We start from the raw sequence: 72,089 nt of genomic DNA, 5'->3' as shown, positions 1-72,089 counted from the left end.
AGTACCCATGGCTGCCTCTGATTTTATTTCCTTTACTTCCTCTACCAACAATGAGAAAATAACACTGTCCCCTCTCAGATTATCATGTGAGTTCGATCCTATACACATGGGCTTGGGAGTGGGCAGTGTTATCAGTGAATCAAACCAGAGGCAATCAAGTTGGATTCCCATCTCTTGGGAGTCATCCATGGGTGGTCCTCTTGGTGAGGTTTTGCATAGTACTAACAGTAGCACGGGTGAGTGTAAGAACACATCAGCACTTAACCTCATGACAGAGGGCTGGGATAATAGTCCTCGGTTAGGATCATCTACGACCGGTGTCCTACAAAAGACTACGTTTGGTTCTCTTCCTAATAGCAGCGCCGGAAGCAGTCCGAGAGCTGAGAACAAGAAGAAAAATGAAAGTGCTAGCCTTCGCAATAATCTCCTTTGTTCAACCCTTGTTCAGCCTTCCTCTCTGCCTGCTCTATAACCAACTCTCAGCAACTGCAAAATCACTAGGTTGAGGGAGAATGGAGTAATGGGGAAGCATGAATTTTATCTGTCTCACAAACAAGGAACAATTACTTATGAAAGCCTTATAGTATTATGTTAATCCTTTTAATTTAGTAATTTGTACTTCTTTGCCATGATTTATTCCTTAATTTTAGAGATTAAACTTGGTTACAAGTAACTAGGCAAACGCAGTTTGTCTAAATTATGGAAGTACGATTGGGAACAAAAATTTTGTTTTTTTTTTCACCTTTACTTGCAATGTATGGTAATGACTTGTGTTGGTAACCTGCAAGCATGGCGTAGTAAACATAATCTGTGTTTTTCACTGCTTAGAACTACAAGCCTCGCTGTTACCTTTAACTGCAATTGTCTAGCAAGAAGGAACTCATTTCTTGAACAATAAACTTTAAGTCAAAGTTAACACTCATCAACAACTGTATATATTTTTTTATTAATCAACAACAGTAAAATGTACCTTTCCAACCAACTTTCAAGCAAAGCCTGGATGTGACTTACCATTATCACTTGCATGTTGGCAACTAACAATCCATCTATGCCACTGTGCTCCACAGGCACAAAGAATAATTATTGGTATCTGGTTAGCTCTTACTGCAATCTATGTATTTCCCACTCCGGTTGAATGCGGATATGAAACATATGTTATATGAGTAATATTTCATATATCAAGAGTATCATACCTTTATAACCATATTTAAGCACGAGTAATACTCAAGTACTGATTTTAAAGATAATATAGACTGCAACTGCCAGAATCAAAATGACCTCTGCATGTAATTGTTTTAAGCATTAGATACTCTTTCACAAGATTTACAGATTTCTTCATGCATAAGAGCTCATCAACAGAGAATAAATACTTTCCCACACCCATTTACTCCAATAACCTAACCAATTACACTCCATCGTCTCATCATTAAAGATCTCCTTTGTTTCAGACCATAAAAGTAAATACTCGTGGAAAACGAGAATACATATACAGACATTAAAGTTACAACTTAAATAGATGAAACATGAAGGGTATATAAATGTTTGTTTTATTTTCTGGTGCGAAATCGATTTATTTTATTGCAAGTTACAGCGATCTATAATAAGGAAAACAAAATCACCAATTGTGGTTCACCCGTTTACTGAGATGAAGCTTAACTGCTCAATCAATAGTCCCACAGTGGAATAGGAAACATTCATGCAAAACAACCATATAGATTCTAACATTAAACTAAACCATTCGCAGTAAAACCTGAAAAGACGCATTACCATTCCTTACCAACCTAAGCACCAGGTTTGGTAGGAAATTAATTTATACTTGATAACATATGACCGAACACTATGTCTTAAAAGATTCTTGTCCCATCCTCCAAAAATATGTAGAAAGATCAAATACACAAGTTGGGCATATATCCGCTCACACCTGTCTAACATATGTAATAAAGAGGGAAAATAATCAGGTCTGGTTCACCTATCTACGGAACTAAACCTTAAATGCTCAAGCAATTATTTCATTTGTCTAACTAGAATACAGCTATGTTCGGGGAAGAACATTTAAATACAAACATTAAAATGCTACCTTTAGCAGAATACTAACATAAAATTGATGTGGCAACTCTTAAGTTTGGTCAGCAGTTCTGATCATCAGAAGTCTGGTTTACTGATTTACAGGCTGAACCAGGGACGGACGCAAGATTTTATATTAGAAGGGGCGAACTTATTAAATTTTAAAGGAGAGATGAACTTATAAAATTTTAGGAGGGACAAAAACAGATCTTCAACTAAAAATACAAAGAAAATATTTAAATTACATAAGAATTTAAATTTTGTAGGGGGGCGGTCGTCCATCCCTGGGTTCAACATCAGCTGCTGTAGCAGAAAGCAGTTGAGAAGCCTGTAAAGAACATTGACAACCTTATTCTTATCAAGTAATTGATTGCTAGCATTAACCAAGGATCATCTAACATGGCCAAGGAATTATAAATGTAGTTGTGTGCGTAACCCTCGCCAAAATTTGTATTCTGATCGGGGCTTTAAACACCACGAAATTTGGCTTTTAAGGAGCTGGTTACTATCACAAAAGCATATACAATAAAAGGCTTTGCGCTTATCATACAACCAACTCCTATATGCCTTTAGAAATCCTTGCTAAATTTACAATCAAACATTGGGTGCTCGTTATGAATTTGACATCTAATTATCATGATCCTATCATAACTTGCCATCTAATTCCCGTGTTTCTATATAAACTAGATGTAATTGAACAAAAAGTCATCCCACTGATTTCCTTCTAAAAATAAACTATATATCGATATTAATAATAAGAGAAGAACACGGGTCACGTCAATATCCATAGAAGAATAAGATAACATCTACAAATTCATTTATGCAGGACACTGTCTATACAAATACTAGTAATGTAATACAAACCTTGCCAATGTAAAAAAAATAATAATAATAACATCAAAAGATTACTTGTTGAAGAAAATAAGACTAGGAAAAAAAGCCATTTTTCCACAATGCAAAGAAAAATAAGGTATAACAACATTAAAAGCAATGAAACTATTTATTTATTGGAGAGTTAAAACCTAGTTAAATAGCTTAAAAAAAGCTTTTTAATTCGTAGTTTTTAAAAACTTATAATCATAAAAGAATCAAAATTTGTTAGTTAACAATCCTTATCATAATCCCAACTTAAATTTAAGTCAGTTAATTCTTATCCTTATCCTTATCATAATCCTAATTTAAATTACACTCTTTTTATCTTTAACTATTTATCTAATCCTTGAATGGGTGTAACAAGAATAAAAAAAAGAAAAAGGATGTTTATCAGACAATTAAAAAAAATATTTAACAAAAGATAAATAAATATGATTTATCATATAAAAATAATATATGAAAAGTTAAACCAATTTCGTATGGTTTTATCAACTTCTCCTCTTTCTCGGAGAACCTCTTTGTTGTAGGGTTTCATCTTTCAGATGTTTATCAATTGTTGGTCGTCTATCCTTATATCATCGTCCAGACTATACGTTGTTCAATTAATCATGCCGCTCATGCTTTGGCCACAAGGTCAACCACTCTTAGTGCTTCTCTTTATTTTACTAATTACTATTGTGAATAGTTAATTACCATTGTATTGGACGATGCTTGCTTTTGATAATGCATATGTTTTACTTTCGAAAAGGAAAACAATCCCTTCTTTCTCCTTATAAAAAAACTCAAATCCATCATTTAGTGGGCTTACTTATGATGCGATGGGCCATCACCATGGATAAGAAATATATGCAAGGTGTGTTATAATTTTGGAGATAAACGCAAATATAAATAAGGATATTCATTGTTAGTTAAAATTAAATTAATTGATTAAATTAAATCAGTTCGACTAAATGATCCATTATCAACATTTATTCGATCAGTGAATAATTAAATATTTTTTTTTAAAATTCAATTATCAATTAATTTGATTCGAAATTGATTGACATAATTATCTTAAAATATGAAATATATTTGATATATAATTTCAAACTCAGACCCATTAAAATAATAAGACTCGTTAATGTATCCAAAACCTAAATACAAAAATAGCTATGGATAATAACTTATAAAAAAATCTAGACCCAAATGAAAAGATAACCATAGATCATGACATACAATAAATTTCGATTAATTCAAAAAATAATTAAATTAGTGAAAAATTGGTCAGTTTAATTAATATATTTTTTTTTTCTAAAAAATGGTTTAATTGATAGTTAAAAATTTAAAAAAAATCACTTAATTTAATTTTATATAATTTAATTCAATTATCGATCAAGAATATACCTATTATTAAAGATTATGTCACTTATTTAAGAACTTTTTTTACTTAACAAACTTGTTTTATTAAAAAAGAAACTGCCACAGTAACAAGTGGTTGGTTAAGATACAGGATATAAGCAAAATATCCCCAGGAAAATCAGCAGAAGAGCACAAAAAAAATGATAATAATAATAAATCAAAGCAACAAACGAAGGCATGGTATAAATGCAGCGAAGAATGAAGAATTAAGAATCAGCAGCAATGCAATACGCTAATCATTACCAGGACGCGAACATTTCTAAAATGATTAACATGCTGCCAAGAGACATTCCCGATCTTATTAGCCGAATGATCAATCTCAACAAACAGAGACCACAATTTCCAAGGCCTTTCAGCAGCGTTTTTGCACCAGGAAACTGCAGTACAAGAATCCGATTCAATTACGAGATCTTTAGAATTCTTCTTTGGTTGAATAAAAATCTCCAGCGAGTTCAGCTACGATGGGAAGAGAGGATTGGAATCAAGTGGGCCTTAGAACAATGCGATCAGAGCACCTTTTTCGTCCCTAAGGACACCCCCACAACGAGCTAATCCGAGGCAGCACCATCCACATTGAATTTTACAAAATCAGCTGCTGGGGGTCCCAAGGTACACAAGAAGCTTTTCAGTTAGGCCTGCGAACAGAAGAGCAAACATTCGGAGAATCCCATCAAGAAGATTCAGCAGAGAATAAACCATATTGTTTTAAACTCGAACATAGAACGGATTTTAGCGAGGAAAAATAACTCATCAGGAGAACACAATTTCTTATCGAAAGATCAAAAGTTAAATAAATCAAAATAAATTACATTCAAGAAGTAAATATTAATGATAAATCTATTATTATAGTTTGATTTCAAAGAAGTCAAAAGATTTTAAGTTAGATATATTGAGTTGGAGACATTTTTAATGAAACAAATATCAAATTTACGTTCCTAAGGTTAAAAATGAGTAAATTGAAAATTTTGGGATCTAACAGTCGGCAGTGACAATGGCCGGTGATGATTGACGGTGACAATTGTGATGGGCGATTGGCGATGAGAGACTTTAGAAGAATTTAAGGGTCAAAGTGATAATCTATCTAAAGTTTATGAGTTAAAACAATATTTCTTTTAAAGTTAAGGATCAAATTAATATTTAATTTGAATTTCAAATGTCAAATTAAAATTAGTTACTTTTAATTAACGTCTCACATTATCAAACTTAGATGAGTCAACAACTTAGATACCAAAATATAACAATCATTGATATAAGTGATTAAAATTTAATAACTCAATAATATAAGTGACTGAAACATATATATTTTTAAAATTTGATGAATACAAATATAAAATATTAAAAGAAATAGATCAATCTTATAATATATTTTTTTAATAATACATGAGACAGTGGAATGTGGATCAATCATTAAATTTCAGTGCTTTTATCATTTTTGGATGAATTTCAGATAAAATTTTAGATAACTTCAATCTTCGCTCCAAGTTGTTAGGTACATTTCTATAAAAGAACAAATCTAAACAAGACAGCAACAGCAACAGCAACAGCCAAAAGTTAAATATGAATTAAAACTACACCACATAATTAAATTTTGAAACAAGCAAGCAATCTACATCTTAGCTATAAGACATTCATAATGTCCATTACAAATTCACTTATAATCTCCTCTACAATAGAGCTCCCAACTACCATCCCGATATTCCATTTCCGGGATTCAAAACCATTCCTCCATTGGGTTGAATTCATTATATCTGATTCCAACAATTGCTTAATAATGGATTCATCTCCGAGTCGTTTTCCCCATCCTTTCATATTCTCACACCTCACCCTTCGAATCACCTCAGCAGACCCTTTGAACCCTTTTCCTTTGCCTTTCTGTTCTTTGCCACGGTTATTTTCTACCAACTCCTTAATGCAATCAACGGGAAGCTGCTTTGTTTGTTGCGAAACCCTTTTCGATCTTGAAGGCCTGGAAGAACTAGGCATTTTGTGTTGTTTTAAACCCTCACAGCTTGATTTCTCTGCCCTGGTTTGAAGTAAATTCAAGAGCCAAGGTGACAGTATTGAGTCCACCTTGAAGAGCTTTGTGCTGGAGACCTTTCCTGCTGTTTTGTTAATTTCAGGTGAATTAGTACTGAATTTTAGTCTAAAGGGAAGTAGTTATGAAAGCTTAGCAACTTTAAAGATACTAACGAGTATCGAGTGGGGAGCTTGTTGAAGTATATACTTCTTCTAATACTGACTGAGGGCTATGCTGTTTATTTTCTTCCATGCAACTCCATTCCAACTTTGAATCTGCAGCAGCCTGTTAGTTTTATGAGTAACAATCTAAAAACTTACATATTTTTGCTGGAATAGCAATCGGAATATTTCATCATGAAAAGGTAAAGAGAACGAACAACAAATTAAGATTTTGTTTACCATCTTTTCACTTTCATCGTCGAGTTTGTGGTCCGATATGGAAGTGTCGGTAAACATCCGTGGTTCGTCTATGTCACTATCCGAGCATGAATTATACACAGTTGCGCTGCTAGCAGATGAAAATCTATCTGCCTCTGCAGTTTCTTGAGTATTTATATGGATCTCAGCGACACTAAGCTTTCCATCTTCATCATCGGAATTCTTGGTTCTCAAGCCTTTAATTTTAAAGAACTTGTTACGTAGTATAACTTGAAGCACCTTGGGAAATTGTGGAGAACCCTTCTTTCTGTCGTTTTGACTACCAGACTTGTTTAAAAACTTGGCCGAATTGCCATGGCAGCAGCTGAAGTTGAAGTTAACACCTGAAATTAACTTCTTTTTCACACACCCTCTTTCTGAAAGGTAAACCTCTAAGACAAAAGGTTCTTGCTGTTCTTGGAGGAGTTCTCCAAGTTGCCTCCGTGGCTTCGATGCTCTGCTCCTAGTGGCCATTTGAGCAAGTGTTAGGCTGAAGGGTTAGGAGAGTTGAAAATAAAGCTCAATTGTTTTAGTCTGTTGACCAGGAAAAAAGGGAAACAAAAAAGAAGGGGGAAAACAGACATAAATCTGTCAGCTTGGGACTGAAAAAGAGCAGAAACAAAGGAAGATCGGGTATTTAAGGAAGACATTCATAGTCCAAACGACCGTAAGGTTATAATGCAGCTTTAACTGCTGAGATTACTTCCAAGACTTCACTAGTTTTTAGCTGGATACGGTTGTTGGGTGATGTAATAATCTTTTAATCAAGGCCCTTCTATTTTATATTACGTGTCTCCTTTTGAATGGCTGTTCATAACTAGTCATCATTGCTGATAGGATGAAAGGAAAATCGAATGCTAGAATTCATACTGCCTGTTAATTACAAAAAAGAACCTAATTTCGTATTCTATACATATATTAATGTCTGAACACGTTCACATTATGAACCTGCATTCCGTCTTGCATTCCCTTAACTATAGGGCACAAGATATCATGGTTTAATGACCATGTATTAGTCGTGAACTTAGTTAATGCTCATAAAAGGAAAAAGAAAACTGCTTTCTTTCTCGTTCTATTTGTTTCTACTTTTAATTGAAGCATCTTTTAAATAGGAATGAAAGCAGCCATTAGTAGGGACAGTATAAATATAGGGCGTAAATGATTGCTCTGGTTTGAAATTATTTGGATGATTTTTTTTATGTCAAGTAACTTCAGATCAGATCATCATTCCCCTTTGTAAAATGTTGTATGTGTTCCCATTTTGTTTTTTGTCCTTGGGATTCCCCGTTTGGACTTGCATCGGTATTGGTTTAAAAAAAGTAGTACAATAATTTAAAAACATATAGTCTACGATAAACGTCACATATTGATGTGCATCATAAAAAAAAGTAAAAGTTACAAATAATCATTAAACTATAGTAAAATAATTTTTTATCATTTAATTTTCAAAAAGTTATAAAATGAGCCATAAACTTTAAATTTTGTTAAAAAAATAATTGACTCTTAAGTGCCACTAAAAGATAATGTTACTTACTAGATTAATAAAAAAAAGATCTCATTTATTTTTTTAGTTGCGACTAAAATTTTATTTTTGATAATCTTCAATATCGTTAAGTAATAATTAAAAAAATCATTTTTAATATATGAAATTTCACAATTTATTTTTAAAATTATAAATATATTTTTAACATTATAGATGAAATTATAAAAAAATAATTAATTGCACGACATTATTTAATAAGTAATTAATTTAATTTTTTGATAATTAAATTTGTTGGATCTAAAAAATATAAATTATAAATTTTACAAATATAATCCCAATTAAATAAAAATTAATTATGAAATAATTTGATGAATTTTAAAAACTACTTTTATGATTTTAAAGTAAAAAATGAATATATATATATATATATATATATATGTATATATATTAAAATTTGATATTTTAGAATTATCACTTAGAAATATTAAAAATATATAAAAATAAAATGTTAAGTATAATCGAGGGATCGCATAAGATATTTTTTTTATATCAATTTAACATGTCAAGTTATACCTTTGATGATAGTTAAAGATGCAATATCTATTTTATAATAAAATTTAAAATTTAATATATATCATATAGCTTTTAAAAGTTTAATATTTAAATAGATTCTTTTAATATAATTTAGTGACCATTGAAAATTTTTATCACATAAAATCAATGGTGAATTTCAGTGGGACAAATATTCTAGTATTTTCCTTTGAAAAGAATCCAAGAGTAAAATATGATTGACACGTACATGATTTATGGTGGGCTTGAATATCGGGGTAATATTCTTCTTTGGATAACAATCATAATATTATATAATACGTGGGTATATATATTCCATCCACTATCCGTTGATGTGGATACAAAACATGATTGATATAATATTTTGATAAAATAGAAAAACAGTATAATTAATAATTATTTTCCAATATTGATAACATCTTTTTTAGTCAACGTCGTATTTTAAAACTTCCCAAGTTGACAGATTAACATATCCTTTAGTAATTCTCAAAAGCTGACACAACAATTATTTGTCTTGAAGGCTCATGACTTACTGTGCCTTTTAAACTCATAACAAATATTTTTACCTTTTAAACTCATAACAAATATTTTTAATATTTGTATCTAGGGACGGGTATAAACTCGAACTCGATGAGTTTTGATTTTAAAAATTTTTAAGCCCGGGTCAGGTTGGATTGATTTTTTAAAGATGATGTTCGGATCAGGTCAGATTCGAGTTTAGTATGAAAAATATCCGACCTGACCCTGGAAAAAATATAATTTTACCTTATATATTTAAGAAAAATTACAATAATATTCATCTATATATTATTTTTTTCAATTAAATAATTTTTTTTATTAAATAAAAATAATATTTTTTATTATTTCAGGTCAGGTCGAATCGGATTCGGATTTTATCTTAAAAGGTTGGGTCAGGATCGGATGAAGGGTGTAAAAATTTTTGACCCGACCCATGCCCATCCCTATCTATATCCAACTGATCGATGAAAATGACCTTAAATTGGGATTCTCTAACCCGGCTCATGCCTATCCTATTTGTATCCAAATGATTGATGAAAATGGCCTTAAATTGGGATTCTGTGACGTTTGTTTTACGTTTGGACTCCGAATTGGACAACCTGAATACAAAAAGAGTTGCTATCGTGGCCCAGAGTGTATGGGCCCTATTTGGACATCTTTTCCATGATGTACAAATTAGATATAACGACAAATCTTTTTGAAATTTATATATTTTTTGGATTAATTTACAGTATATTTAGATTAAATAAAAACATATTTAACGTGAGAAATATTTTTAAACGATATTTTTCTAAAAACAAATCCCTCTTAAATTTTCTATATATTTAACTATTTATCTATGAAGTAGTTTTAGGTGGCGTTTGGTTCGCTGGAATGTTTCTGATGGAATTGGAATCTGTAAAGAAATTGAAATCTGTCAGGAATTGAAATCCAATTCCATATTCTGTTTGGTTGGCAGAAAATTGAATTAGAATCCAATTACATATTTTGTTTGGTTCGCAGACATGTCAGATGAATTTGATTTCAATAATGTAAAATGACAAGATTGCCCTTCTTGTTTTTTTTTTGCTTAATTTTAGTTTGTTTTATAAATTACATGTAGTAATATATTATAAAAATTTAAAAAAAAACAATTTTTAATTTTATCTATTGATTATTCATTTCAATAAATTATAAAAATTATACTAATAAACATCATAAGTTAAAATCATCCCAATTAAGAATAGCCATGGGTCGGGTTGGGTCGGGTTTTTGGTCCACCCGACCCGACCCGAGAACAAAGGAACCTCCATCCGAGACCCGACCCGACCCGAATATATGAATTAGAAACCCGACCCGAAATAATAAAAAAATTATTTTTATTCAATAAAAACAAAAACTTAATTGGAAATATATATATATAGAGGGGTATTATTGTAATTATTCCTAAATATATAAAGTAAATTATATATTTTTTGGGTCAGGTCGGGTCAAGTATTTTTCACCCTAAACCCCAACCGACCCGACCCTAATATCACACTTAAAAAAACGACCCGACCCGACCTGAATATATGAATTAGAAATCCGACCCGACCAGACCCGAAATAATAAAAAATTATTTTTATTCAATAAAAATAATGACTTAATTGAAAAAAAGTATATATAGAGGTGTATTATTATAATTATTCCTAAATATATAAGGTAAAATTATATATATTTTTGGGTCGAGTATTTTTCACCCTAAACCCGAACTCGACCCGACCCGAATATCACACTTTTAAAAGCGACCCGACCCGACCAAAATAAAGTTTCACCCGACCCAACCCGAATATATAAATTAGAAACCCGACCCGAAATAATAAAAAAATATTTTTATTCAATATAGAAATAAGTTACCAAAAGATTGATGAGGGTAGTATGGTCAAATTTCAATTCCGGGAATTGAATTCCATCCATTCTTGGATGGAATTCACTTTCCCTCATTTGATGGAAAGTTGAAGCCATGATAGATTCTAATTCCCTTGGAAAACTTGAACCAAACATGTGAAAGTGGTAGAATTGGATTCCAATTCCCTCTAATTCCAAGGGATTCATGTCAATCAAACGCCACCTTAGTCTCCCGCTGATAAAAAAAATACATATTTACTTATCTAAATTGATCTTATCATCCTATTTATTTTAAATTATCTAATCTCTTTTTACCACGTGATATTTGAGGAATCTTTTTTGGGGAACCCTTTAAATATTAACATTGCTTTTCATTTTCTGAACCATTACTGTGTCAATATACACACGACGTCCATGATATTGAAATAATCAGTTATTGTCATTTGATAATAAAAATTTAAATATCTATGAATTTGTTCGAAAGCAAAACATTTAAGATAACAATTATTTTTTTGATCATTTAAGTCGTTTGGCTCGTACGTAGTTATATTATCGACACACCTAAAGATAACTGACTTTGATATTACTGATACAAAACAAAATATGTGTAAAAGAATTTACAGATATAGGAAAAAGAAAAAGAAGATTCAAAAACAAAAGGAAAATCGAAATAAATGAAGAAAAAGAGGATTTCATAATATGCTAAGATGACTCTTACCATAACAACCAACTTTTTCGTAATTGTATTTGACATTACACTGTAATTTTATATTGATTTTGATAATTTTTGTATTTACAACCTAAACACCTGATAGAAATAGAATTGTGGATTCAACTTTAGTATAAGGTGGGCACATGCTCATCTTTAAATTAAATTTTTTTCAATTAGTTATTTATTTTATTAATTGTGTCTACTCTATAATTTTACGTTAGTTATACAGGTGTATTCACCTTCAAGAAAATTTATGAATTCGTCATTAACTGTATCATTATGGACATATGGTAAGACGTGCTACGCTTATGCTGCCGTAGAATACTGCCTGGACATTTGTACAAAACAGTTCGTAAGATCCGCTTTCTGTTTCTTTGAATGATGAAATTCAATTTATCGAAAAAATGTGATATATTTATTTATTTTGGAAATTTAAGATGAATATGTCCCTATTGCACCACCTGCAGAAAAAGTCATTCTTTTATAAAGAAAAAAAGCACCACTCGTCGTTAAAAGCCTATAAAGATGTCTCATGCCGAGGACCGACGACAGGAATGAGTAGGAGAAGCTTCGAATTTTAAAACATTTCTGACCAATAGCTGAAACGAAAGCATTTACGAATCAATGGAGTACGATGATACAAAATGCATGCGACGTTGTCTACTATCTTATAACACATGAACTAGTAGTTACGTTTCTCAGTAAAAAAAATGTATTCTCAACAACTTTGTGATACTCCTGAAAAGTCAATACCATTATGGTAATGTCGGATATGAAAAAAGAATCTAATTAAAGTGTATGTATTTTTTTAAATATTATTATACATATATATGTTAAAAATAATATATTTATACATTTATGAACGGATGCACATAAAACATAAATATTGTTTTTCTAAAAATAACAATAAATATTAATTACATTATATGACACATAATCTTGAATTTGTGTAATTATACACCAAATTTTGATTTTAGTTTAATTGTATATGTTAAATTTTGATTTTGAATTAATTATATGTATTTTTAAAATGATAGATATATCTATTTATTTTTATATAGAATAGATATAATTATTTATGTATATAATATGTAAGCACGATATTGTCTATAACAGTTTTAGTAAGCGACAAAGCCTTTTCGCATGGAATTTCAATCCAAGTGCAGCGAGAGTGCATCCAAAATTAGCATTTTCTATAGGTGGACGTATGAATAAGTTTTTTTTTTTATTATTGATTGTGTGGTTTGTAGATTTTAGTTTTATTTCGATGCAATCTCGGGTAGTATTATGTGGGTTTATTAACTATTACGTGAATAACAATGAATAGCAAATAAGTTGTTATTTGGTTGTTAGGGAGAATGTGCCAGCAAGGCAAATCTGGTATAAATGCATAGGAATATTCTAGCAGGTGATGTAAAAACAGTATATATGTGGTATTTGAGAAATGAAGAAAATGTGGCATTTGTTGAATCAAAAATTTAATATGGTATCAATGGCCTTGTGGTCTGGTGGGTTTCGTTTCTGTAGTTAATTCTTTGTTCGCTTTCCTCGTATTCTCTTCCTCATGCCATGGGTGATCAGGAAGCTTCATCAACGGGTTTTCAGAAGGCGTTCACCAACAAAAGACTCAGTGTGGTCTTGGATGATCGTAACTTCTTGTTATGGAAGCAGCAAGTGCTTCTAACTGTGACGAGCCATAGACTCGAGAAGTTTCTTATCGGTGCGATCACTCCTCCGCCGGCGACGGTGGCTTTAGAAGATGGAACGGTTGTTGAGAATGAAGCTTATGAAGTATTTGTTGCTCAGGACAGTGCGCTTGCCTCTTGGCTGTTATCCACGATGTCACCTTCGATTATACCGCACATAGTTGGTGCTGACACCGCCGCACAAGTTTGGTCCACCGTTACCAAGTTCTTTGCAAGCAGTTCTACGACAACGATAATGAACTTGCATTATCGGTTGAAAGTTATAAAAAAAAGGGGGAGCTGAGTATGCACAACTTCATCTCTCCGGTTAAAGAGTTGTGTGATGCTCTTACAGCTTGTGGAAGTCCAATGTCTGAGTATGAACAAGTGGCGACGATCTTGAATGGATTGTCTTCCGAATATCGTCTGTTTATTATCGTCATCACTGCCAATAGGGAGCCGTTCAGTTTAGATGGAGTAGTTTCAGTTCTGGTTGATGCAGAGGTTCAACAGCTTGATTTTGAGGAAGCTGACAGTTTCTCTATTAGTGTTAATATGGCAAAACTGGGTCGGGGTTGGTCAAAGCACCTGGGCAGAATCTGGGTTCCTTTGGTTCGTATCAGGGAGGTCGTAGTCGTGGTAAGCCCCGGGTTCAATGTCAGTTGTGTGGAAAGGTTGGCCACTTAGTGGACCGATGCTGGTATAGGTTTGATCAAAGTTTTCATGGGATGTCTACTACTCACAAGGCCTTGGCACTGACCAATCCTCCGTCTTCTAACGTGTGCACTTTTACTTCTACTCATGGGTGTAGTTGTGTTCACCAAGGATCTTGGGATGATACTGTTTCTGCTATGATGGCTGAATGTGGACAACAATCTAGCCCTGGAGGTTCTGCGAGCTCTCGATCATCCGAGAAATGGTTTGTAGATTCCGGGGCTTCTCATCACGTGACCTTAGATGCGGCTAATGTTGTTGCAGGTGAAGAGTATACTGGCACGGGTAAGCTCCTCGTGGGTAATGGCAATAGTTTATCAATATCTAAGATCGGTCAATCTAGCTTGGTTACTTCTACTCGATCTTTACGATTAAATAACTTGCTCCTTGTTCCTAGTATATCCAAAAACTTGGTTTGTCTCCAAACTTGCTCGTGATAATAAGGTATTTCTTGAATTTCATACTCGTAGATGAGTGATTTGTGATGAGGACACGAAGGCGGTGTTACTTGAAGGCCGGGAGAAAGATGAACTTTCTGAGTTTAATTCTGCTTTGTTTCATAATAATATGTTTGCTCAGTGTAATGTTGTTCATGGCATAATTGATTTTGGTTTATGGCATAGACGATTAGGCCACCCTTCCCGTGATACGTTGCAACAAGTTTGTAAAGATTGTAATGTTGGTCTATCGTTGGTTAATAATGAAACTTGCACTGCTTTCCAAGTTGGAAAATCTCACTCTTGACCATTTTATGCTTCTCAAACAGTGTATAGTGAATAATTTCAGTTGGTTTATGTCGATCAATGGGGACCACCTCATGTGGTCTCAAATGGATATCAATATTATATATCCTTTGTCGATGCTTATTCGAGGTTTATATAGGTGTATCTGTTGAAGGAGAAGTCTCAAACATTGTATGTGTTTTGTTTGTTTCAACGAATGGTTCGTTTTCAATTTGGCCTAGAGATTAAAGCAGTTCAAAGTGACTGGGGTGGTGAGTTTCGTCCGTATACCAAGGCTCTTCAAGAGGATGGGGTACGATATCGGCTCACGTGTCATCACACGTCTCAACAGAATGGTGTTGTTGAGCGAAAACACTGACATATCATTGATACGACGCTAACGTTGCTTGCTCAAGCTTTATTACCCTTGATATATCGGTCTTATGTCGTAACAACTACGATGTATCTCATTAATAGGCTACCTACGAAGGTGCTTCTCGGGACAACACTGTTTAATAAGTTGTTTATTCGTCGCCCCAAGTATAAGCATTTACGTGTTTTTGGTTGTAGATGTTTTCCATGCCTTCGTTCATTTCAATCTTACAAATTTGATTATAGATCACAAGCGTGTACTTTACTTGGCTATAGTGTTCAACATGAGGGTTATCTTTGTCTTGCACCTGGAGGTCGAATATATATTTTTCGGCATGTGCAGTTTGATGAGAGTGTTTTTCCATTTGCAGGTCAAGCTACTGCCATTCATCATTCTCCTAAAAATAATTTCCAAGTGTTTGCCACTATTGATGTCGTACATGACATCAACAAGGTGCTAAGTAGTCAAGCAGTCCCACTGTGCTCAATGTCGCACCATTGTGAAAATGAGTTATATACTTCTCGTACCAGTAGCTCATATTATAGAGTGAACGAATCGATGAATTATGTTGAAGTTGAGTCCGGTGATAATATGGATGGATCCGTGAGACACACAGTCTCTCTTCAATGAACTGACGGTTCTGGTGATTTGCGTGTTCCTGAGCACTCCATTGTTGCTACAGATTCAGATTTTCAAATGACTTCCCACGCTAACAATAATTCGAACATGTTTTTTTCAACTGTTTTTCATGGTAATTCTTCTCGTCCCTCTTCTTTAAATGTTCATTCTATGATTACGAGAAGCAAGGATGGGATATTTAAACCCAAAGTCTTCTCGGGTCAAGCTGTAATTGATGATGATGAACCAGTTTCTGTTGAACAAGCTTTGTTGTCCCCTGTGTGAAAAGATACTGCCATGGCTGAATATAATGCTGTAATTGATAAGGGTACATGGCGGTTGATGTCACTACCTCCTGGTTGAACGGCAATCGGATGCAAGTGGTTGTTCCGGATCAAGAAAAATGGTGATGGGTTTGTTGCAATGTATAAGGCTCGTTTAGTAGCAAAATGTTTCGCTCAAATTCTGGGACAAGACTTTAATGATACGTTCAACCTAGTTATCAGACCCTCCACAATAAATGTTATTTTATCCTTAGCTGTCATGAATGAGTGGAAATTGCGACAAGTTGACGTGAATAATGCATTTCTCAATGGGGACTTACGTGAGGAGGTGTTCATGGTGCAACCTCCCAAGTTTGAACAGCTTGCTACTGATGGCACACGACTTGTTTGCAAACTTGAAAAGGCATTGTATGGACTTAAACAAGCACCACGAAGTTGGTATGCGAAACTATGTGTTTTTCTTGGTTGAATTAGGTTTCATGGGACATAAGCTGATGCCTCCTTGTTCATTCGTTGCTTAGGGAAGTGTTTTACCTATGTTCTCATTTATGTCAAAGATATCATAATTACGGGGCAAGATGAGACTGAAGTTGAAATCGTTATATCACAATTGAGTCAAGAATTCTCTCTAAAATATTTGGGGGACTTGAAATATTTTTTGGGGCTTGAAGTTCAACGGATGACACATTCGCTTATTTTACGACAAAATAAGTTTATTCTTGAGTTATTAAAACATAATGGTATGTGTAATGCTCATCCAGTTCCAACACCGATAGTTGTATCTCCAAAACTAAGTAAAAATTGAGGAAGCCCGTTACAAGATGTTCAACTATATATGAGCGTTGTTGGAGCCCTTCTATATTTAAATCACACGCGACCAGACATTACTTATAGTGTCAACCATGTAGCTCAATACATGCATGCGCTGTGAAATGTGTTTTGCGTTATTTGTGTGGGACACTTGATTATGGTCTAGTGTTTCAAAAGACAAGATTGAGTCTTCACTTGGAAGCTTTTGCGGATGCCGATTGGGCAAGCAATGTTGATGATCGTCGTTCGATATACGGGTTTTGTGTTTTTCTTGGAGGTAATCTCTTGTCTTGGGGTTCAAAGCGTTAACGACAGTTTCTCGGTCGACTACTGAGGCTGAATATCGTGCATTAGAGGATGTTGTGGACGATGTTGTTTGGATTCAAGCCTTGTTGACATATATGAGAATTTCGTCCTCAAGCATTCCCATCGTTTGGAGTGATAATACGAGTGCGATAGCGATGAGTGCCAATCCTGTTCTGCATTCTTGGTTGAAACATGTTGAATTAGTCCTTCATTTCATTCGGGAGAAGGTTGATGTCGATAGAGTTCGGATCAATTATATTCATGCTCAATATCAAAAAGCTGATGGATTCACTAAGTCTTTGTCTCAGCCTTATTTTTCTTTGTTTCGCTGCAATCTCAAAGTCTATTGTGAAGTTATGGAATCCATAGACAGTAGGAAAAATGTTAACTATTACGTGGATATCAATGAATAACAAATAAGTTGTTATTTGGTTGTTAGGGAGAATATGCCAGCAAGGCAAATCTGGTATAACTGCATAGGAATACTCAAGCAGGTGTTGTAAAAACATTATATATGTGGTATTTGGGAAATGAAGAAAATTAGCATTTTCTATACGTGGACGTATGAGTCAGTTTTTTTTATTATTAATTGTGTGGTATGTAGATTTTGGTTTTATTTCGATGCAATCTCGGGTAGTATTATGTGGGTTTGAGTATCGCGGTGTAAGGTAATATCCTTTTATGTTAATTAGTTTGTGTCAGATATTATATGTTTTTGTCGTAGTTTGGTGATTGATTAATTAAAATAAATATAGGTTTTTTTTTTCTTTTATTGTCTTCATAAAGTCTCGACTCGATTGAGTTATGAGAGGATTTCGAATGAAGTCTCATTTACATTTCAAAATATATATAAAATTGGACAAAATCAAAGTTCATGTATCATATATCTCAAGAAAATAATAACTTATTATTGTTTGGCTAGCTTTCGAGAACTTTCAAAGTAAGAAATAACGAAGATAACATCAAAGAGAATAACCAACTATCAGTTGATATGACCGGATGAGACGTTAAATTTTTTATGCAATAACAAAGGTTTAAATTCGTTGGGAATAAAACTGAATTGAAAATATTGCCCTTGTCACGAGTCTTTGCAATACATATAAATTAATCGATCAATTAATCAAATATTGATAGTCATAAAAAATATAAGAGATAATAAACTAATAATTTTATTTAAATTTTGCTAAAAAAAACTTTATTTACTGATTATAAGTTAACTAATTAGCCAACTTTGTAGTAAAAACATTGTTGATCAAGTTTGCGGTGAGACATCACTCTAGTCATAATTTACATTAGATTCTAAAATCAAATTCGAACAAAATTTCCATTTTTTCTCATTAATAATTATAAAAAAACACTAATCAGCTATTTAGCCAAGAACCTAACATTTGCCAACATTTAAACCAATTTAGAGGGGGAAAAGTGGTGGAAAGTGAAATCGTGTTGAATATGGTATAGTGAACTCATGGCAAAGGAAGCGTGGCTCTTCATGTCTTTATTTTGGTGGTTGGGTTATATCTGATCTCTCCTTTTTCTAATTTGTGCTTTATATTTGAGGTTGATTTCATGGGGACTACAGATCCAAAATCATTCTGTGCACCTGCATATTATATAATCCAGGCCCCATCTCTTTTGAAATTCGGAGTATCATCAAACTGTTTGCATGCCCTTTTGTTATGCAATCAATAATGTGTAGGGACGTGCATGTTTTTTTTTAACGTAAATTAATCATTTTTCAAGTAAAAAAAAGCATTTTCACATTTGTTGTTTTGGGACGTCTATACATTTCACTAAAAAAAAAAAAGCTTGGGTTTCTTTGCTTTTTGACTTGCATGCTTGAGGTTGGTTAAAGTAGAGATTTGATGTCTATATTGGACTGACTTCGGGTTTTTTCATTTTAAATTAATATAAATATATTTCAAATTTAATTAATTAAATTAATATAAATATATTTCAAGAAAAAATTTAAGAAAAAATTGAGTGTGAGAGGGAGAGGGGTGACCTTGTAATTTGCATTGCCTTTTGCTTTTCTCCTTAATCATACCGTTTATGAACCTAATTAAATAGTTTAATGGTATTGAGTCATTTATTTTAAAAAAAATTAGTTTGGTATTTGAATTAATTTTGCATTTAATATAATCCTCAAACTTGGAAAAATACTACAGTGACATTTTACGGTATTGATGTGATAATTCACAGTGACTGATGACATGATAGATGAATTGAATTGATTTTTTTGATCAAATTCGGGGTAGTTCTGCGGTGCGGTGCCTAAAAAACGGCTAATATACGGCGTGACCGGTTAAACAAGTGACCGGTTAAAATTTAGACCGGTTATGTTATATTATTTAACCGGAAATATTATAAAGTACAATAACATACTAGGTAGCGCTTATATAATGTAATAGGTAGCGCTTATATTTACCTATTTTATAAGTAAACCGGTATATTTATACCGATAGCATTGCAAATTTACCTATTACATTATATTATATTGAAAGTGTCTATACTTTTTATAAAAAGGATCGATACTTCGTTTAAAGTTATGTAATTTATGTTTCAATTTTTTTTAATAGTGTTTCATGTTTTCCACCTACAATATTAATTTAATAATTTCATTTGCACAAAAAATTATTTGATTGTTTTGATATTTTATAAAATAATATTTAGAATTTTTAATTTAATAATAATATATATCGTAACGTAAAAAATAAATCATTAGACGCCTATAATTACTAAATTAATATCTTAAAACTCACTCAAAAGATAACCTTAAATTAATATTTTCCACAGTGAAAAAAGTATGGACACTTTTATAAAAAGGATTGATACTTTACAATTTAAGCACTACCTATTACATTATATAAACGCTACCTATTACATTATATAAGCGCTACCTATTACATCATATTTTTACCTATTATATTGAAAGTATCCATACTTTTTATAAAAAGGATCGATACTTCTTTTAAAGTTATGTGATTTATGTTTCAATTTTTTTTAATAGGGTTTTATGTTTTCCACCTACAATATTAATTTAATAATTTCATTTGCACAAAAAATTATTTGATTGTTTTGATATTTTATAAAATGATATTTAGAATTTTTAATTTAATAATAATACAATATCGTAACGTAAAAAATAAATCATTAGACGCCTATAATTACTAAATTAATATCTTAAAACTCACTCAAAAGATAACCTTAAATTAATGTTTTCCACAGTGAAAAAAGTATGGACACTTTTATAAAAAGGATAGATACTTTACAATATAACCACTACCTATTACATTATATAAACGATACCTATTACATTATATAAGCGCTACCTATTACATCATATTTTTACCTATTATATTGAAAGTGTCCATACTTTTTATAAAAAGGATCGATACTTCTTTTAAAGTTATGTAATTTATGTTTCAATTTTTTTAATAGTGTTTCATGTTTTCCACCTACAATATTAATTTAATAATTTCATTTGCACAAAAAATTATTTGATTGTTTTGATATTTTATAAAATATTATTTAGAATTTTTAATTTAATAATAATATATATCGTAATGTAAAAATAAATCATTAGACGCCTATAATTACTAAATTAATATCTTAAAACTCACTCAAAAGATAACCTTAAATTAATGTTTTCCACAGTGAAAAAAGGATGGACACTTTTATAAAAAGGATTGATACTTTACAATATAACCACTACCTATTACATTATATAAACGATACCTATTACATTATATAAGCGCTACCTATTACATCATATGTTACCTATATATTGAAAGTGTCCATACTTTTTATAAAAAGGATCGATATTTTTTTTAAAGTTTTGTAATTTATGTTTCAATTTTTTTAACAGTGTTTCATGTTTTCCACCTACAATATTAATTTAATAATTTCATTTGCACAAAAAATTATTTGATTGTTTTGATATTTTATAAAATAATATTTATAATTTAAATTTAACAACATTAACCAAAGATAATAATATATATGTAATATATATGTTTATTGTTTTTAATTTAATAATAATATATACAACATCAAACACATTCCAAGCTATAAAATACAAGCTAAGGACACTTGAAGAAGCAAGAGAACAACTATTCAAGCAATCAAAAACGAGAAAATCCCAACATGATAACAACTGAACATATCATATCAATGTTCAAACTCAAGTTGTAGATTTTGATTTCCTTTTGCTTGGCATCATATGAGATTTGGATTTTGATTTCCTTTTGCTTGGCACCATATGAGCTTTGGATTTTGATGAGCATCGGAAGTATTTCGGACTTATGATTTGGGTGGTACTCAGAAGCATTTCGGACTTATGATTTTAGTTGCTATTTGTTACATTTCTTGTATACCACCCAGATCATACGCCCGAAACGTTTCTGACGCTTTAAAGTTGACCAAAAAATACAATGGTCGGGATTTCCCTCGCGTTTAAACGTTGGAAAAAAACAATGGAAATTAGGAATAATCAATGATAACATGCATATTGGCTTGGGCTAATATTTATAGTGGAGCCGAAATATATATTGAAATTTAAATTCAAACTCCAATTACATATGAAATGAATTTGAAATGCAGTGTTAAATTGAACATGAAAATTGCATAATTGATTCATACTGTTCAAGTAACATGCTTTATGAACCATCAAGCTAAAAGACAATATTGATTGAGTTCAAAGCTGAGTTGTGAGTTGATGGAGTTGTCACACTTGTCACATGGTTGGAATAAAGTACTCACATGGAAGAGATAGATTGTAATGTTATACATAACCCATCTCAACTGAATGAAAATATACATACAATATAATCAAACCAAAACATACATACACAACAAATTTATATATAACAATGTTCAAATAATGTACCCACAAAAACGAAATTAATCCAATGAAAAAGAGTTATTTCTAACAAAGTCCGGAACATTATTTTTCCAAATAATGTACCTATAACAATGTTCAAATAATGTACCCACAACAATGTTTAATTGATTTGTTGTTTAATTTTCAATTTGAATTATTTGATTTAATAATTTCATTTGCACAAAAATTTTTTTGATTGTTTTGATATTTTATAAAATAATATTTAGAATTTTTAATTTAATAATAATATATATCATAACGTAAAAAATAAATCATTAGACGCCTATAATTACTAAATTAATATCTTAAAACTCACTCAAAAGATAACCTTAAATTAATGTTTTACACAGTGAAAAAAGTATGGACACTTTTATAAAAAGGATAGATACTTTACAATATAACCACTACCTATTACATTATATAAACGATACCTATTACATTATATAAGCGCTACCTATTACATCATATTTTTACCTATTATATTGAAAGTGTCTATACTTTTTATAAAAATGATCGATACTTTTTTTAAAAGTTATGTAATTTATGTTTCAATTTTTTTAACAGTGTTTCATGTTTTCCACCTACAATATTAATTTAATAATTTCATTTACACAAAAAATTATTTGATTGTTTTGATATTTTATAAAATAATATTTAGAATTTAAATTTAACAACATTAACCAAAGATAATAATAATATGTAATATATATGTTTATTGTTTTTAATTTAATAAATATATACCGTAACGTAAAAAATAAATCATTAGACGCCTATAATTACTAAATTAATATCTTAAAACTCACTCAAAAGATGTATATACCTAAATATGTAGTTAACAAACATACCTAAATATGTAGTTATTGTACATACCTAAATTTAATGATAATATATACTTGTAGTTATTGTACATACCTAAATATGTACTGCGAATTTAATGTTGTACCCACCCTTTAACTACCACTAACAATGCCACATCCTATTGAAAGCAGCACGACTGAAACATGTTCAAAATGAACCTTTGCTTACATCTCCATCAACTCCTGGAGCACTGAACTTGCACAACAAAATTTTTGCCATGGATAATACTGATGTAGACAATGTTAAGCCAACCGAGGAATGCCATGAAGTACATAATGTTGATGAATCTGACAGATTGGTTGGTCAGCTCTTCTGTTCACGTGATCAAGCTTGGCACTTTTACAAGGGATTCGCACGGGAACATGGGTTTAGTGCACGTAAGGGAACAACACGGCTTGACGTGGAAGGGAATGTGAAGACACAAGAATTTTGTTGTTCCAAAGAAGGGTTTCGAGTATCAAAAGTCAATACTGTTGATCGTCAACGTGCTCATACGCCAGTCACAAGAACAGGATGTAAGGCTAGAGTCGTAGTTACAGCAACAAATACAAACGATCAGTGGGTTATAAGTAAGTCTGATCAGAAACATAATCATGCATTGTGCACACCTGCTATGACACCATTTATGCGTTCTAATAGAGCTGTAAGTAAGGCTGATATCGATGAGGCAACAACATTGAAAGAGGTCGGTGTTGGCACGTCACAAGTAATGAACTATTTAACGCAGCAGGCAGGGGGCTATCATAATGTTGGATTTATACATAAAGACCTCTACAATGCACTTCAAAGAGGTAAAGCAAAGGAAATCGTCGATGGGGATGTGAATGCGCTTATTGCCTACTTTGATTATAAGAAACATGATGATCCCGGGTTTTTATGACATACTCGGTAGACGAATCGGGGGCATTGTATAATCTTATTTGGTAGGATTCTACATCGAGATCGGATTACACATGCTTCGGTGATGTAATTGCGTTCGACACAACGTACAAAGATAATTTGTATGGTCGACCAATTATGCCTATTGTTGGTGTCAATCATCACCATAACACAATTATGTTTGCCACTGCCATAATCGCTGACGAGACGTCTCAATCTTTCGAGTGGGTGCTACAGAATTTTTTAGAAGCCATGATGAATAAATCACCTATTTCCGTTGTAACCGATGGGGATAGGGCAATACAGAGGGCTATCAAATGTGTTATCCCTTATGCTAAGCACAGATTATGTTCTTGGCATCTTTCTCGCAATGCACAAGCTAACATTGGTGACCCAAAGTTTACAGCAGCATTCTCAAAATGCATAGCTTCCTGGTGGACAACCAAGGAATTTGATATTCAATGGCGTTCGGTTGTTTCAGAATTCAACATCCAAAAGCATCCATGGGTGATTGAGAAGGGAAATACACGACACTTATGGGCACAAGCATATCTAACCGGTCATTTCTTTGCCAATATTCGCTCAACACAAAGGTGCGAGTCTATGAATGCTTCACTAGCTATTGCACTGAAACACAAGAAGACATATTTAGATGTTGTTCGTGCAATTGAAGATGGAATTAGTAGAATGCGTATGAACGAGTTGAAAGCGGATTACTTAAGTTCCCATACGAAGCCCTTCCAGATCACAAAACTGGTCGACCTTGAAAGCCATGCCGCTGCGATTTTTACCCGCGAATCTTTTCGTGTGTTCCAAGATGAACTTATACGGGAGACATTGTACCGGATTGAGGCAGAGATTAAGTCCTTATCAGATGAATGTCAACATTATATTTTGTCAAAGTACGCAGAAAAAATAGGAAATTTGAAATTAGTTTGATTCTCGTACGAAAAATCTAATTTGCTCCTGCAAAAAATTCGAGACCGTTGGACTTCCGTGTCGCCATCAACTTCACATTTTGAAGCAATTGGACTACACATATTTGCCCGGGACTTTGATTCAAAATAGGTGGACTAATGATGCGAAGGCTTCTGTACCCAGCTATGTTGATTTGAATGTGTCTCCATAAGTGATGCAAATGGCAAGGTTCGCTGCTCTACGTTCAACGTCAAGTAGGTTATGCTACATTGCATCAAAGACAGACGAGTCTTTTAAAACCGCAAGAGATGAGATGAAAAAACTAATAGAAGAATTAGAAAACTCGTTTGGTTTGAATCATTCAGTCAACCAGAGCATTGTAGTAAACAATGTTCGTGACCCTCAACGAAAACAACGCAAGCGAAAAGAAGTGCCGAAGAACAAGGTCGAGAAGAAAATTAGGCGATGTGGGTACTACAACGGTGAGGGACATAACAAACTAACATGTCCTCAAGTCAAGCTCAGTTTGAGTACAAGCACACAGCCTACATCAACTGATTTTTTCGAAGACGGAATGGAATGACAACGATCTCCATATAATATATCGTAAGTATCAACATGACTCCTATTGTATGTACATATAAATATTTTGAATGAAGGAAGAAAAACCGCGTTACTTAAAATTACCGACACTTTTTTAAATGGTATCGACACATTTTTCTTCCAATCTGGACATAAAGTACCGACACAATATTAGAAAGTGTCGATATAGGTTGTAGACCTATTCGCTCATAAAACCGGTATATTTATACCGGTTATATTACAAAATTATCTATTACATTATAAATCTGGGTTCCGATGTGTAAATGTCGACACTTTTTTAAATCGTATCGACACATTTTTCTTCCAATCTGGACATAAAGTACCGACACAATATTAAAAAGTGTCGATATAGGTTGTAGACCTATTCGCGCATAAAACCGGTATATTTATACCGGTTATATTACAAAATTATCTATTACATTATAATTATGGGTTCCGATGTGTAAATGTCGACACTTTTTGACAATGTATCGACACATTTTTCTTCCAATCTGGACATAAAGTACCGACACAATATTAAAAAGTGTCGATATAGGTTGTAGACCTATTCACGCATAAAACCGGTATATTTATACCGATAGCATTGCAAATTTACCTATTTTATTATAATATGTTGAAAGTGTCCATACTTTTTATAAAAAGGATCGATACTTTTTTTAAAGATATTTAATTTATGTTTCAATTTTTTTTAAGTATGTTTCATGTTTTCCACTTACAATATTAATTTAATAATTTCATTTGTACAAAAAATTATTTGATTGTTTTGATATTTTATAAAATAATATTAAGAATTTTAATTTAATAATATATATCGTAACGTAAAAAATAAATCATTAGACGCCTATAATTACTAAATTAATATTTTAAAACTCACTCAAAAGATAACCTTAAATTAATGTTTTCCACAGTGAAAAAAGTATAGACACTTTTAAAAAGGATAGATACTTTACAATATAACCACTACCTATTACATTATATAAACGATACCTATTACATTATATAAGCGCTACCTATTACATCATATTTTTACCTATTATATTGAAAGTGTCCATACTTTTTATAAAAATGATCGATACTTTTTTTAAAGATATGTAATTTATGTTTCAATTTTTTTTAAGTATGTTTCATGTTTTCCACCTACAATATTAATTTAATAATTTCATTTGCACAAAATTATTTGATTGTTTTGATATTTTAAAATAATATTTAGAATTTTTAATTTAATAATATATATCGTAACGTCAAAAATAAATCATTAGACGCCTATAATTACTAAATTAATATCTTAAAACTCACTCAAAAGATAACCTTAAATTAATGTTTTCCACAGTGAAAAAAGTATAGACACTTTTATAAAAAGGATAGATACTTTACAATATAACCACTACCTATTACATTATATAAACAATACCTATTACATTATATAAGTGCTACCTATTACATCATATTTTTACCTATTATATTGAAAGTGTCCATACTTTTTATAAAAATGATCGATACTTTTTTTAAAAGTTATGTAATTTATGTTTCAATTTTTTTAATAGTGTTTCATGTTTTCCACCTACAATATTAATTTAATAATTTCATTTACACAAAAAATTATTTTTGTTTGATATTTTATAAAATAATATTTAGAATTTAAATTTAACAACATTAACCAAAGATAATAATAAATATGTAATATATGTTTATTTTTTTTAATTTAATAATATGTAAGTTATGTAATAGGTAGCGCTTATATTTACCTATTTTATAAGTAAACCGGTATATTTATACCGGTTATATTACAAATTGTCTATTACATTTTCAGTCGACACTTTTTTAAATCGACACTTTGTTGTGGATATCATCGAAAACAATGCTATAGTCATGTGTTTCGATACATTTGCAAGCAGATGTAAAATACATTAGTATTGATATTTCAACAATCCTCAAATGTATATGTACACATAGAAGCAAATATGGAATAATTAATGAAAATATACACACAATATAATCACACCAAAATATAAATACACAAGAATGTTCAAATAATGTACCGACAAACAAAATTAATCCGATGAAAAGGGGTTATTTCTAACGAAGTTCGGAACATTAGAGGCCTTCAACAAATTTTCCAAATACTCTCGTATGTTTTCGCCTTTTTCTGAGGACATACATAAATAATTTCAATTATCAAACTAATGAGGTGCAATTTTACTAACAATAAACTAAATTCGCATAAGCATGAATAAATTTGTGTCATACCTAGAGCATTGTCGTTCGAATGGGAAGCAGCGTCAAAGGTATGTGGACATATGTAATTGTATTTCTATATAAACATATAAGTTTTTAAAATAATCAATGTCTGAACACCTGTTCAACTGGAAAAACATATTGCATAAATGCAACTTACCGGATTATAAATCATTTTTCCGCTGAATCATCGACCAAAAGTGTATTTAGCTCGTTAAAATCTGGACACGCGTTTCAAACATCATTGAGATCTTTACAATAGGTAACAGAATCGTATGTTTTGCATTTTTTTTGATCCTGTTCACAAACAGTCGAACATAAATATGTAGGAATCATAGACAATGAAAAGTCAGCAAACTGTAATGACATTCATCTTACCCACACGAATAGAAAATGCTCGAAAAATACAGGTAGTTTCTCAAGTACACGGTCGACGTTATGCCTGAGATTGTAATCAAGTTTGAATGTTAACATTCAAATGTATATTAACGATTTTGACTACAGTAATTCAATTGCTTCAAACATGTTCTAACCTCATCTTTGAAGACCAAAGGGCAACAACAAAATTGTCGACACAAAATTGCATAAATTCAAATAATCCTCTTCTGAGGACAACATCTACAACATGAAGAAAATGAGATTAAAGTTCTACGCTTATATGTTAAAATAATGGATACAAAAGAATAGAATTAAAACCTGCAGGCAGTCTTGGGATGTAGGCAATGACACCATTGAGATCAAAAATTAAAAGTTTTCTTGAAGGCGGCGTTGCAGACACGATATACTTGTTTGGATCATCATCTTCATCATCATCATCATCATCATCGTCATCATCTTCATCGTCAGCTTCATCGTCATCATCATCGTCATCTTCATCGTCAGCTTCATCTTCTGCGACCGCTTGGTTGTCCACATCTGTTAAAAGAAAATAAAATAAAGTTCAGAACGTGTAAATGTTAAGAAACATAGATAATGAATTACCTAACTCGTTTGATGTCGTTGACGTAATTCGTTACGCAACATGGAGACTTCACGTTGCAATGATGAAATATCGGATCGCATTCCACTCATAAGGGAATCAATATGCTCCCGAAAATTGACCATGTATTCCATCACGGTCTTAATTATGACATCCTCTGCAACTGGAGCTTCTTCCATCATTGCGTCTCCACTTGGTTGCTCTTCTTCATGGCCAACGGGGTCCATTTCCTCCCTCTCTTGATCTAATCCGACCTCTTTGACACGATTTCAACCGAGTTTTTCAACAAAATCATATCCCGCTTTTTTAATAAATACCATGTTAATCTTGCGAGTTAATCGAACAGGGGCGTCATGCGAAAAATCAACTTCATTCTTCTTCAACAGATGGGTGATGACACATCCATATGGTAGTGTAGTTGAAATTGTTGCTCCCTTTGTGACCATATATACAATTGTATTAAATATGAGTTTTGCAATGTTTGGAGCCGTTTTGGATTTATACTTTGCTATCCACCAATAATCGCTGTCTCGAAGCGTTGAATGTTTTCCCCCACTAGGCCGGATATACCATGTGAGCATTTTGTGAAACACTCTCGACTCTACATCGAGGTGAATTGGGCTATTTCTAGCAACCCGTTTAATTGTAGACCAATCTACACCATTTTCATCTGAATCCCCTGTATTCGCTACACCTAAACCCTCCGCAATAGTTTCTGGAGATATATATATCCTTCCCCATGACATGTGTATTAATTCCTATTATATTAGTCTTATTAGGCTCGTGCTGTAAGGAAGCATTGTTGTAGAAGACTCTAACTAGGTTGGGATAATATCTTGGTTCTACACCAAGGAATTCAAGCCAACCCCAAGATGTAAATATGGATTTAAAACTAAATGCATATTTATCATCAAACAAGAAACCCAGGTCAATGACACGTTCGGGACGAATCTTCCTTACTTTAAAACTCGTCTGCCATCTTTGTTTCTCCATATCGGATCTAAAGTTCAGAGTTTCGAAGGACCTGATTTCCTCAGAAGAATTGTTTGTTACAGAAGGAGGTTGTGGTTGAGTTTGAACTGAAAGAGAAGAGCTTTGAGAAAGACCTCGCTTCTGACGCTGACGTTTTGGAGCCATTTTGGTTGGATGCTATTACAATGGAACACAAATACATTCAGGAAAAAAACTCCAATATAGAAATCAATCAAACCCATAAAATATCGATAAATTTACCTGAATATCTGATCGTCACTTATGATAACGGTAGAAGAAGAGAGTTATCTTCTGCCTGCTTGCCTTTATGTTTAGGGTTTCTCGATTAAGAGTACTATATATAGTGAACGGTGGAAAAACACTTGATATTTAAATTAGTATCGACACAAACTAAAAAGTGTCGACACATTATTTAGACATATTCTCTCATAAAACCGGTATACTTGTACCGGTTAGATTGAAAAATTACATATTACATTATACTTTTGGGTTTGATGTTTTTGGGATCGACACTTTTTATATATGAATCGACACTTTATGGGTGCACCTGTTTTCCATTCATTCTGGACCAAAATTCGACACCAACTAAAAAGTGTCGACACATTATTTAGATATATTCTCTCATAAAACCGGTATACTTGTACCGGTTAGATTGAAAAATTACATATTACATTATACTTTTGGGTTCGATGTTTTTGGGATCGACACTTTTTATATATGGATCGACACTTTATGGTTGCACCCTATTTTCCATTCATTCTGGACCAAAAATATCGACACCAACTAAAAAGTGCCGACACATTATTTAGACATATTCTCTCATAAAACCGGTATACTTGTACCGGTTAGATTGAAAAATTACATATTACATTATACTTTTGGGTTCGATGTTTTTGGGATCGACACTTTATGGTTGCACCCTGTTTTCCATTCATTCTGGAACAAAAATATCGACACAAACTAAAATAGTCGACACATTATTTAGACATATTCTCTCATAAAACCGGTATACTTGTACCGGTTAGATTGAAAAATTACATATTACATTATACTTTTGGTTTTCGATGTTTTTGGGATCGACACTTTTTATATATGGATCAACATTTTATGGTTACACCCTGTTGGCCATATTGTAAATTTGCCTTTTACTTCAAAGTATCAACATGACCCTTAATGTGTATAAGAAACATGTACAACAACATACTGCTAACTTTTCTCATCTCATTCATAATTATATTCACATACAAAAATATAAATCGTATACAAAATTATAAATCTTATACAAAATTAACCCTACATTTACATCATTGCATCCTTTTGTTATTCTTATGTAATATGGCAGCTTTTGTTATCTCCTGTCTTCGTTCATTTTGATTGTGGCTTACGAGATCGTTTAATATTCGCGATCGATCCCAGTCTCCAACAACCTATATTCAAATTATCAGAACGTTAAGTATTGTCAACTACAACATTCAATCTACGACTTTTAACAATTTTACCACAAACAAATTTTTCTATCCACTTACAAAATCACCAGTTGCCCCTGTAGAACCGATCGATTCCATCCACATCATCACATACATGCCGCAATCATGTCTGTTACAAATTTGAAAATCACACATGTCAATTATGATGAATACTGCATAAATTAAGCTTTCTATTTGTGATAACATCTCATACCCATTCAATTGCTTATTCTTCTTATGCTCCACAAATTTGAAATTTTTCAAGGGATACTTTCCTAGAGATCCACAGGATTCAACCCAAATGCGTTTCTTATTATAAGAATCTAATATTTTAATCTGCATTAAAATAGAAGAAGTTATGCACCAAAAAAAATATGCATTATAATTTACATAATGTCCTTTCATACATACATACATACCAATCTCTTAGCATCCTTCACTCTCTGTTTAGCTGCTTCAGTTGTAAACATACTATCATATATTGTTGCAACACGATCTACCATATCCAACACCACAGATACCAATGTGAATTATGGTAGTTTATTGTGATCATGATCTGCAACAAATTTCACACCCAATTTGACAAAATTCAACATTCTATATCCGAAAATCATTTGCAATTGGTATGGTGTCTTACCTTCTCACAGTCGGTGAATTTCACATAGTTATCCAATATGAGACCCCAGAAGGTAGAAATACTCTCAACACTTTCTTTGTTGTTGGCATCCAACGCCTGTTGCTGTAATTACGCAACAAACATTATTAATTTACCGTCTATAACACTACTTTTCAACATTTATTAATTTAACTCACCGCTAAGAGGTATGGAAGGTAGCCAATCCTCCGGAGTGACTTTTGAGAATCGTAGCATATTGTCCAGGCGAGCAAATCGATAACCTAACAAAATTAATTACATAATCAGAACATATTCAATAAGTTTTAACATTTTCTACTTTCTACTTACCACACCGCCAACCCATTCCGTAGGCTTCAACATTGCAACGTCGTATACAGTAGCGAATTGATTTCCCATTGAGATTACAGAATATCTGCATGAATCATTAGGATTAATATGTTGTCATGAAATATTTAAATATCACTCACAAAACAATATATTTCACTTACTCCGATTCTAACTCACTATTCCATAAATAATCACAAATTGCAGCTTCGATGTCATCAATTCCGCTTGGAATATCCGCTTTTTTCAACCTACAATTTTGCATACAATTTTTGTCACAACAACATAATAAAAATCAAATTAAGTTTTCTTTTATTCAACTTACCTTCTGCTTCTTCTTCTGGGGTGCAGGACATTCCGAATCCAAATCTGCTGCTATAACACTCTCCGGTGTATAAATGACATTGACTTCCTTCCTCCTCATTTCTTCCATCTCTTCTTCTTCCTCCTCCCTCTTTTCTTCTTCATATTTTTTCAGTTCATCGTATTTTTTTTCTACATAGCTCTTCATCTCTTTTATTTCACCCTTCAATTGATCTACTTCATCCAAGTATTTATCAACCACCCCCTTCACCCCCGTAAGTTCACTCCTCAATTCCACAACCTCCTTCACCACTCCCTCAAATTTTTCACCCGTCACCATCTTAATATCACCCCTTAACACCCCAACTTCTTTCACCACTTCACCCTCAACACCTCTACTTCTTTCACCACTCAATCTATTTTTCCTTTCACTACCCCCTTATGCCTCTCAAGTGTATCTTCGACTCTCTCAAGTTTCTCTTCGACTCTTGATTGTCTTTGCATGATTTCAAATTGGATTTTTTTGATATCAGCCAATTCAGACATCAAAATGTCGAAGTTACTACGTTTTCCCTCACCATCGTCCCACTCACCGTCATCCCCCAATACAACCATCCCTCCTTTCTTCTCCTCTGCCTCCACTGCCTCCTCTACATCCTTGCCAATAACCTTCAAAATTAAATTACAGTATTAAGACATTGATTATATTCTTAATATTATTTAATTACATTTATTACCCTTTCTTGCTTCTTCGCTCTATCCAACTTCAACTTCACCATCACTCTAACCACCTCTTCCTTCCCCCATGCACGGATGCGTGCCACTCCGGTTCTTTCATAAGCCGGCACTGCCTCACAGCCCGACCAAAAATCGAACAGTGCAACATGTATTTATAATAAAATTTATATTTTTATATAAAAACACAAAAAAGTTCTTCAACTCATTTACCTCTAAGATTGCTATGCACCCTTTGAGGTATCTTTGGCTGCCCTTTTTAAAGGTGATTATTGATTCAATCAATCTCGAATGGATATATTCAGCCCAATTGAATTCACCCTTCAAGCCTTCATCACAAATGAGCTTCATATGTTCTTTGTTCGTTGACGTATTACCGTTGGACAAAGAAAGATACCGACAAGGTATAATAGAACTCTGGCCTTCAGCTCATCCCAACGTAAGATCCATTTTTTATTTCCTCTTCAATTTCAGCATATGTCACCTTATGCTTCAAACCATATTTGGAGGCAAGTGCTTTCCAGTCCTTACTCTTACAGACTTCTACAACACTTTTGCCTTCATTTTCTACCCCCAATACGGCTGCAGCACATGGGATCCCGAGAGGAAATGAAAAATCACCATATTTAGCAATACATTGCATGACATCAAATTGCGCCATCAAGGATCGACACAATTCCCTCCGAATAGGTCGATCCCTTACTCCTACCAACGATCCAAAACCTATTTCTCCCAGCACATTCAACTGACCCTTCTCCTTAAGGTGTTTAATTAATAAATTCACCCTTTTAATGCTGCATCTTGTCGACACTTCCTACATTTTTTACAATAATAATGTTATAGTTCTTATATATTTTGTATCAACGTATTTACAAGTTAATGAATACCTTATTTTCATGTGCTTTCCTCCGTTCTTTGTATTCTTTACTATCATTCCTTGACTGTGTGATGTAAGGTTCCTTTTCAGCATCACTCATTGAATTCCATTTGGACCTCACATCTTTTGTCACCTAATATAAAACATAAACGTTTCTTAATCAATACATTAACACTAAATACTACTCAATGTCAATTTCATTTTACATATCGAACCGCTCTGTGTGCCATCTTCCTTCATCCTTTTGCATTCGGCCATACTGTCAACATTTAAAATTTGTAATCAATTTAAAGTTTATCGATACTTTAATCCAATTACCATTTCAACAATAATAACAAAAAGACATTGATACTTACTAGAAGTACATATATCCACCCTTGGGTTGCTTTCGAGTCTCGGCCTCAATTTCAAAGTCATCTGCTCCACCAACAATTTTCCAACCCATTGACTCCATTTTTCCTTCATATATCAGTTTACGCAAATTAAATTATTTTGTTACATACACTTTATTCAATATACAAATATAGATAACTACTCTTGTGATAAAACGGTTTTCTTCAAAAGAATTTGAATGGCCACACCAAAATGTGTCGGCACATTTATACAACCTATAATATCATTTTCTACCTATAATATTTAATAAAAGTATCGACATTTATATTTTTCCTTGAATATCACTTTCTACCTGCAATCGTTCCCAAATGCTTCTTTACTTCAAAACCCCAAACAACACATAAAAACCCTATCGCGATTACTGTAATAATAAAAAATTAGGGTTTCGACAACATACTTTTCGATTCGACTGCAGCAACAAACAAACAAACTTCGCTTTAGAAACGCCTTCTGAAATGCAGCAACAATTACGCTTCGATTTCAAAAACTCGTCCGTTCTATCTATTTTCAGAGGAGATTTAGCTTATATTTTGATCGGATATGTTATTTATATTTAATCGATAAAAATACAAAAGTGTCGATACTTTTATGTCAGGTGTCGATACTTTCGAAAGGATAATTACCTATTTCTTTGAAAGTGTCGATAATTTATTACACGTACTTACGAAAGTATCGACACTTTCAATATATCCGATATCATTTTACCGGGTTTATCATTTTGATACCGGTTTTATCATATTTTTACCTGTTATATCGTTGTGGATCGATATATTTTTTTAAAGTATCGACACATTATAGGCGCTAAAACTGCTTCTCTTTTAAATTCACAAAGTGTCGATCCTTATATAAAGTATCGACACTTTCAATATATCCGGTAACGTTTTACCGGTTTTATCATTTTGTAACCGGTTTTATCATATTTTTACCTGGTATATCATTTTGGATCGATACATTTTTTAAAAGTATCGACACTTTATAGGATTTAAAACTGCTTCTCTTTTAAATTCACGAAGTGTCGATCCTTATATTAAAGTACCGACACTTTAAATGTATCCGGTAGCGCTTTACCGATTTTATCATTTCTATACCGGTTTTGTCATAGTTTTACCTGTTATATCGTTTTGGATCGACACATTTTTTATTTGGATTGACACGAACCGGTAGCACAATTTTTTAATATTTCTTCATGACTTAGACCTACTTTTATACGTATTGACACTTTTATAAAAATAATATATACTTTTTTTAAAGTTATGTAATTTATGTTTCAATTTTTTTTAATAGTGTTTCATGTTTTCCACCTACAATATTAATTTAATAATTTCATTTACACAAAAAATTATTTGATATTTTATAAAATATTATTTAGAATTTAAATTTAACAATATTAACCAAATATAATAATAAATATGTTTTCCACAGTTAAATAAGTATGAACACTTTTATAAAAATGATATATACTTTTTTTAAAGTTATGTAATTTATGTTTCAATAATAGTGTTTCATGTTTTCCACCTACAATATTAATTTAATAATTTCATTTACACACAAAATTATTTGATTGTTTTGATATTTTATAAAATATTATTTAGAATTTAAATTTAACAATATTAACCAAAGATAATAATAAATATATTTTCACAGTGAAATAAGTATGGACACTTTTATAAAAAGGATATATACTTTACAATATAACAGGTAAAAATATGACAAAACCAGATTCATTATGACAAAACCGGTAAAATTTACTTGATATGTTAAAAGTATATACACTTTTATAAAAAGGATAGATACTTACCGATAACCAAAGTTTACCGGTTACCAAATTTTTTAATAGTTTTTCATATTTTCTACCTAAAACATTATTAGTTGTCAACAAATAGGTACCGCTAAACCGAATTTATTAAATACATTTTAATGTATCCGGTACTACCGTATATTAACCCGCCTTTCTTGAGACAATCCCATGTTAACATATAATCATATAATCAATACTTTAATTGAAAGTACTATTTTTTCGTTTTATTCGTAAAAAATAGTATGAGTGATTTAATATTTTATAAAAAATTAAATAGTTTAATTGTTATATATAATTAACTAATAGTTTAAATTGATATTAACTATTAAATATTTATTTAATATAAAATTATTTTTTGTATTTGATTTTTTTATTTTTGTATTTACAATTTATCAATTTCTTGAATATTTCTAAATTTTGTTTTTAAACTATTTATTTTATTATTCTTAATACTTTTTCATAATATTTTTAAATCTTTTAAGTCTTTGATTTGAGAACAATGTTTAACAAAAATATTTAATTAGATTGTTTTTTTCAATTTTTATAAAATACATGGATCAAATTCTAAATTTTCAATTTACATAAATTTATGCGAACATTCATAATAATTAATAAGGCCATAAATATTCTATAAAGGGAGCTAAAGTAATGTACACGATTTATTTCGATTTTTGTTATAGCAATCGTTTAACCAAGACTGCCCTAAGCTGACGATTAATTTTTAGCTTAAGAACCCGAAGTTTAAATCATGGCGTCATATAATTACATTAAAATGTTTAATTAGATTGATAGTCCACTTAAATAAAATAATAAAATTGAAATACATTACATTTATTTTTTTAAAAAAATTACCCACTTCAGTTCTTAACCAATTATCCCCAGTTAAACCCATTTCCCCCTTCTTTTAATTTAAATCAAACCACATACTTATGGACTGGACACCCGAGTGCGGTTCATATTGTTTGTCGGTTGCTTTAAATATAAATATTGCCAACATTTTCTAATAAAAATATATATTATCAACATTTTAGTTGACGAATGACATCCAAATTAACAGTAAATTGGTCACAAAAAGACGAGTAAAGCAATGCATTTTTTCTCATAAAATATATAATATTGGCCCATGAATTATATACAGCGTGTAGGAAGGCAAACCACATGCACAGACTACCACATTATAGTGAGAAAGACAAATCGTATAAAAAGACCAAAACAAAATACTTTTCACAAATATATCAAACGTGGAGATTATGACAACCACCACCTTTTCTCAATATTAATATAATTAAGTTGGGAGAGAGAAAAAAGTGAAACTAAGCTCTAATTACTTCTTTTACTGTTGACAAATTCGTTAGTTTAGTTCACTTAATTAGAGCTTAAATTCATGGGGGAAGGCGACGTGATAATGATTTAGTTTCAGCATACGCTATCGAGGTTGCATGGTGGCTAAAGTCCAGTAAAGATCCAAGAGTTTGGCCCAAAGAGCTACGGATTCGGATCTTAACTGTTCATTTTCTCGCCATACAATATGATATTGAATCATGACCGAACTGACTCTGTTTTTAAGCTGCTGGTTCTCTATGCTCAACCGGTTTACTTCATCCGTGATGTTCTCCAATTGCATCCTTTTTCGCCTACGGGACCGCCTCGCCGATTCTCGGTTCGATATCATACGTCTTTTCTTCCTCTCATCCGCCGAATACACCGCCAGAGTCGAACCTTCCAAACCATAGTTTGGACTGACTGGTTCATTAGGTTCAAGAAAAGATACCGCCAGAGTCGAGCCTTCTGAACCGGAGTTAGGACTAACCGGTTCATTCGAGTCGAGAAAGGATAACAATTCTTCAAGCTCTTCGAGTGTGAAGCCGGTTTCGTGAACCGGCAATTCGAACTGATCAGCTTCTTCAGACAAGAACATTGGGTCAATTAGAGCAAACAAAAAGGGTTTTGAATCAATAGTAGTAACTAGTAAGCAAGTAACATGAGGGGAAAAGGGAAGGAAAAAAGAGGAGGGAAAGGGTATTTAAAGGGAGGGGGGAAGGGACGTGTGGGGTCTTTCGATAACAAAAGATTTTGGAAGGATGCTTTTAAAAGTCAAAAAAGGCAAAAATAAGTTACCATTGCAAAGCAAATGTTAAACTACTGTACATTTTTTAAATTAATTATCATTTGGTTTAAAGTTATTGAGAGAGAAGAGAAGAACATTAGGTTTACCTTAATCACGAAGCATCAAACCAAAACAGATATATAAAAAATATTTTTGCTGGAAAAGTTATACATGTTTATCAGAGAGAGAAGACCAGAAGTCATGTGGGATACGTCGGAGAAAAACAATATTTTTTTAAAAGAATAAAGTTATTTTTTCAAATAGAAAATAAAGGTATTATAGAGAGTGGCGTGAGAGATTATCAAGCAATTGGGTAAAATTCTGTTTAAATTTTATATTTTACAATTAAATTAAAACATGTTTATCGTTTAAACAATACAACGTCAATCTAGCTAGATATATTGAATCAAATGAAAATAAGTTGAATGGTAAATAAATTCGTTACGGAGTAGGGTTAGGTTTCTGAGATTCTGTGGGGGTGGTTGGTAACATGAAGCAAATGAAACGGGAAATAGACATAAAAAAATTATTCATAAGCAAATAAGGATTTAAAGACAACATAGGAGGACAAGAAGGTTGTAGTTTAGTTTCTTAGTTATGATATTTGATTGTGAAGGGACATTTGCATGTGGGGGAAAAGACAATTGCAAACGTATATGCGTTACACACTAGGGTAGAGTAATATTATTTGTGAACTATATTTTATTTGCGTAAGATTAGTGTTATAAGGAGATAATTAAGCCTTAGAATTCGTATGGGCCATGAATATTTATTTTTAAAGTAAAATTTATATATTTTATATTATACAATCAATTATATTTACCATTATCGTCTGGTACAGCATATCTTTATATATATAAACAGAAATCCATATGGTCCCTTATGATAAGAATCATTTAAGGTACTTTTTCACTCTTGTCCAAGCAAAAGCAATCGAAAAAAAAAGTTCTGTGGTGGAATTAGAAATTGCCTTTAGTTTAGGTTACTCGTGAGTTGTGACCTTTTAACCCCCCCCCCCCCACGAAAAACTACACTGATCGTTTGCTTTTCCTTTACATATGACATGTATGCATAAATATTCTTTAGTGGTTTAACTGATTGCAGCAAAGATTCCCTGGTAGTTTTTTAGTTGTTGGAAGTTGAAGCACAATTGTTTTTTGCTTAATATTTTTAATTAACTGTAGTGGGGAAGTTCTCTTTTATTTGGCTGTTAGTCTTGATTCTGTTAATTGCAGGGTAGGCCTAGCAAGCCATTAATTAAACATCTAATTTATACTACTGTAGGCTATAGTGGAGGCTAACATGCATGCATACGATCGCTCATGCTGCAGGGTATAATTTCATTACCTTTTTATTTTATGAAATTCAGCTCAACCATTAGCTACCCGTCCTTTTATTTGTAAATTTATTATATACATTTATGTTCTAATTTAACTTCTTTAATCAACTTCTATATACAAGTGGCCTTCATGTGCCCCATTTTCTTAGTTAAGGATGCTTGAATATGATAACATGCCTAATTTCTTTTATCCTAACGCTAATTAAATTTTAAAGGGCTGCCTAATCACAATACATGAGTTAGACAACGTAATTATTTTCATGAGCATAATCCCGTTTGGTGCAAAGTAATTTGGCATTTATATAAAAATATATATTATTGAAAGATGAGTACTCTACCAAAACTTTAAAGCTCATTTTTTTTATAAAAGATAGTAATATTTTGTATCAAAAACTGATATTAAGTCTTTTTCTCTTCTTTTCCATAATGTAGATGATATAAAGGACCAGACCAGGATTTGATTAGGATACGATTGACTCAACTTTGAAACAGGCTATAGGTATAGATGGTAGCAAAGTCCAAAATAGTATATACATATTGGTACACACGAAGCGTCAACATTTCCCACAAGTGCAAAAACCTTGCTTCGCCAATATCCTATGGCCAGGCGTCCCAACAGCAGAGGAAGAACTCACTTTGCCATCTTTGAGTATTACTTCAGGCGCAGGCAAACCTGGTGGAGCCACCCTCTCTTTGCCCATGCGCACACTAAAGCCAGCAAGGAGAGCCCAGGCACAGTGTACCGTAAAGCTCATAAATCTTCATCATATCCTAATGCCCTTTGCTTACTTTCAGAGGCCAACAACGGTTCCCCCAATATATTGTGTGGCCATCGGAGAAGTAACCACACTCCACAAACATCTTAAGTAACGCACAATTGCACGGTACGTCTAGTTTTGGATGGCATAATTTAGCCAGTTTTAGCAAAAGCAAGTAAAATGAGCATGGAAAGCTATAGTGTATTACCGAACATAAATTTAGTTCAAGATCTAACTCAACTTGATTACAACATATGTAATCTCATTTAATCCTACATTAAGCACTTATTTGTAAAAAGTTTGAAGAAGAAAGATACCCAACACGAAGTTGAACTGGTTGGCCAATGTGGAAAAGAATCATCACAGCAATCAAGGACAGAAAGCACTTTTGAAACCGACAATCTCGAGTCTTCCAAAACTTTTAAGGTCTAAGCTCAATACTGCAAAGAAACAATTCTTATGCAAATAGAAGTATCATTTCTTCCAAGTGATCGTCTTTGTCATGGATGAGACAGGAAAGCTCGCGTAAAGCATTTGCATTCATTGGGAATGTATAAGAATACGAACAATGAAGAAACATAAAGAACTGTTCCGCTTCAACTATGTACAGGTACCACTATGAATCTCCTCAACATCATCTGGTTTCTCTCCTTCAATAGCAATATCTAGACCTAACAAGAACAAACTAGCATTTACCATGAAGCAGTACTAGTTGAGACTTAAAAACACTGATTCGGATATTACAGAGAAAAATCAGTGACGGAACCTTATGAGATTACAATATAAAGTTCATATTTACCTTGAACAAAAGATCATGAGCAATGTCTTCCCAGGGAAACGTTATAGACATTAAGCAGCATTTGGGAGGTATCATCTCTTTATCATAAATTGAAGTAGGAGCCGGATAAGCATGCTTTGCTGCCACATAGACAAGTACAGAAGCTGCTTTACGAAACACTGAGCCAATATCTGGAACCCCTTTTTGACATAACTGATGAAGGGCCAGAATAGTGCTTGCTTTGGTCTGATAGAGAAACATAAACTCACTATTTTAATCAACCCTAGCATGCAACTTTCACTTAAAATGATCAATCAACTAATACAATTCATTAAACGAATCAGTTGTTCATTAAATGAGAAATATAGAATATTAGAAAAGGAAGCAAAGTATGCACAATAATTCCCAAAAGTAATGGCATCCAAATTGTCCACAGGTGAATCGCTTTGAAGTGTGATATAATGATTGATTGATCAGAGTAAGACATAGGGCAATTTGGGCTTAAGCGTTGGGAAAACAAAAGTTCGTGATCAATATAAAGTCCGTTGCAACATTTAATCCACACATAAAGCCCTGAGAAATTGAGGGAACACAGAAGAAAGTGAATGTTACAAGTTTAAGAAGAAACTCTTACTGAACTGCTACACCTGAAACAGCGACTTAAACTTCCCCACGTCCTCCAGGACCTTTCATGTAAGTCTGTCTGTTTTACCAGAGGAATGACCAATTGATAGAAGACTTCCAAATCGACAATGCACATCTGAGAAAGAAAGGCAAATGATATGATATAAGAATGAAATAAGCATGAAGAAGAAATTAAGAACAAACAAAGTAGAAAGTATTCTGAGTTTTTGCAGAATTCTGAAAGAACAAAAATAGAAGCCAATTCTTAGAAATGCATAGTAAAAGGGTATACCATCATATGCATCCCTAACCATTTGATTTAAAGTTGTACGAAAGCTGGTCTTTGTTGCGTATATAGAATTCCCAAGCAGCTTTTCACAGAATAAATCCATTTTAATTTGGAAACTCAAGCATCAGTCTATATGATGCTAAGCATTACAAAAATGATATTTATAACTTCAAAATTAATTCATGAGAATAAAATAGGAGGCACTGAAATGATACCTTCGGGAAAATAACTTTCTTTTCATGTCATGTGACGACCCTGGTTGATCATCATAAAGAAGTGTTCTAAAGAACAGAAAATAATTAACCATCATAAGTGAACAAAAAACCATGCAGCTCTACGCTTGTCCTTCAGATGTGTAGGCCCTGGTTGATCATGGAACTAACACAAATAAACTATCAGAAAGGACCCAAACCTTACAATTTTTCATCTTCATAGAATTAGTATCTACTCTTAATCGTAATTTGTTACTGGAACAGCTATCATTTCTATCTGTTACACTAGGAAAGGCTGCCCCATCTATTGCATTAAGAAGCACACAGTAGCAATGATCTGTATCTGTCAATCAAGACCTGCATGAGAAGAAAAAATGTCACAACTACATACAAGGGGTACTACAATTAACAAAATGTTTCTGTCATGTTATACTTCGTCACTACCTAGGGATGAAGGAGAACTTTGAATAGTATTCTAATACATAAAAATGTTTTGCTTTATATAGTGCACTTTACACCACATACTCGTGCACAATAACCAACTAGGCAAGTAACCACCTAACAGACTGCTTACATCAGCCTAACAACCTGAAGACTATTCATCATCTTCAGCTTTACTCTAATATGTCATAAGAACAGGACAGCCGTATAACCAAGAAGGATGTAAATCTTCAAATAAAGAAGTGTCCTTGGTCCTTACACAAATAGCAAGTTCCAACTCCTTGTTAGCTCAATGCCTTTTAAAACGGGTTGTGGGAGGAAGGCAGTAATACTAGCCTAGTTGAAACTACACGTGATAAATCTTTAAACTGTATTTAGTTACCATAAAATAATTATTTTCTTACGAATGTAATCTCTTAATTATGATTTTAGACTTTTAAGAATATAATCCCATTAATATACTTTACAAGAAAAATAGAAAATTATCTTTTATCAGTGTATTTGGTAAAAAAAATAAAACAGTGAAAGATAACCTTTTAGTTCATATGATAGATCTTTCATATTTTTATTTAACTTTTTTTTCGAATGAAAGTGATTTATTTTTACACATAACAATGAAAAATGATCATCCTTTTCTTCTTCTTTCTCCTCACTTTTGTTTTATATTTAAAATTTATTTTATTTTATTTTCATTTTTCATTCTTTCCTTTCATACGAAACATTAATGATGAGGTTTAAAACTTTTATTGTTTTATTTTGAAAATAAAATGTAATAAAAGTTAATTCATATAATTTGAGACTATAACTCTAATATAACTTTGTACATTAATCTTATTTTCTAATTAACTCATCATAATGATTTGTCATTTAAAATTATACACCTATATAATTTATACTATATCTTATAACATAAATTCACTCAATTTCGTCCATATTTAATCTCCTTTAATTTAAAATAATCTTTTATTATATATATATATATCATTTAATAAATTTTCCTGTAAAATGTTCAGAATATAAAAAAAGATAATTCATTTTTTACCATTAAGAACTCGCCCTAATAAATACTATATTAAAAATATATATTATAGAAAAGAAACTATATTGTGTAAAATCACATATATTAAATTTTATTTTTAAATAAAATAATATTAATATATAAAATAGTTATTTTCAAATTTTTATAGCTCACATAAATTATGCTCAATCCGTCAATCGCATTGATTAAAATTATTGTTAGAAACTCTACCAAAATTTAAATTTTATAATATATATAACTAAGAGATAAATAAAGAATCCGATTAAATAGTCAAATAGCATAAATAGACTTGTCGTTATCATAAGTATAAATAGATTATTGAAATTATGAACCTAAAATTTTAGGCCGGCTGTCAGATTTCAAAAGAATAATAGTATGCATAACTATAATTATCACTAATTGTATAGAGTAATAAAGTTTTTTTTTATTAACTAAGGTGAATAAAAATAGTATATGTTCGAAAGATTTTCAATAATTTGACGATGAACGCTAACACATTTGTAGATAGTATGACTAAACTTGAAACCTCTACTGACAACAATCATTCCCTTAATCACTAAGATCATTTAGTTTTGCTAGAATAATAAAATTAAAGCTAAATTAAAGGATAATAATTATTATGAATAATATTTTAATATATCTTATTTGACTATCGTAATAAATATATTCACAATCATTGTTTTTTATGATCATGAATAAATAAATAAAAATAAAAAAGTGTCGATATGATCTTGAAATAATAAAAAAATCATTTAAAAATAGATTTTTTTGGAATTTTGTAAGTCATATTTGACTGTATTTTATACATCTATAATTATTTAATTTTATTGTTTCAGAAAAAGAAAAAAATGTATTTGATTTTAGATATTGGTATCAAAGGATATCTATAAGTCAAATCAAGATAAAATTATAACCAGCCCTAATTATATAATTTTTATTCACTTATAAATATAAATTTTCTATAATATTTTAATTAAAAATAAATAATTTATGACATAAAATAATTATTTTAAATTATATGCGATTTTCATGATTTTTTTTTCTATCTCTTAAACTTGTGTTGTCTTTTTTAGGTTGTGTTTGGTGGGAAGCAACAAAAGAATAGCAAGGGGAAGAAGAAGAAGAAGAAAAAAAATGTGAATTTTGCTGTTAAATAAATATAATAAAAATCATCGCATGCCATGGATTAGAACAAAAGCAAAAGCAAAAGCACCTTTTGCTCAACAATCCACCAAACAACAGTATAAAACATAAGTCAACAACAACAAAAGGTCATTTTGAATATTTACAAGGAGTAGCTTTAGTTTTTGGTTTTAATCTTTTATTTTTCCTGCAAAAATAAACAAATATCAGATGAGCATGCTCTCCATAACTAGTATCTAATATTATGCTTAAAAAGAGTGTTGTTAAAGAGCCAAAACTTCAAAGATAAGCACACCTAAATTACAAAGAAAAATATAAAACTTCTATAATAAAATTAATTTGATAAAAATTCAAGCTCAAATTTAAATGCTTTTAAAATCTCCTAATTAATATTTCTATCAATGTAATTAGTAATATGAAATCTGAATTCTTTTGGAAAATTGATAATCTTTGATCCGACTGTATAAAGAAAGGAGAAATTTTCTTATTTTTCATTTCATATTGTTCGCGGATCCAATCATAATTAACATTGCCAAATCCATAAACTCCATTGAAACTTGCACAAATCCATCATATTCTTATATATAACTTACCAAAATAGAAAAATAAGCATATATATATATATATATATATATATATATATATGTTCCAGCTGCAGCACTTTAGTCTTCAAGAAGAGCTCCTTCTCCTTTCTTCCCTTTCCTTCTCCTCCTCCTTCTGCTAGTTCCAGCATCATGCCTCGAGTTCCCATCGCTATGGATCAACGGTACATCGTTCGCTTCCTCGCTGTCGTCCTCCGTGGCTATACGGATGCAAGAACATCGCTCTAGGGATGCAAAGAAAGCAGTCGCCACTCCGTTGATGAACCATATAGCCACGCCATCAAGCTTTCCGCATGCAGATGGAGTTGAGCCACGGGCGGCACACGATGAGGGCTTGACCGCACTAGCCTCAACGTCGATTGATTGAAGGTTGAAGAAACCGGAGCAGTCGCTAGTAGTACTGGAGGTAGTAGTCGCTGCCATGAATTTGGCGACGAGAAAGCCTTGAAAGTAACCACACAATAGATAGGGTTTGGGGTAAAATCGAAGGTGTCCCAAACTTACTTTGAATTATTTATGATAGTTGTTCTAATTATTACTACGATAAGTCTGATTCCTACATATGCCCTTAATCCATTGTGGAATAACAAGTGTGCCTTGTTAAATACTACAATTTAATTTTGTAGCTTTACTTACTATAAATCATTGATTTGAGTTTGATCACAAATTAATTAGATATGGTTTTTTTAAATATTATTTTAAAACTTTATTTATTTTAAATCGTAACTAAACTGATGGTATGAGATACATGTTTTAACTTAATTAGAAAAGACCCAAAATAATTATTTTAAATTGTAATAATATAAAACATAGTTAAACGGATGATTGTTCTCTCTAAAGTTCTCGAGTTTAAATAGAAGTGTTTGTAGTGTGTGCATTCATTATCAATCGATTGAAAAAATTTCTAACATATATCATCTTATAATTACCCAGATTAAGAAAAAAATATAATTATATTTACTATATAATATCTAATAAAATAATTAAAAATCATTTTTCGTTTGTCCTACTACAATCATCTTTTATTATCGTTTTTTTTCAACATTTTTACTTATTATTGAAAAATAACTTTTAAATATTTCAATCAAATAACTTTTAAATACATATTTTGTAAAATTTAATTATTTGGAATAACTACAATTATTTAATTATTTAAGTCAATTGACTATAAATTTAGAATTTCAGACCAACATATTCACATTTCAAAAGTATAGGGATTAAAATATTTTTATAGTAGATGGACTAAAATGAATTTTCAAGCATAGCAATTGGTCCCATTAGGGCAGACGAGGTGTCCATGAGTGTGCAAAGGAGCAGGCCCCCATATTTGGGCTCACTAATTAAGTAGTCTGTGTTGGATTCACACGAGAGTCGAGACGCTGTTGAAGACCTTTTCTTGCCTTGCTAATTGTCGGTAGTACCACCACTGACCTAACAAATTTAGAATAGTCAAGAAAAGGGTGTGTTTTTAGCCGCTTTTTGTCACAATCTAGATATATGATATTCGGTTCTTCATGTCATGAATAAAATAAAATAAATTAAAAGTTAAATCTTATATTAAATTATCTTAATAAATTAAAAATCGATAATTTAAATTAAAAAAAAATACGAAAAAAAATCTCCCACAGAATTCTTTTGTCTTATTAGGAAGTCAATAATTGCATACGGGGGGCCAAAGAAAAAGAGTGGCGTTAATACCTTACTCATCAAAGCTCTAATGGGAATTGCTCCATTCAATTAGACAATTACTCATTTGATATAATAAGAAATTTAGATTAAGTGGCCATCTATTAAAATGGACAATAGTTAAGTGGAATATCTCACCAGATTCAAAAAGGAAAACGTTATTATGTGCAGAACTAAATGGTTGGGTTTGGATTGACCTAATCTAATACCGTCTTTCTTTCTTTCTTCTGCTGCCTTTATAAATTCTTCACTTCTGTACTTTTAAGTGGCACCTCCTCTACTCATTCTCTTTTGAATACCAAAAGAAAGAGCAAAAATATGTCTAAGCTCCGAACCTTTTTCTTGCTGTCCTCCTCTTCAATTTTATGCTATGTTATGCTGCTCGGGCCGACCTGTTTTTCCGTCAACCAAACACTATATTTCATCTCTCTCTTCTTTATATCCCAATTCTTTCCAAGTTTATTTTTTCTTCTACATGTATATATATCTTATTAATAGTGATAAGGGCTGAGGCTATGGGTTTTGGTTCATGCAGGGAGTTGAGGCCGACAAAATTGATATTGATGAGAACTATGGAGTTGGCAAAGAAGAATGCTTGATGAGAAGAACCCTTGCTGCTCACCTGGATTATATTTATACCCAGAATCACAAGACATGAAGTTGAATTCTTGCAGGAGAAAATAAGACTATTTAGTTCAATTCTAAACAACATACATAAATCATATATATGTTCATGTTGGGATGATTTGTATACATAGCTTAGCTAATTTGAATGATGCTAGGGATTTGGAGGAAAGTATATGTATATCCAAAAGACCAATAACAACAAAAATGAATCTCAATAAGGGTCTGTTTGTTTCCCGTAATTGGAATTACGGAATTGGTTTTCCCCGAATTCCCGTGTTTGTTTCACGTAATTCGTTTTCCGGAAAATGTTTTCCCGTGTTTGTTTCACGTAATTCGTTTTCCGGAAAACGTTTTCCCGTGTTTGTTTCACGTAATTCGTTTTCCGGAATGTAATTCATTTTCCTAGTAACAGAATTTCCTTTGTGTTTTCTGTAAAATGACTTACGGATTCATTTTCCGTAAGTCATTTTCCGAACTTTTCACTTCAAAGCAAAAATAATCAAAATAATTTTATTTTATGAATTTAATATTAATAAAATATTTTAATATCATTTTCATCAAAAATTAATTATTAAATATTTAAAATATATTATTAATATTTATAATAATATATTATATTTTTAATATATATAAAATAATCAATTATATTATAATAATATAAGATATTATATTTTTATTTTAATAATATATAATAATTTTTTTATATATTTAATAATGAATAATATTATTATATATTTCAATAATATTTTAGTAAAGATATTAAAATATACTAATATTTTTAAAATATAATATAGTACTATACTTTAATAAATAATTATATAATTTATAAAATTTTATTTCACTAAAATATACCGAAAAAATGTTTAAATAACATCTTCCAAACATCATAAAACGTTTTCCAGATGTTTTCCAATAATGTAATTCATTTTCCAGAAATGTAATTCATTTTACAGAAATGTAATTCATTTTCTAGAATTCAAATTCCAGTAATTCATTTTCCAGTAATTCAAATTCCAGTAATTCATTTTCTGGAAAATCAATTACAGCTAAACAAACAGACCCTAATTGTATTTCAAAAAGTAAATTATAGACTGTGATCTAAATCAAGTCCATTTTATTTGTACCAGACAAATAGGCAATCGGATACAAGCTGTTTCCATGAAAAGACTGAACAAATCAATTCAAGCAGGAAATAAAACCTTACTACCATCCAAGATATGTAAGTACAAAGCAAGACAAATGGTGACAATAACACAAAACTTTGCACCAACATATCTTATAACACCCAATCCCCTTTGCACAACCTCCTTATGGACAACTTGAGTGCTTCTTCTCAAACCATCCAAAAGTTTCCATCAACCACAAGCTTCCTATTGCTGGGAATTGCCAGTGTGGATGAGACCTTATCAACCCGCCCATTATTATCGAATGAGCTTCCTTCTTCCACTCCTTTTAAAAGTACGTCATTCTCGAAACCTTCTCTTGTTCGACCTGAATCCGGACTATGATTAAGAATTGAACTTGAGTTCCGGTTAGTTTGAACTTGTTAACACTTGATATGTCGTTTTCACCAGAGTTGCAACAGCACCATTACAGACGGAGACCAAAATATCTCTAACATTGTTTTGATGCTTTGGGTTAGTCATCCCTGAAAACATCTCATCATATGTATTAATATCCGCCGTCTTGTCCAGATATACTGCAACAGCCGCGCTTACAAGTCTTTGTATGCAGTCAGCGATTAGCTCTTTAGACTTATCGTCGTAAAGCACGTTAATCCATTTGGGCATATCAGATGGACCACCATTGCTGCTCGACCCATTAGTTTCTCCACCATTTGAGTAAAATCCCAGTACCAGATTCCTCGCAAAGCTGCCAACCACAATAGATGCAAAACCAGTGCCAGCATTAGAAAAGATCATATCCAATACCCTGTCAGTGAAGCTGGAATTCCCTGAACCCGTTTCCAGTTCAACCCCATTCCCTGCTTCTAACTTATAACCTCTTGAAACCCCAACTGTTAAAGCCTCAGTAACCCCAATCAAAGATTGAGAAAATCCCTCTGATCTTATAATCTTTGAAATTTGCCTCAAACTATTGGGAATTTGATCAGAATCTGATTGCATGAACTCCCTCAAGTCCCTGGAAACAAAATTGATCGTCTCCACGGAATCCGATACCGATTCAGCTAAAGTAATCAGGGCTCCTAAGAACTTCAGAAGCTTTTTCCTTTTCTTCTCCACAGAGGGTAAATTATACACCTTGTAAAACCCGTAACCGAAGACTCCACATATACCTATCCCAATAACCCATTTTTTCTTCCTTGCTGAGATAGTCAACGCATTGTTCATCAATTGTAGATCCATTGACCAAGTACAAAACATTAGAGCTACGAGAATAGGAACCCAATGGCCTTTCAAATTCGAAACGGAAGAGGATAAATCTAGAGCTAGGATAAGGTTTCAAAAGGTCGAGAAATCTAGGGATTCACATCATTTCAAAATAAAATGTTGATGAGAGAAGTTAAGAGCAGATATTGAGTGGGGCTGATAAAAGGACATTAGTAGGTAAAAAAAACACATTTCCCCCCTTTTCTTATTTATTGCAATTTAATGCTGAATTGCGAATCTTCCAATTAGATTTGCAGAAAGATGGAGAGAAGAAAAAGTTAGTTGCGTGTAGACAGAGGGGAGAGAGATGATCAAGTCGACATACACGACAGAGTAATTCGACGTTTTCCGCGTTTTGATCTCACTCTTCTGTTTCTCTACGAGCTTGATTTCTGTCTATAAACTAGACCCCATTACAGATTTAATTTGGATTAAACTACTCTAAATATCACTAAACTTTAATGTTTATATCTATTTTACCATTGAGCTTTATTGTGTATTGAGTTTATTATTATACTTTAGATGACTCAATTTTAGTATTAAACTTTAATTTTATCTTCAGTTATATCTTTAGACTATTAATTCAAAAATGATATAATAACAAAAATGATAGTTTTGTCAATGTGATGGTCAAACCGCGTCGTCGTTTTGGAAGATTATATAAACACTTAAATTATGTGTATCAATTTTTCTACTAAACTTTCAAACACGCCAATCTTAAATATTTGAATTTTTTGACCTTTGTTGGTTATCAAGCACAATTGTCATCTATCACCATTCGTAGTAAGATTGTATCAAAATATTTATATTTCACTCATATTTTTTCACCTCATATTATTTTTGAATGGAACACACTCAAAGTCAATAAAAATCCATCTAAAGGTTCAGCATCCTAAAACTATGACTTCCTTCAATGACCATCAGACAAAATTAACTTTAAAATATATCATTCATCTTCTCCAATTAATACTTCTCATTGTTTATATTTTCAAACAAATACTCAATCCCTCAGATTGGAGAATACCTCCAAACTCCCATAAAAAGTATATATATATATATATATATATATATATTTGTTTAATCATGAGATTTAAAGAGGTTTTGTTCTTAAAACAACTAATTGGACAAATTATTACAGAAAAAGACAATTTAGCTCAAGAATTGAAGAAAAACAAGATGGCCCTTCCAACCATCTACATATATAATCTTTATTACAGTTGAAAAAACCTCGTCTTTATTACATGATCTTTAACAGAAAGATTAAAAAAAATACATGAATCGCGATCTCAAAGTTCTAAGAACGGAACGTTTAACTTACAGATTTTCTGTACAAATCTTGTATCCCAATCAAAGAAAACTATGAAATAGTCGGGTCTCAATGCTTTAAATCCTTTTACACGCTGTCTATGAACATGGGCAATCGTCCTTTGACATTGCGCTTCTTCACATTCAAGAATCCTTGCACAATCAGTCAACAGGACAACGCACCATTAACACTTGATTGATCACTCGTCATATACAAACGAGCTTCCAAGTTCTGAGACACCTTCAGCAACTTTAACCAGTTGCCCTGCATCAATGATGCGTTGGTGTCCGTCATTCCAGGTTTGACATCAAACTAAACAACCTTTCGGTTCCATCTTTGATCCAAAGCTTAGGCACAGCTGAATCAAATCACAGGTTTATGTTTTGGAAGTTTCAAATCCTTTTGAAACTAAGAGTTTGCACGGGTGCTACCCTCATCGAAATCCTCAAGATCACTGAAAGAAATATTTTCTACATCTTCCGGACGAAGTGCAGCCCCATTATGACCACCAAGTTCAGGACCCTCATCTTCTGGCCAATCAATCTCTTCATCATCAAAATCTGGAATCCATATTTTTGAGGGTGGACCAACCGGAGTACCCTTATCCTCGGCATTAGGCACCAGCTTCTCCTCAACAACAGACTTGTCTACAATTGGATTCTCAACACTTTCAACTGGATGCTTCTCGGTCTCATAGTCTGTTGGGAAGCTAGATGCAACTTCAGAAGAATAGGTCCGAGGTGATATGGCTTCAAAACCAAAATAATTGGAGGAAGGAATAAGATCATTGTGCGCTCTACTATGACTGTCTTCTTGGGAAGTGCTTCCTCCGCACCAATCAGTTTCAGGCATTTTTTGCTTTTGCAGCTCCTTCATCCACAATGATCTAGCTTCCATTACCTGCCAGCAACAAATTAACCACCAAGAGAATTAATCAACATTCAGCATGTGAGCCTAATAAGTGCTGAATTATTGCACTTAACATAATAGTAGAGTGAAAAATAAGTACATAAAGTATATCTCGTGAAAAACTACACTTAAGGAAAAGAAATCCTATTTGTAATTCTGATAAACCATAAGAACATTCCATGAAACTGTACGAAATGACATGCTAAATTACCGGGCATATAACAAGTTCAACTAAGATTGAGAAGTTACGAAGAATCCTTAACCAGTTTGGCAGACAAATTTGTAAGCACAACCTTCTTGACAAAGTGTAGATAATAAAATTTTGAAGGAAAGAATGGAAAACTATTCTGACATCAGAATTCAGATGACTCAGGAGTCACGGAAACCAAGCCACAAAAGGGTTGACCAATCTAGACAAAAGCATGCATGGAGGAGCTAGGCAAACTGCAGACAAGTGATAGATGAGCGACAGACTCAAAATATTACTTATTACAAAAATTAACGATAATCATGAATCCTCAGAATAAATTAACTAAGTAGTAGGTGCAAGTGTAAAAAGTGGAGATGGAAGGACTATGAGCAAAAGAAATAAACTTCTAGAAACTCAAAGGAATTTCATATCAATTATCAGACTTCGCAATATCTTCTATTCCCATATTTTGATCTTGAGATTTAGAAGTTTAAAATCTAAATTGTAACCTCAACCAAGAAAACAAAATGAGAAAACAGAAACATATATTAGTTGAATGCTCAAATAGGGCTCAATACTATCAAAGTCCCTTACATAATACTTTCCTGTAAAAGAAAATTGCAAATAGCTTCACAAAGTAATAAAAGTCTTGGGACTCTACTATGCCTATGAGAAGTCACTTACCTGAGGTGTAGACAGAACTTCAGCATCAGCCTTGTTAAGTCTTGAATGCAGGAGAACAAAATAAACTTTCCAGAAGTAACCGTAACTCATGTGGCACGGACAAAGTTCAATCCTCAGAGCTGCTAGTCTCGGAGCAAGATATTCAATAGCCATGGCATGGTCTCGTTGGGCATCCGACATGTCAAAATCTATAACAAGGAAACAACAAAAAAACAAAATCTCAAACTCTTATTGTCATTTTAGAAACTTATACATAATAAATCGTAAAAATAATAAAATGAAACAGCAAAAAATTACAATAAAAATAAGCTAGCCCAAAAGGCAAAAGAATACTGAATAATGTGTTAGATTGAGTAAGAGTCATATAACCAATCTTATGCATCTAAAATTCAAGTATAGATGCCGGATCTTGATCAAATTTGCAACTAGAAATATAAGTTTTCAGCTAAATGACTTGATGACAGAAGCACACGCTAATGTCAAGGGCAGGAACCACAGACACACACTCAGGACATTAAGTAAGTACATTTACTTTTAATTATAATCAATCAACTCCTTTGTTTTATGATCCAGAATTATCAGACTTCTTACAACAGAATCAATGGCTTATGAAGTCAACTAGGAAAATAATGGTAGCATCAATTTGGCATTTTTACATAGAGAGAGTTTAGAATTCAAACTATTCAGTGTTCAATTGAAATTGAAACAAGTTTAACATTTGATCAGTTGAGCTATGAAAACTGATCTGAAAAGCAAGAATTCCGCGGCAGAGCATCTAGATAAACAACCAAATTGTATTACTATACAATGAGATCAAATTTATCTATGACTAACGAAGAAAATTACCATCCAAATCTTCATCAGGATCAAGAGAGAAATCCAACCACGTTTCTGGGTGATGAGCGATATTTCTGGCAAACGCCAATACCTCATTCGTGATCCCAACCACATCGAACTCCTGATCCTCCTCCTCCTCACTTCCATTTTCCATCTCGTACTCTTCCTGGTTTTCCTCCTGCCCAAACGGTAAATAGTCCGATGCCATCTTAGACAACGTTCCCCCGATCTCAGCAAAATCGTCTCCAATCCCCGCAACTGCCGCTGAATCGGATGGATCATCTTCGTCCCGTGAGATAGATCGATCCGAAAGATCAGATTGATTCAAATTAGAGAATGATCGATCATTTGATTGGCCATTGAATTGCGTTGACGGAGGAGGAGGAGGCGGTGGCGGAGCGAGAAAGGAAGCGACGCCGAAGAGTTGGCGCGTGAAGCTATCTTTGAGTTGGGTTAGATCTTCTTTGATGCCATGAAGTTCGTCCACTTGTTGGGGGGACAGCGATTGTTGTTCCTCCTTGGCCTTGGTTTCCTCATTTGGAGGAGCCGATGATTGAGACACCCGGATTACATCGTGGTTTTCCCCAGCCCTTGAAGAAGCCGATTCATCATCGTCGTCGTCGAGAGTGAGGGAATTCGCCAATGAACGAGCTAACCATGACATTCTTCTTTCTTTCCTTCTTTTTTTTTTTTTAGCCTTTTGGATTATTAGGGGAGAGGGCGAGAAAGTGAGGGATCGAAACTTGAAAGCTTGGCTTGGTGGTTTAAAAAGGATGGCTTTATTATCATTATTATTACTAAATTAATTAATTTAATATTAGAGTGGCAACAATCATATGGTGATTAGACCACCATAAGCACAGGTAGGGTCTGGATTTATGATCCTAATTATTTATTGCCAGTAAGCATAAAGAGGTTGGTTGCCACTGTTGTCGGCGTTATTCTGTTCCGTTATGTTTCGATCGAGAGAGTCTTTTTCCTGTCCTAATGTCCTCGCTTGTTTGGTTACTTTCCTTTTTCATTTTCAAACAAAACAATACTTCCAAACCTAAACACTTTGTATTTTACTTACGAAATAGACTGGGCTTTAACCCTCCCTCCTCATCTTGTGGGCTTTTCTCCATTATCTTATCATCTTTCTAATGCTTAATTGGAACCATTTTTATCTTACTTCATTTGAATCCAAAATTTGGCTTACCAAGTAAAAAACCTGGCATGGTTTTGCATGTATTGTAGTGTTTCTATAATCACTCATATTTAACATATACGATTGAACCAAGTGATCTTAGTGATTAAAAGATTTGTTATTATTTTTTGAGGTATCGGATTCAAGCACCAAGTATGTAGATGTATGAGTGTTCATTATCGAAAGAGTTGAAAGTCTTTGAATATATACTACCTTGTATTCACACCATATATATATATATATATATCATTTCATCAAACGATTTAAATGGTAAAAGTGATTGTTGTTCTTTCTAGAAATCTCAAGTTCGAACAGTTTTGTCCTCAAGGTATGTGTACGTTATCAATGGCTGAAAAAGATCCTGAACAAATATTACTTCTTAAATGACTCGGATTTAAGCAACTCGGATTTAAGCAACTACGTGTTTGATAATATTATATAATTTTTTCCATCTTTAACCCTTATTATAGATAAATTATTTGACGGACTCTCCCCACCATGTTAATAATGGTCCAATCAATTAAATAAGTTCACATCCGTCATTCTTTTCATATCATTTTTACATATATATATTTTATTTTCCAAATAAGCTTCTTCATTAATACATATCAAAAGATTTTATTTTCTAAATAATCTTTTTCATTAATACATATCAAAATTGAACTTAAATTTAGAGATTAATTTTAAGATATTCATTAATACCCTTTCCTTTTTCACTCAAGTGTGTAAGCCATTGAAACTGAAAGCTCGATGCTGGCCGAAGCACCATATTTAGTTTGTACTAGTGTCGAGATGATTTGTAGTTCGCTTTACTATAAAAAATTGGGATCAAATCCACTTACCTTTTCCCATATTCTCAGTAGCTACATTGATAATTTTCTCATATTTTATATGAAGAATACTGCTTTTTCTATTTTATTATCATTATTTTCCCAAAATTTTCCTTTAACATCTGTTTCTTTCCCTTTTAATTTATTAAAATATTAATAAAAAGTTAAAAGTTATTATAGTTAAAAGTAAATTTCAAAATGCATGCACTTTGCGCAGTCAGTATTCTTCAAATTATTCCGGCACTGATACAAACAAATATGGTGGCTTCAGGCGATGATGATCTTTCAGTTTTAATGGCATTCGCATTGTAAGACACTTAAATGAAGAAGGAAAGGGCATTAATGAATATTTTAAAAACAATCCTAAATTTAATTCTAATTTTTGATATGCATTAATGAAAGAACTTATTTGAAAATTAAAATCTGTGTAATAATGATATAAAAAAAATTGACGTGAACTTATTTAATTGATTAAGACCATTGATGATCTTGTGGGAAGGTTCGTAATATAATTTCTCCTTATCATAATAATTTTTTTATTTCTTAATTTTAGTAAAATGAGAAAATTTTTATTTATTTGAATCTAATGAAAATCATCAAATCCGAATTAAATTAGAATGAAAACTTTAAATTATGAAATCAGTCGATCAAAAATCTAAATCTTCCCGACGCATCGCAATTTTAATAGTCACCAAGTCTCCATGGAAAGGGGGAACAGTGCATATGACCAGATTCCAGTCTAGATTTGGCACTTTGGTTAAGATATTGGAGATGGGGACAATAGATGGGGAACTTCGTTGTGTGGCATCTAAAAAACGGTTAAAAAGTAACGTGACCTGTTAAATAAGTGATCAGTTAAAATTTAAACCTGTTATGTTATATCATTTAACCGGAAATATTATCAAGTACAATAATATATTAGGTATCGCTTATATAATGTAATAGGCAACACTTATATTGACCTATTTTCTAACTAAACAGGTATATTTAAACCGGTAACATTACAAATTTACCTATTACATTATAATTATCGGTTTTGATGTTTTTGGGATTGATATAATTTTAAATGTATCGACACTTTATGCGTGCACATCGTTGTGCTTTTATTTTGGGAAAAAATATCGACACATATTTAAAGAGTGTCGGTACATAATGTAAACCTATTTGCTAATTAACCAGTATATTTTTACCGGTTACATTATAAATATACCTATTTCTGGGTTTTTGTTCTTTGAGAAACTAATAACATGGTGGGTTTCCCAATGTTATTCTTTTGTTACTGCAAAGTTTTTGTTATTTTCTTACTGGGTTTTGTTTAAAATATCAAACTTTTTGTATTAAAAAATAAAAATTTTGAAATAAAAATGACCACGCAATCACACTTTTTTACTACCGGTTTTTTCATTTCGAGACCGATTTTATCATATTTTTACCTGTTATATTGTTATGGATCGATACATTTTTATAAAGTATCGACACTTTATTCGCGCTATAACTTCTTTTCTTTTAAATTCCAAAAGTGTCGATACTTATAATAAAGTATCGACACTTTCAACATATCTGGTAGCTCTTTACCGGTTTTGTCATTTCGAGACCGGTTTTGTCATATTTTTACCTGTTATATTGTTATGGATCGATACATTTTTATAAAGTATCGACACTTTATTAGCGCTATAACTTCTCTTTTAAATTCCAAAGTGTCGATACTTATAATAAAGTATCGACACTATCAACATATCTGGTAGCGCTTTACCTGTTTTGTCATTTATAGACCGGTTTTGTCAGTTTTTTACCTGTTATATTGTTATGGATCGATACATTTTTATAAAGTATTGACACTTTCAATATATCCGGTAGCGCTTTACCTGTTTTGTCATTTATAGACCGGTTTTGTCATATTTTACCTGTTATATTGTTATGGATCGATACATTTTTATAAAGTATTGACACTTTCAATATATCCGGTAGCACTTTACCTGTTTTGTCATTTATAGATCGGTTTTGTCATTTTTTTACCTGTTATATTGTTATGAATCGATACATTTTTATAAAGTATCGATACTTTCAATATATCCGGTAGCGCTTTACCTGTTTTGTCATTTATAGATCGGTCTTGTCATTTTTTACCTGTTATATTGTTATGAATCAATATATTTTTATAAAGTATCGACACAAACCGACAAGCTAAGTTTGCCGGTTGCCAAATTTTTTAATATTTCTTCATGATTTCCACCTATTACATTATTATTACTCGATATTTCCGGTAGCGCTAAACCGAATTTATCAAATATCTTTTAATGTATTCGGTAACGTCGTATATTAGTCGTATATTAGTCCGCCTTTCCTGAGACAATCCCCAATAGATGGGCTCCTCGACCAGCTCTACTTTTGAGGGTTGACAAGATTTTCCTCACTTTTCCTACTCGCACAAATGTGTTTGCTTTTCAATGGCAAAGGGAGTGTAAATATGCATGCATTCGTGGCAACAAAAGTTCAATCCAGGGCCCTCCTCTCCTTGGAAAACTAGAACTAATCATTCTACTCTGTTTATACATATACTTCTACTCTGTTTATACATATACTTTCCACTCTGTTTATATACATACTTCTACTCTGTTTATACACACACTTTCCACTCTGTTTATACACATACTTTCCAAAGTATTCTCCCTGCTGAACATCATTGATTTGAAGAAACTAAGTTGTTCTTTACTTTAGTCGCCTCCACAGTCTATACAACGAGATCCCAGCTTCTATTACTAAAATAGCAAGGTCACGTATACCCATGGCAGCTACTGCTGTCTGCAGAGAAACTTCTTTTCAGCAAAAGGCTCGCTTCAAGCTATTGCTTACAGTTTTGATTTCAATGATGAAATGAGTCCACCAAAGTTTCTTTGTAAAAAGTAAAGATATGAGGTACCCCTTGACCACTTTGTTTCCTCTATTTTTTTTTTAAATATGATACTTTGTATTAAGAAAATTAAAGAGTACACCACAACAAGGATCTCATTAAAAAACCTCCCTATAACCTAATTTGGAGGAAAAAGAGTATACCTTGAAGTGGTGTAGTTCGAGGATGAAAAAGGAATAGTAAAATATACAACACAAATACAAACTTCCTCAAAGCAAACACAAAATCTGCTTAAAAGCAGCCACTACTGGAAAACAAATTCCAGTACGCAAAACCAGAAAGAAGGAGATGCTATTCAACCGATCCTCCACCATAATCTGGAGAAGAAGAAGATCGAAACAGGGTAGCCAATAACAATGATCTATAACAAATATTAAGTAACCTTTCAACAAAAACCAAGCACTAAGGAATCGGGGCAACGAACAAAATCTTGAACACTCGGGATCAACATCGGCCAATTCGATTTAGCCCAAACACCTATTTGAACAATAGCTTGATGAAACATATGATCCACCGAAAAGGACTACCCTTAAACCTGATTTTGTTTCTAAACAACCAGATTTGCCAGATCAATCCAAAGAACCCATAGCTGCAATAATTCTTTAACATTAAAAGAGAAAACAATATTAATGTTCCACACAGAACACCAACTTTGCCAAACCTGCCAGACCCATTTACAATGACACAATACATGGTTGATAGTTTCAGGATTAGAATTGCAGAAAGAACAATGAATATTCTCAAAACAACGAATACCTCTCTTTTCCAGCTCTGAGGTAACCAACAATCTTTGATGCACAACTTTCCAAACAAAACCAGAAACTTTCGAAGGGACAAAATTACAACATACAACTTTTCATATAGAATCTTCCACTTTGCCGACTGCAGCGAGCTTTGAACAAAACGACTTAGGTGTGTACCAACCATTAGGGGCGTCACCCCAAGACAATCTGTTAGGAGCAGGAGTTGAGCTAACAACCCTGCTAAGAACCATTAAAAAATCCGCCCAAAGAGAAGTCTCCCAAGCAAAAAGATTTCTCCTCAACTCTATCCTCCAAACCCATACCCCATTCTCCCAAGACCCAAACTCAATAATCTTCCCAGATTGTTTTAAAGCCAAGCTAAAAATTCTAGGGAAAGAAGCTTCAAGAGAAAACATTTCAGTCCATTGATCAATCCAAAAATCTATTTTATCACCATTACCCATAATGCACCTAAAATCAACAAACATATTCCCTTCATTGAAAAGTATCGGGTTGACGATATAACGCCAAACCCAAGATGATTTTCTTGGGTTAACCACTCCTGGGATAACAAAATCTGGAGCATAATTATACTTGGCAGAAATAACTCTTTTCCAAAGACTTTCATTCTCCTCATCGAAACGCCAAAACCACTTGTTAAGCAATGCTTTGTTCCTAGTTTTGACATCGAATAAACCCAAACCCCCAAAGGATTTTGGCCCACAAACAGTCTCCCATTTTAACTAATGTATTCCCCTATCCAAATTACCCTTCCATAGAAATGAAGCTATACATTTGTTTAAAGAAATTGCTACAGTATTTGGAATAGGGAATAATGACATATAGTAAACGGGTAAATTGTTTAATACTGATTTAATCAGAGTAAGCCTGCCCGCAACTGATAAACATTTACCTTTCAAGCTCTGTAAACGAGCCTTAACCTTGTCTATCACTGGTTGCCACAAAGCCTTGGAATTTTTATTATGGCCTAAAAGAATACCTAGATAAATCGTAGGCAGGGAAGCACTTCCACAATTCAATGATTTCGCCCAGTTACTAAGTCTACTTTAATGCCAAATATCTTGGACTTATGTATGTTTAGTTTCAAGCATGTTGCCTCAAAAATTTTAAAACACAATTAAAGTTCTTCAAACTCCTTTCATTAGCTACTGAAAACAATAGGAGATCATGTGCATATTGGATATGCAAAATTTTTAACCTTCCAGTCCCAACTCCTACTCCACCACATAACCCAATTGCAGTAGCTTTCTTTAACAAACCACTAAGAGCCTCCTCAACTACATTAAAAAGCAGTGGCGATAATGGGCAGCCCTGCCTGAGGCCCCTCTTAATTGAAAAATTGTTGTAAGGGCAACAATTAATAAGAACAACAATGGATGGTGTCGAAATACAAAAATGGACCCATTTTCTACATCTTTTTCCAAAACCCATCTTCTTAAAAATCAGATTGAGAAAGTGCCAATCAACAGTATCGTACGCTTTACTAAAATCTGCCTTAAAAATCACTGCTTCTTTTTTTCTTTTGGAAATATCATCAATGACTTCATTAGCAATCAGGATGCAGTCCGTAATCTGCTTACCCGAAATAAAGGCAAACTGATTCTCCCCCAATACTTCTTTAAGACAAGTAATCATTCTCTTAGCCAAAACCCGGGACACAATTTTGTACAAACTTCCCACCAATGAAATTGGTCTATAGTCCTCTGGATAGGCATTATCTCTTTTTTTTTGGGATTAGGGCGATAAAAGATTTATTAAAAGATATATCCTCAATCCTGCCCCAAAAAAAATCGGTCATGAATTGCATAACATCAAACTTTATAACCATCCAGAATTTTTTGAAAAAATCCATGCTGAAACCATCCGGACCCGGCGCTATCGAACCATCGGACGAATTAATTATGAACCATACTTCTTCTTCGGAAAATGGCCTCTCAATGAACCTTCTAGTGGCAACACCCAATCTCTTGAGCGGAATATCCAGATTTTTTACTGGAATAGAACTCACGTCATTATAAATAACTCGAAAGTGGCTTACAAAGGCTTGTTGAATCCTAGCTTGGTACTTCAATACCGAATTATGAACCTTCAACTTGGAAATCTGATTTACTTTTGCTCTTTTGGAAGCAGTTAAATGAAAAAACCTCGTGTTTATATCCCCTTCTTTAAACCACCTAAGTCTGGACTTTTGGAGCCACTCTTTTTCTTTCTTCCTTAGTACTTCCCACAACCGCGCTTTCAATTCAACAAGTTCAGATTGAACAACAACTGAACTAGGATTAGATATACACCTTTTTTTCCAAATAATCAATTAATTTCCCAATTATTTCAGTAGATTCTAGGTTGGATTCTCTAATCGATCTTTCCCTTTCTTTTGTCACACCCTTAGTAAGAAACAACGACTGCATAATGCAATTACCTCTATTTAACTCTCATACATGCTTAATTCGATCAAACAGAATTGGGTCGTCAGCCCAATGATTAAACCATTTGAAAGGCCTTATGAGTTTCCTTTGCTTCCTTTCTTTCAACACCACCGAGTTGTATCCGAAAATCTTCTTGGTAGAGTAAACTGCATCAGCCCAGGAAATACACAAGCAATGTCCGTAGAGATCAAAATCCTATCCAATCTGCTAGCCACCACATTTGGGCGTCCCCTAAACCAAGTAATAATACTACCCAAGATTGGAACTTCAAACAACTCCCATTTTGAAATGAAATCTTCAAACAAATTACTCCCTGTAGTTTGCTCAGAGGCCCCAATTCTTTCTGCAGCAGACCTTACTACATTAAAATCCCCTCCCACTATCACTGGACAGTTAAGATTAGTAATGGCATTACTAAGAAGATCAAAGAACTCATCTCTATCGCTCTGATGATTTGTCCCATAAACGTTAACCAACCCTATCTCATAATTATTCAAAGTCATTCTGCCTTTTTGAGCTACAATTCTCCTTAAAATCACATAACTATTCATTCAAAAACAGTAGGATCCCATAATGTGATTAATCCACCAGAAGCTCCTTCTGCCGGAGCATAAATCAGTTCGCTACATACTGCTTTCAATTTTTGCTCAACAGAAACCGAAATAACATCCACTTTAGATTCTTATAAGAACACTACACTTGGCTTATTTGACTCTAAAACCCGACTAATCCCTCTTAATTTAAAACTTTTTCCAAGCCCTCTAACATTCCAACTAAAAATCGAAAATCCTAAATCCATAACAAAACATGCTCACAATAGAAAGTAATCTAACAAGACACGAACCATGATCATCATTTACCCGAGAGTTCATTCTGCTTCATTCTTTGAATCACCACATCTCTCGAAGATGCAAAAACTACACCCAGCGCCTTGCCAACTTCGAATGTTGCCACCGCTTCCTTTCCTTGCCCCGATAGATCAACCATGTTCTCCCCCTTAGAAATTACTCGATTAACCACACCTTTATTGATATTTTAAGCAACCCTTGCCTTCTCGAAGTCTTTTTCTTTCTCTTTACTGCTTTTCTCTTCAGAACGTTTATGCTCTCACCCTCATCACCTCTTTTCTAGTTCTAGGAGAAGAAACATTATTTGCTCAACAATTTTTAGAGTTAAATTCCTTTAGAAGAAAAGCTTTATATAAAGAAAACACATTCTAATTCAAGGCAACTTCTATTCAACAATTCAAATTGTTAATTTTGTAAACATATACTTTGAGTAGAGCTTTTTAATTAGATTAGTAACCCAAAGGGTTTTACGTTCTCTAAAAAAAATTAAAGATTCGAACCTCTAAAGAGAACTCTTTGATTCGTGGTATACATATGTAATTTTTTACATATATCTCACATAGACAAAGGAAATATATGGATCAATCAGTTAGGGTAACCCATAAACACAAATAAGAATCCTCTTCCTCATATCATTTCCCTCTGTGTCATCGTTTACCAACCTCACTCGGCTCATTATAAGAGTATGGAATTATATTTCCTCTAGTGGATTGAAGCAACAAAAACCAATAAGAAAGACAGATTGAATTACAACATTGTTGTGAGTTATTGGACGGTATGGGTTGAAACTTGAGTATACATAAAGTGGATTGGTAAACAACACCAACTTCAATTCTCTAATCCACATTATGTTGGTGATTGATGTGAAACAATGGTATGCTGTAGATATCCAATATGGCAGCATCTGTTGAAGGAAGTGTTTCACCCCCTTTATCAAATTCAACGACTGAAGCTTCAAGTCAAATCAACAACACAAGAGGGACTGCAAGTAAACGTAAAGCTATTCCTTTAAGGTCAGAAGTATGGACTCAATTTACTAATTTTTTAAATAGTGAGGGTGAAAGTAAGGGTAGATGCAATCATTGTGAGAAAGAATTTGTTGTGATGGGAAAAAAATAGAACTGGGTCATTAATATATCACATGAAACGGTGTAAGAAAAATCCTAACAACATTGACACTAATCAAAGAAATTTAGTATTACATAGTAAGGATATTCGAGGAGAAGTAGGACATCTCACAACTTTAAAATTTGATCAAGAAACAACTAGAAATGTTTTAGCCCAAATGATTGTGACTGATGAATTGCCTTTCAAATTTGTTGAGAGTGAAGGATTTAGAAAAATTATGTTTGTAGCATGCCCCAAGTTTCATATTCCTTCAAGATTGACTATAACTAGAGATATTTATCAGTTGTACCTGGATGAAAGGACTAAGTTGAAACAATATTTAAGAAGTTCATGTTCTAGAGTTTGTTTAACTATTGATTGATAACTCCGTAAAAGGTCACATTTTGGGACCTTTTCACTTAAGATTATTGAGTGTCTAATAGCTCATTTAGGACCATGTAGATACATTTAGAAGCATTTAGTTGCATGTGATGGAATTCAGTTTACTGTGAAATTTTATTTTTAAAGCGGTGTTGCCTTATGGGAAAGGTGCTTGTTAAATGATGTGCAGGAATTGAAAGCAAAGAGAAAAGGAAAGAAAATGTCGTGATATAAGGAGATTACTGAGCAGAATGAAATTGCCAAGTTCGACTGGCATTTCGATAGCGCTTAAAGTGCTAGAAGATATTTTTGAAGCCAGCTGTTTCTGACTTTTCGAGAGCTCTGCCTGAGGAATCCACCTTGAAGATCTGCCTAGAGGGACCGGTACTACAACTGTCGGTTCTCTGATGACGCTGCCTGACCCTATATATCTTGTCTGTCATTGGGTACCTGCAACGGGATTATGCCGGTCACTCAGCCAGCTACCCAGGTTATATCATAGCCTGTCCTGCCCGACTTCCAAGCAACTTAACCATGATTTTGGGGTTTCCTAAGAAAGTCAACACCAAGTCCTAGGATTAGTTTTCCCCTATAAATAGAGGATTAAGCCATATTGTTGAAGACTTTGGTTCCACCCAGAATTAAGCTTAAAAAGTTAGAGAGAGAAGGTCTCATCTTTCTTCGTCAATCCTACTTACCGTGGCATTTCTTCCAGACAAGCCTGAGGGAGTGACGTCTTGAGCATCCGAGAGGAGCCAGTTCGCTGGGAGCAGTTTTTAGTGGTCGAGAGAAGCATTGGGTAGTGCATGTAGAAGACTTTCTCTCCTCCTATTTGTTCTTTGCTTTCATATTTTGTTATTGGGTTGTAAGGAACAGATGAAACTTATTTTGTGCTTGTTTATTTTGAACCCCACCATGAACTAATCCTATTTGGTGGGAATTTACTTGGATGTTAAAAGTTTATATTTCAATGAATGGTTAATTTTTTATGCTTTAACATGTTTTGTTTATGAAACTTAATACCTTAAGGTTGTAGGAGCTACGAGAGTAGCATTTTCTTAGGAGGTCTTGAGGGTTCGACAGAATGCCTTGGCAAATTATCCTTAGTGTTCGAGAGAAACTAGGGATGAACTACATAAGCAAGGGGTTCTCGGTAGTAACTAGGCCTAATCCACCTTAGAGATAAGGTTAGGATTTCATTCGACTAAAAGGAGTTGTGTAAAAATGATAGGTTAGATGTTAATGCTGCTACAAAAAGGTATTGCCGAGACATATCCTATTATCTGGACCAATAGGATCACTGCAGGGGTTTACACCAATTTGTTATGTCAGGGCATCTTAAATCTATCGAGTCCCTTACTAGAGATAGCATAGGGCACCTTAGTAGACTCTGTCGGGAAGGCTAGGCATATAAGAAATATCATTCAGAGAAATAGACTTCGATTTTCCTAGTGACTCATATCACTCATTCCCATAGTTGCTTGTTGTGTGAGAAAGCTAAAGTCCTACATTTTAAATCTAGTATTTACAGTTTATTTTGCCTTGACATTTCCATTTGTTTGTACTTAACACAATTGAATTTTCCACGACATTTCATCCAACTTGCCACGACATATTCAATTGCGACCACACTACCACCATTCAATTTTCACATCAATCATTCCATTTTTTCCACAACATTCTCATTTGTACATACCATCACTAAGTTTACTGAAGTGACAAATTAAAGTGCCTCAAACCTATTTGATTTCCCCAATTCCCTGTGGAGATGATACTCAACTTATCACTGTATTACTTGTTCGATTGTTTATGCTTGCACATATATATACGCACCCATTTATAGTACTCACAAAAAGCGGACAAGTTTTTGGCGCCGTTACCGGGGAATTGGCAACTGGAAGTTAAATTGTTTTGTCATAGAATTTTTATTTTACTTGTTTATATCTCTTTTATATAGTTTTACCCTTTATTTTTCTTATTTTTTCAGGATTTCGTGGTGTATGACAAGAAGTAACCCTGACGAGCCATTAGAACCAGTTGAACATGAAACTGAGAGGCTCTTTAGGATAAGAAGACGTGCTCAACACGCAAATATGTACCAAATTGGAAATCCATGCATTAGTCATGAGGAGGATCAGAATGCTGAGGCAAATCCATTTGCTCACCCAGACCTCGTGCCATTTGTGATCACTTAAACCTGATTTTAGATGATTTAAATCCTAGAATTGTGGCACCAAAAATTCAGGCATCCTACTTCGAGCTCAAACCGGTCATGATCAATATGATGAACTCCATAGGGCAGTTTGGGGGCATGCCAAATGAAGATGCCAGACAACATATTCGTAACTTCTTGGAGGTGTGTGATTATTTTCGCCAACAAGGGGTGCACAAAGATGTTCTTAAATTAAAGTTATTTCCATATTCATTGTGTGACAGAGCAAGGGCTTGGTTCAGTGGTGTTCCCATGGGTTCAATGGAGTCATGGACTTATCTGTGCAAATTTTTTTACTGCGGTATAATCCTCCAAACATGAACACCCAACTGAGGAACGACATTGCTTCATTTCGTCAAGCTGATGACGAGTCGATGTATGAGTGATGGGATCGATACAAGGCATTGCTTCGCAAGTGCTCAAATCATGGTTTTCAAGATTGAACACAGGTGGTGATGTTCTACAATGGCATAAACGCGCCCACGAGGATGATGCTAGATGCCTCGACAAATGGGACGTTGCTTGACAAATCACCAGCAGAGGCATTTGACATTCTGTATAAGATTGCCACCAACGACTATCAGTTTCCATCCACAAGGCTTGGAGTTGGGCGCAAATCTCATGGAGCTTTGGAGCTAGATTCTAAGGATTCAGTGTCCGCCCAACTTGCTGTTATCACCATATGTTGAAGAACTTGCAACGACCAAGCGAGGTGAGAGAAGTGAAGGCTTCTCATTCAATATGTTTATTATGCCACGTCAATCACAATGAGAGTGACTCTCCAACCAATCAAGAATCTAACAACTTTGTAGGCAACTTCAATCGAGGTAACAACAACCCCTATTCCAACACATATAATCCTAGATGGCGTCAATATCCAAACTTTTTATGGGGAAATCAAGGAAACAATAATGCTCATCAACCAACTCGGCAGTAGAATTTCAATGACTCCCAGAGATTTCAATTGAATATGCCATGGCATAATTCTAACAAGGGAGGACCATCTTCATCAAATACCAGTTCGTTGGAAGCCACAATGCAAGAGTTCATTACAACCACAAAGAAAATGTTGCAAGATCATACGACCTTCATCAAAAATCAAGGAGCCCATTTCAAAGCCATAATTCGTCATTAAGGGCACTGGAGAGTCAGGTTGGTCAAATTGCCACGGCATTACAAGAATGAAAACCATGACATTTGTCGAGTGACACTGAAGTCACCAAACCTCATGGCAAGGAGAACTGTAGTGTGCTTACTCTCTGAAGTGGTACACAAATTAATGTTGAAGACACGTTTGGGGGAAGACCGAAGGATGAATCACCCCCTATAACCATGAAAGTTGATCAAGAAGTACAAGAAAGAGCACCAGTGGAAGAGAAAAAGGCTGAGGGTTCATCAAGTAAAGAAACTGAGGGGGCAAATAAAAATGCCAAGGCAACTTCTGTTCGCACCCCGTCAATACAGGAAGCCAGACCCCTCCCCCTTTTTCGTAAAGACTGAAAAAGCATAACGAGGATATTTAATTCAGAAAATTTGTTGATATTCTGAGTCAACTTCAAATCAATGTTCCTTTTTTTGAGGCTATGGAACAAATGCCGATATATACTAAATTCCTCAAAGGAATTGTTACCATGAAGAGAAAAGTGGAGCAGTACGAGACAATTGCCACGGAAAAAGAAGTTTGCTCCTCCTTAATCAAGCTGCCACCAAAGAGACATGATCCGGGCACTTTTATCATCCCATGTTCGATAGGAGAGAAATTTTTTGGGAAGACACTATGTGACCTTAGCTCAAGCGTAAACTTGATGCCTAAGTCAATTTTCGTGAAGCTTGGGATAGGGAATACGAGACCCACATCTGTCATCTTGCAGTTAGCTGATCGTTCGCATGTTCGTCCTGAAGGGCGAATTGAAGATGTCATCGTGCGGGTTGACAAATTCGTTTTTCCTGTTGATTTTCTGATTTTGGACTGTGAGGTTGACGCCACATCACCCATTATCTTGGGGAGACCATTCATAGCTACCGGTCATATTCTCATCGATTGTGAGTGGGGCGAGCTGACCATGCGAGTGGCCGATCAATAAGTCACGGTGAATGTCTTTCGATCTCTCAAGTACATGGATGATTCTGAAGAATGCCAGAGCATTTTTGTAGTAGATACAACAATTGCAAAGGAATCAGATAAATTTTGCCAAGATAATTTCATTCAGCCAGACCCTGATAAGAGGCTACTTGAAGACTTAAAGGCTGGAGAGCTTAATGATTTTCCTACCGAGGAACATCAGGTTAGCTTCCTCAAAGCTAACCCAAGTACGCGCTTTGAACCTTTGAATTTTGAAGAGTTTGTTCCTCCTAAGCCCTCATTACAACATGTTCCTACCCTAGAACTTAAGAATTTTCCACAACATCTTAAATATACTTATCTGGGTAGTAACGAAACTTTTCCTGTGATTATTTCCTCTGCCCTTACTTCTAACCAAGAATCGAGTTTGTTAAGTGTTTTGTTATAGCATAAGAAAGCGTTGGGATGGACGATGGCAGATCTGAAGGGAATAAGTCGAACTATCTGCATGCACAAGATCCTGCTGGAAGAATGTCATGGTAAATCTATAGAGCCACATCGAAGATTGAACCCAATCATGAAACAAGTTGTGATGAAAGAGATTCTCAAATGGCTTGACGTTGGAGTAATATACCCCATCTTGGATAGTTCATAGATGAGTCCCATTCAATGTGTGCCAAAGAAGGGAGAAATGACCGTGGTGACAAGTGAAGATAATGAATTATTACTTACGCATACAGTAACCAGATGGCGAATCTGCATGGACTACCGCAAGCTCAACAATGCCACTAAGAAAGATCATTTCCCTTTGTCGTTTATCGAATAGATGCTGGATCGACTTGCTGGCAGGGCATTTTACTATTTCTTAGACGGTTACTCGGGGTATAACTAGATTGCCATCGCATCAGAGGACCAGGAGAAGACAACATTCACATGTCCCTATGGCACATATGCGTTTCGAAGAATGCCTTTTGAACTCTGTAATGCCCCGGTAACTTTTCAGCGCTGCATGCAAGCCATATTCTCAGATATGGTTGAGGATTTTCTGGAAATTTTTATGGACGATTTTTTGTTTTCGAAGATGACTTTCAAAAATGCCTCAGCAATTTGGCAAAAGTACTGAAACGATGTGAAGAGGCTGATCTAGTGTTGAACTGGGAAAAATGCCACTTCTTGGTAGCCGAGGGCATTGTTCTAGGCCACGATATTTATGCAAAGGGCATTGAAGTAGACAAGGCCAAGATCAAGGTGATCAAGAAGCTATCCCCACCAACTTCTGTCAAGGGCATTTGGAGTTTTCTTGGATATACTGGATTTTATAGATAATTCATCAAGGACTTCTCCACAATATCCAAGCCCTTGTGCACCCTGCTGCAACAGATCCAACCGTTCGTATTTGATCAGAAATGCCATGGCACATTCGATGAGCTGAAGAAGAGACTTATCTTTGCACCAATCGTAGTCCCCCCATACTGGACAACACCGTTCGAATTAATGTGTGATGCAAGTGATTTTGCCGTAGGAGCTGTTCTTGGGCAGTGTAGAGGTAAAATCTTTCATGTTATATATTATGCTAGTCGTACCTTGAATGAGGCACAAATGAATTACACTACCATTGAGAAAGAATTACTTGCCGTGGTATTTGCATTTGACAAGTTTAGACCATACTTGATAGGCACAAAAGTCGTAGTTCACACTGACCATTCTGCTATAAAATACTTAGTGAACAAGAAAGATGCCAAGCCTAGACATTAGGTGGATATTACTGTTGCAAGAGTTTGACTTAAGGGTCATTGATAGGAAATGTACTGAGAACCAAGTTGCAGACCATTTATCTAGGCTAGAGAACATTTTAGAATGCCATGACATTTTTTATTTTAAAGAAGAATTCTCTGACGAGAAATTTTATATGCCACGATAATTCCATGGTACGCTGACCTTGTTAATTTTCTTGTTAGTGGTGTTTTTCCTTATGAACTGATCAGTCAGGGTAAAAAGAAGTTTCTGCATGATGCCAAGTTCTATTTTTGGGACGAGCCGTACTTGTTCAAGCAATGTGTCGATCAAATGATTCGACGGTGTGTCCCCGAAGAAGAGCAATGTGATATCTTACACCATTGCCACACAACACCTTGTGGAGGGCATTTTGGCGGTACGAGGACTGCTGCCAAGGTCTTCCAATTAGGCTTCTATTGGCCATCACTATTTAAGGATGCCCATGCATTTTGTAAAGCGTGCGACAGATGCCAGTGCACTGAAAACATTTCCAGACGACACGAAATGCCGCTGCAAAATATTTTGGAGATAGAGTTATTCGATGTTTGGGCATTGATTTCATGAGACCATTCCCATATTCCTTGGGATTTATACATATTGCTTGCAGTGGATTATATGTCTAGGTGGGTAGAAGTGATTGCCACACCGAGGAATGACTCAAAGACGGTGCTCAAGTTTCTTCACAAGAATATCTTCACTCGATTTGGAGTACCACGGGCCATTATCAACGACGAAGACACCTACTTTGATAACAAGCTAATTTCCAAGGCATTATAGAAATACGGAGTGCGACATAAGATTGCCACGGCATATCACCCGCAAACAAATGGGAAAGCTGAAGTGTCCAACCGTGAAATCAAGTAAATCTTGGAGAAGGTGGTGAACCCTCGAAGGAAAGACTGGTCCCCAAAACTCGATGAAGCACTTTAGGCATATTGGACGACATTCAAAACACCTTTGGGAATGTCTCCCTTCAAGATGGTATATGAAAAAGCCTGCCACCCACAGTTAAGCTAGAACACAAGACATACTGGGCGAAAGAAGCTAAACTTCGATGCACAACTTGCTAGGGAAAAGCGATTGATGATATAAATGAAAAGAGGAGTTTCGAGCACAAGCATATGAAAATTCAAGCTCTATAAAGAGAAGACCAAAAAGTGGCACGACAAAATGCTTTTGCCACGGCATTTTCATGAGGACCAGAAATTACTGCTGTTTAACTCTAGTCTCAAACTCTTTCCAGGCAAATTAAAGTCACGATGGTCGGGACCATTTGAAGTCCACCATGTTTACCCGTACGGCGCTGTTGATATTA

General features: G+C 33.4%; 3 protein-coding genes and 2 pseudogenes across 4 annotated transcripts; 1 reads left to right on the top strand and 4 right to left on the bottom strand.

Annotated features, from left to right (window-relative positions):
* LOC120190872 overlaps nucleotides 1-736 on the top strand; it is a 3,786-nt pseudogene extending 3,050 nt beyond the window's left edge.
* A 5,185-nt stretch (nucleotides 737-5,921) lies between these two features.
* Nucleotides 5,922-7,479, bottom strand: LOC120190999. 2 transcript variants are annotated; one of them, XM_039194001.1, is made up of 3 exons: nucleotides 6,754-7,479; nucleotides 6,526-6,637; nucleotides 5,922-6,437 (listed from the first exon to the last, which is right to left on the bottom strand). In XM_039194001.1, the coding sequence occupies exons 1-3, from the start codon at nucleotides 7,243-7,245 to the stop codon at nucleotides 5,953-5,955; spliced, it is 1,089 nt and encodes a 362-aa protein (XP_039049932.1). In that variant the 5' UTR covers nucleotides 7,246-7,479; the 3' UTR covers nucleotides 5,922-5,952. The 2 variants fall into 2 exon arrangements, with proteins under 2 accessions (XP_039049932.1, XP_039049933.1); XM_039194002.1 differs by having other exon boundaries at nucleotides 5,922-6,434.
* A 21,663-nt stretch (nucleotides 7,480-29,142) lies between these two features.
* Nucleotides 29,143-50,636, bottom strand: LOC120191021 (annotated as a pseudogene).
* LOC120190934 (basic leucine zipper 4-like) lies at nucleotides 37,737-40,511 on the bottom strand. Its single transcript, XM_039193947.1, has 2 exons — nucleotides 40,337-40,511; nucleotides 37,737-38,275 (listed from the first exon to the last, which is right to left on the bottom strand). The coding sequence occupies exons 1-2, from the start codon at nucleotides 40,509-40,511 to the stop codon at nucleotides 37,737-37,739; spliced, it is 714 nt and encodes a 237-aa protein (XP_039049878.1).
* Nucleotides 50,637-51,601: 965 nt separating the features above from the next.
* LOC120191019 lies at nucleotides 51,602-55,025 on the bottom strand. The gene is made up of 3 exons (XM_039194025.1): nucleotides 54,281-55,025; nucleotides 53,435-53,622; nucleotides 51,602-52,551 (listed from the first exon to the last, which is right to left on the bottom strand). Exons 1-3 carry the CDS (start codon nucleotides 54,933-54,935, stop codon nucleotides 52,060-52,062), a joined length of 1,335 nt encoding a protein of 444 aa, XP_039049956.1. The 5' UTR covers nucleotides 54,936-55,025; the 3' UTR covers nucleotides 51,602-52,059.
* Nucleotides 55,026-72,089: the final 17,064 nt, after the last annotated feature.

The sequence above is a fragment of the Hibiscus syriacus genome, unplaced genomic scaffold (genome assembly GCF_006381635.1).
Source record: "Hibiscus syriacus cultivar Baekdansim isolate YM2019G1 unplaced genomic scaffold, ASM638163v2 tig00116964_pilon, whole genome shotgun sequence".
Classification (NCBI taxonomy): Eukaryota; Viridiplantae; Streptophyta; class Magnoliopsida; order Malvales; family Malvaceae; genus Hibiscus; species Hibiscus syriacus.
Note: the sequence above shows the minus strand (reverse complement) of the source record. Positions and strands in the feature narration are given on the sequence as shown.

What these genes read in the sequence shown, in the direction of transcription:
- LOC120190999 (XM_039194001.1), bottom strand. Translation starts at nt 7,245, where the DNA reads ATGGCCACTAGGAGCAGAGCATCGAAGCCACGGAGGCAACTTGGAGAA. An exon ending in ACGATGAAAGTGAAAAGATG is followed by an intron (nt 6,638 to 6,753) that starts GTAAACAAAATC and finishes TAAAACTAACAG; the next exon opens with GCTGCTGCAGATTCAAAGTT. An exon ending in AAGCTCCCCACTCGATACTC is followed by an intron (nt 6,438 to 6,525) that starts GTTAGTATCTTT and finishes TTAACAAAACAG; the next exon opens with CAGGAAAGGTCTCCAGCACA.
- LOC120190934 (XM_039193947.1), bottom strand. Translation starts at nt 40,511, where the DNA reads ATGAGCTTTACGGTACACTGTGCCTGGGCTCTCCTTGCTGGCTTTAGT. An exon ending in TAGGATATTGGCGAAGCAAG is followed by an intron (nt 38,276 to 40,336) that starts GTTTTTGCACTT and finishes CTTGCTTACTAG; the next exon opens with TTACTACTATTGATTCAAAA.
- LOC120191019 (XM_039194025.1), bottom strand. Translation starts at nt 54,935, where the DNA reads ATGTCATGGTTAGCTCGTTCATTGGCGAATTCCCTCACTCTCGACGAC. An exon ending in TCCTGATGAAGATTTGGATG is followed by an intron (nt 53,623 to 54,280) that starts GTAATTTTCTTC and finishes TCCTTGTTATAG; the next exon opens with ATTTTGACATGTCGGATGCC. An exon ending in AAGTTCTGTCTACACCTCAG is followed by an intron (nt 52,552 to 53,434) that starts GTAAGTGACTTC and finishes TGTTGCTGGCAG; the next exon opens with GTAATGGAAGCTAGATCATT.